At 44.5% G+C, this 71,311-nt stretch overlaps 3 protein-coding genes across 7 annotated transcripts; all 3 read right to left on the minus strand.

Moving 5' to 3' along the window:
- Positions 1 to 603: 603 nt before the first annotated feature.
- Positions 604 to 15,359, minus strand: Cd8b (CD8 subunit beta). The gene is made up of 6 exons (XM_021165687.2): positions 15,281 to 15,359; positions 11,880 to 12,245; positions 8,409 to 8,501; positions 5,508 to 5,597; positions 3,907 to 3,943; positions 604 to 1,349 (listed from the first exon to the last, which is right to left on the minus strand). Exons 1-6 carry the CDS (start codon positions 15,321 to 15,323, stop codon positions 1,337 to 1,339), a joined length of 642 nt encoding a protein of 213 aa, XP_021021346.1. The 5' UTR covers positions 15,324 to 15,359; the 3' UTR covers positions 604 to 1,336.
- Positions 15,360 to 33,290: 17,931 nt separating this feature from the next.
- Positions 33,291 to 40,309, minus strand: LOC110295862 (lysine-rich coiled-coil protein 1-like). 2 transcript variants are annotated; one of them, XM_021164233.3, is made up of 2 exons: positions 40,250 to 40,309; positions 33,291 to 33,902 (listed from the first exon to the last, which is right to left on the minus strand). In XM_021164233.3, the coding sequence occupies exon 2, from the start codon at positions 33,876 to 33,878 to the stop codon at positions 33,291 to 33,293; it is 588 nt and encodes a 195-aa protein (XP_021019892.1). In that variant the 5' UTR covers positions 33,879 to 33,902; positions 40,250 to 40,309. The 2 variants fall into 2 exon arrangements, with proteins under 2 accessions (XP_021019892.1, XP_085695796.1); XM_085839670.1 differs by lacking the exon at positions 40,250 to 40,309 and adding an exon at positions 40,033 to 40,041.
- Positions 40,310 to 48,533: 8,224 nt separating this feature from the next.
- On the minus strand, positions 48,534 to 70,556 carry LOC110296325 (lysine-rich coiled-coil protein 1). Of its 4 annotated transcripts, none has more exons than XM_029478657.2 (3): positions 70,539 to 70,556; positions 51,763 to 51,929; positions 48,534 to 50,115 (listed from the first exon to the last, which is right to left on the minus strand). In XM_029478657.2, exon 3 carries the CDS (start codon positions 50,091 to 50,093, stop codon positions 49,323 to 49,325), a length of 771 nt encoding a protein of 256 aa, XP_029334517.2. In that variant the 5' UTR covers positions 50,094 to 50,115; positions 51,763 to 51,929; positions 70,539 to 70,556; the 3' UTR covers positions 48,534 to 49,322. The 4 variants fall into 4 exon arrangements, with proteins under 4 accessions (XP_029334517.2, XP_029334516.2, XP_085696672.1 ...); XM_029478656.2 differs by lacking the exon at positions 70,539 to 70,556 and adding an exon at positions 69,545 to 69,723; XM_085840546.1 differs by lacking the exon at positions 70,539 to 70,556 and adding an exon at positions 57,638 to 57,654.
- Between the last annotated feature and the right edge of the window lie 755 nt (positions 70,557 to 71,311).

Genomic DNA, 71,311 nt, shown 5'->3' on the forward strand with positions numbered 1-71,311 from the left:
ACACAAGTCTCATGACCTGAGTCTATGCCTGGAATCACAGTGGAAGGAAAGAACCAACTTCTAGAAGTTGTTCTCTGACACACACACACACACACACACACACACACACACACACCACATATTCATCTGCATGTGCATACAGATATTTTTAAAATTACCAAGTGTGGGGCTCACACCTTTAATCCCAGTGCCTGGAATCCAAATGCAGGCAGATTTCTTTAAGTTTGAGGTTAGTCTTATTTATGTATTGAGTTTTAGGCAAGCCATAGCTATCCCCTCCCCCCTAAAAGACAGACTTCAAGGCCCTCCAACGGCTGAAACAAACACCTGTTCTTTTCTATTGAAAGGGCTTCTAGTATCACTGTAGGTGAAAGCATTTGGAACTGTGTGTGTGTGTGTGTGTGTGTGTGTGTGTGTGTATGTGTGAACGCGCGCCCATGCTCATGTGCATCACAGCAGCATGGCCTGGCTTTGGGAGTCCTAGGTATTTCCTAATCTCTTCATCCACAATTCAAGTTATGGGCACAATGAATGTAGCCAAATGAGAGTTTTAGATGTAAGATGAGAACACACAAAATGAACTCACCCCTCCTTTCTCCCCACCCCCACCCCATGTGGTGACTAAACCCAGGACCTTGTGCATTTATTTAGGCTGGAGTCCTACATTCCCAGTCCTTGTCACTCCTAGCTTGTCTGAGGTCTTTAACATAGGACTTTATATTTATAGCCAAAACATTTTCATTAAAAGGGCAGAGAGTGAGAGAAGAAATATATAAGCCATGAGAGAGAAGAAGTGAAGCTTAAGAAACTTCCTACTAGGAGATGAAGTAGAAGTCTGTCTCCTGAGCCAACAGCCTCCCAAACCCTGAGAGGCAAGGCCTGAGAGAGTAAGATGGCTGCTGAGAGCCCAGAAACTGTTTGCAGGAAACCTTATTCATGAGGTGGCTTCTCTGTGTGAGGATTTGCAGTCTTCTCCAGGGCTGCCCGGCTAGCTCTCTTCCATGAAAGGCCAAAGAGTCAATAAGGCTGTCCTACCAAGCAACTGACAAAGACAGTGGCTGGAAGGCCACTGTCCAAGGCCCAGTCCAAGAAGAGTACATGGTGGTGTGGTAGTTCTTGGTTCTTCAGCCACTCTGTGAGTGTGCTTGGGTTCTGGGGCCTTCCCTGTGAGACCCCAGACCACACACAGAGCTTGCAGCAGTTCAAAGCAGGCAGCTTGAGCAAGGGCAAGGGCCTCTCCAGTCCTGAATGCACTGTCTCTCACTAGTCCAAATCTTGCTTTGATTGAGTTATAGTCCTTTTATTGCTAGCGGGCTATCAGTGTTGTGGGCGCTGATCATTTGTGAAACCTGGGAAACAACAGCAAATTGTAAGACTCTTATTTTCAGGCCAGTGACACTTTTGCTATATTTCTTTTAGCAAAAGCAATGGCAGATGGAGGAAGAGGTGGGTATGCCTGGGGCTGAGAGCTCTGTTAGGATGGTTTTTGTAAGGCCCACTTCTATCATTTTAAACCTTAAAGTTTAAAAAAACCAAACCAAACCAACAACAAAGAAAACCAAACTACAACAAAATAACATACAGAGACACACAGGTGTACACCCCCCCACACACACACACACACTATGGCTCAAAACTACTATCTTTGGGACCAGTAGGATGTCTCAGTGAGTAGAGCTGCTTTTACTCCCAAGTCTGATGATCTGAGCTCAATACCCAGTACTAGTTATTCTGCCCTACCACAATGCATGTGTATACACAAAATAAAGAAATGCTTAAAAAAGAAAAAAAAAAGATGCTAAAACCTCCTAGCTTTGAGTGATATTGCTTCTTGAAGCACTTCCTAAGATGACCTGATTATAAGTGCATACAGGAGTCCAGAAGCGATGGACCACTGGTGGGAGGATGCTCCAAGACGGAAGGTTGATAATATCTGTCTCAAATTGCATGTTGATCTGTGAGGCCTGAGCTGATCTGAGGGACTATTGTGTCCATACCTAGAAGGTTTTGTTTTAGGTTTCAAAGTTATAAACCAATTGGGCATGCTAGAGTTAAAGATCTCCAGGCTAGCCTTTGAGATACTGTCTCAAACTCTCTCTCTCCCTCTCTTTCTCCCTCTCCCTTTTCTTCACCCTCTCCCTCCCTCCCTCTAAGTAAACTAAATCTACAAACATTTTTGTTCAAATTACTTTCTTTTTGGTGTTTTAAAAACAGGGTCTCTTTACATATCCCTAGATCTCCTCACTGTGTAGACCAGACTGACTCACAGAGATCTGCCTGCCATTTGCCTCTGCCTCTCAAGTACCAGGATTAAAGGCATGCACTACTGAGCCTGGCTAAATAATAATAATAATACTTATATTTATTATTTGACTATGATTTTGAACTTCTAGTCTTCTTGCCTCACTTCTCAAGTATCAGCATTCAGATGTTTGCCACTATATTTTATTAGTAAATGTAAAAACAGACCATAGATGAGGGCAGAGCTGCCCTAAGAAAGGAGGGGGGCTCAGGAACCAGCCTTGGACCTCCCCACCTCCACACAAACACGTGCTGTGCACGCTCTCGGTCTCACTGGTCCTTAGAACTCTTGGTTGCCAAATCTCAGGGACTATCCTAGCTTCTTCATCTGTGGCATTGTCGGGTCACTGGAGAACAGACAAAACAATCGAAGGACATGGGACAAATCCCTGGGAGTGCCAGGATCAGGCTGACGTCTACAAAAGCCTACAAAGAGCAGCTTTTTGCACCAGACTCTCTGGAGGTCTCGTCTTAGATGCTCTCAAGTTATCTTTATTGTCTGTCAGGTGAAGGTGGTTTCTAATTCCCACCCACAAAGTAGAGCTTGCTCACGATCCAAACTACAATTGTAATATGCCCATAAAATACTGTAGGCACAGCTAGCGAGATGGCTCTGTGGGTAAAGATGCTTGCCGCCAATTCAGATTTAGACCTGGACTGGACTGGTCAGATCTAGACCTCCCTTGAGCACAAGGTTCTAGTGCCCTCTTCCAATTGGAGGCATGGTCTTTACTTTCTTCAAACCTCTCTCTCTCTCTCTCTCTCTCTCTCTCTCTCTCTCTCTCTCTCCTCCCCACCCCACCGTGTGTGTGTGTGTGTTTGTAGGCTGTGTATTCTCAGGATCAAATTGATCTGTCAGGATCAGGCAGATGAGAAACATCTATGTTGAAGGAAAAAAAAATCAACTCCAAGGGCTGGGGCTCAGTTGGCAGAGCTCTTCCCTGTGTGCACCAAGCCTTGCATTTGATCTCAGCACTCATATACCAGGCATGGTGGTACATGCATATAGTCCCAGCACATTGAGGAGGTAGAGGTAGGAGGATTGGTACTTAAAGCTTAGCCTTGGCAAATAGCGAGTTTGAGACCAGAGTGGACTATAAGACACCCAGTCTCGAAACAGCAGCACTGAATCAAATCCAGGAACACAATATGAGCCTGGGGATGAGATCTTAGACCTGAAGCCAGGGAACCACAGCCTCTGTCTTGCACAAGCCCTTTGCTAAGGGCCGACAGATACAGGGTGATCTTTTTTCATGTACTTTTAAACTTACGTCGCTGGTTAGTTATTCGAGAGATAGGATCTGTAGTGAGCCTGGCCTTGGACTTTCAGTGTAACTGAGGATGACTGGGAACTTCCCTTTTCTTTAGTCAAGGTCTCTCTCTGTGTAGTCCTGGCTGTCCTGGAACTCACTATGTAGACCAGGCTAGCCTTAAACTCACAGAAATCGCCTGCTTCTTCCTCCCAACTTTTGGGTTTAAAGGCATGCTTGGAGTAAGCCATGATCTTGGTTTATGTGATGCAGGGGATCGCTAGGCAAACCCTCTGTCAAATCATCCAAACCCTCAGGCCCCCGAGTTTGTGACTTTTTGGAGAACAGCACTTACTGTTTCATGAAGCGAATTCGGGCTCTCCTCCGCACACCTGGAAGAGCAGAGCAGAGACAAACAAGTCAGAGCTGGTTGGTGGATCACTGGCATCAAAACCTCAGAGCCCGAGAGGAAGGCAGCATGGTTAGCCAACGCCCGAGGCTTCTTCTGGGGTGCTAGGGTGGTCCCCAGATTCCTCACACTTCTCACTTTTGTTGCTTGCTTATATAAGTTTGAAGTGTTTAAAAATTACTCAGTCATCCATTCCATGATTCTAATAGCCTTCATGAATGCTACCCTACTCTACCCATCTCACGTGGGTGGAAACTGAGACATGGAGCATGTGAGTTGTCAAATAACTTGCCTGAAACCATGTAGCTGGTGCCAGAGTTTTAATGCATTTCCTCTAATCCAGTTTGTACCTTAAATAAGCTTTCCTGGAGACTGGGGGCCTAGGACAGTGGTGGGACATCAGGCCTGGTTCAAATTTCAATAGCACAAAACAAAGGCCATTGCCTTTTTTTTTTGCATCAGGCAGCAGCAGAACTTAAAAGGCATCCAAAGCAGTGTGGCACAGTCCTTCCGAAATGCAGTGAGGAAAGAAAAGCGTGCTGTGTTTGCTTCTTCAGAACATTTTTCTATGTTTTGGAAACAGAGTCTTAGGTGGCCCAGGCTGGCCTCAAACCTCAAATTCACTATGTAGCCAAGGCTGACCTTGAACTCCTGATCTTTCAACCTTTGCCTCCAAAGTACTGGGATTACAGGCATGTGCACCAGGCTCAGCTAGACCACTGGGGTTCTTATAACAGGGTTTGCAGAGGATAACAGTGTACCAAAGAATTTATGCTCTCAGCTCTGTTCTCCGAGGTGGGGGCCACAGCTGTTAAATCAAAGGAATCTGTGACCCGGAAAATGTAAGAGACACTGATCTGGTTGGTGGCCCTGATGTTTCCTGCTTCCCTTTATAGATGCCCAGGGAGAGACGGTGATGTGCTCGAGGTGGCAAAGGTGACCAGGACCAGGGGTAGTCTGGCCTCTCCTCTAGGTCAGTGACTGCAGAGCCTGGGTGACAGAGGAGCTAAGAGCAGCAGCCATGTGAATCTCCCTGCAGTGTCACTGGGGAAGGGTGAGCTCTTTGGGGTACCCAGCTTTCATGGCTACTGGCCATGAGCCCCCATGTAGCTAGCACATGAGTCCCAAGGACATTATAGATAGCAGCTTTTAATGCATCTCTTGTATGTAGGCAATATTTTACTCCTGGGTGAGTCAGCTGAGATCCACTGAGACCAAGATCAAAGTCATTTGAAGGTAGAACAGTGAGCTACAATGGACTCAAACCTAGCATTCATCTAACTGCTGACACAGGTGGAATCTCTGGCTTTCTGGGTCGGTGGTGGGCCTGTGTGTCTCAGTGGTAGAGAGCACCCAACATGCCCTGAGTTCAAGTTCCTGAACTCTCCAAGTCTCTCAAAAACAGAAAACTGCTGTCAAGCCATAAGGTTTGCTGGCGGTAGGTTTACTATTTATTCTGCTACCGCAGTGAACAAAGAACTCCTGGTATACACACACTTCAGGTAGCAAAGTGGGGGCCCTTCAATGTCCCGCAGGCACTGACTCACAGTAAAAGTGGATGGCCACTCCGAGGGATGCCAGCAGAACCAGGATGCAGGCTACCAGCAGGCTGAGGGTAGTAAGGCTGCATGTCAGGCCTGAAAAAGACACACATGACACACACATGCAACACTGACTCGGACACAGCAAGGAGCAGCTCATCCTCCCAGAGAGTATCACTGGCCGGCTTGTGTGTTTCTTGACACCCAGTTTCACTATGCAGTCTTCATTTTGTAGCCCTGGCTGACCTGAAACTCACAGAGAACTATGTGACTCCTGTCCCAGGAGGCAGCCCCTCCTGGTTGCATTTTAAGCAGAATGGCTTCTGGCTCACTTTAAAATTCACTTTAAATATCACTGAGATAATTTTATGTAGAAAATGCCGTGTTACATCTGTATTTTTTTTAAATGCTAATAAGACTTGGGAGCTGTTTCAAAGGGAGTAGACACACACCATGCCTAGTAATATGGTTTTACTATTCATTAAAAAAAAATCCTTTTATTTGAATTTCACACACACACACAAAAAAAACAGACAGCTATATTTTCATTGTATTTTTCACGGAGCTAGAATGCTCACAGACCAACATTGATAATTTGGCGTCCTTCCCCTTTGCATCTAAACCCCCCAGTGTTCAGTGTTTACATACGTGTATGGGTGTGCACATGGTGTGTGCACACACGTGTGTGGGTATGGTGACCAGAGGAGCATGACAGGTGTCCTGCTCAGTCACTTTCTACCTCATTCTCTTAAGACAGTGTCTCTCACTAAACCCAGCACTAGGTTGGTGGCCAGCAAACCCCAGGGGTTCTCCTGTCTCTGCCCCACCCCCAAAGTCAGGGTTACAGGTGTGTGTTGCTGTGCTCTGCTTTTTATGTGGGCACCTCAAATTTGAACTCAGGGCCACGTGCTTTCATAGCAAGCACCTTAATCTGAAAAGTCATCTCTCTAATTTCTGTCTCTGCTTTTTGATTTTTAAAGATAAAGTTTCCTGCCTCCCAGGCTGGTCTCTAATTCTCTGTGGCCAAAAATGACCTTGAACTTCTGATTTTCCTGCCTCCACCTCTCAAGTGCTGGGCTTACACTTGTGGGCCACGATGGCCATTTATGCAGGGTTAGAGGTTGAACCCAGGGCTTTGTACATGCTAGGCAAGCACTCCACCAACCGAGCGACATACTTGGCTGCTTGGTTTCCTCCTTTCAGTACAGTGGACTGTACTGTATCCATTTCTGCAAATGCATCCCTCCCCCAACCCCTTTAGTCAGGCCAGCACATCTTTCCCCAGCAGAAGCACAGGAAGTCCTATGGAAACCCTGGAGTTTAGCCATCAGTGGAAATCTTAGCTGTTTCCTGGGTGTTACTTTTATAAACAGCCCCTCAGAGAACATTCTGGCATGCTTCTATATGTAGGTGCCTTCCCAAGGTAGAAGCTGAAAATGGGGACTACTAAACCACAGACGTCCATTTGGGTTGTAGTCAACTGCTGGATACCTTCCTTTACATTCCCACCCCACAGTGCACCGTACTGGCCCAGTTTCTGTCAGTCCTGTGTGCCTTCGTGGGAGAGAGAGGGAGATGACTGATTTTACTCCAATCCCAACTCTGGGTGGGCTTCAGCCTATCTGCTCACATAAGCCACTTACATGATCGTTCTGTGAGTCAGATATCTGTTCACTTACCTGATTTTCACAAGCTATTTAAACTGTAGGGCTTGTGTTCCTAATGTCCTAGATCCTTCTCCAATACTCTCTGGCCTTAGACCAGCCCGGGAGTTGGTCTCCCTACAGGGCTGGGATGCAGAGCCAAGCCTCGGGGGTGAAAGGACAAGTCTGGGCTCCAGGTTAAGAAGTCTAGAAAGCCCTCCACACGTGAGGGAGGAAGTGAATGTGGGCTGGGTATGTACGATGCACCAAGGACAGCACCAGCTGAACGCTTCGGCTTCTGAGGACAGAGACAAGGAGTTGCTTTACTGTTCCCTCTCACTTCATAGTTCTGAGAAACTAAGGCTGGGGATACAGCTGGTCTTGGGGGCACTTTGCAGAGCTTGGCAAATTGGTCACAGCTTACCCAGTTGGTGAGCTGCAAATGAGGGAAGCTGATGGCACGCAAGCTATATGTCCACGTTTGCAAGGTGGTGGAGCTAGGGGCAGAGTGGCAGGGTCTGGAGAGTGGTGGGGCAAACAAAGCTCCTTTGGAGTGAAATGGCAGCCAGAGATGCTGTTGTGGTTGGAGGAGAATGGTTACTTATTCCAACCGATTGCTGCCTCTCTCTATATATAAAAGTGTTCTCTCTCTCTCCCTCTCCCTCTCCCTCTCCCTCTCCCTCTCCCTCTCCCTCTCCCTCTCCCTCTCCCTCTCCCTCTCCCTCTCCCTCTCCCTCTCCCTCTCCCTCTCCCTCTCCCTCTCCCTCTCCCTCTCCCTCTCCCTCTCCCTCTCCCTCTCCCTCTCTCTCTCTCTGTCAGAGGACAACTTGCAGGAGTCAGTTTTCTCCTTCTACCATATGGGTCCCAGTCGAACACAACCAGGCTTGGTAGCAAGCACAGGTACTAGCTGAGATATCTTGTGACTTCAGTTCTTCATCCCACACGTGCCCTCGTAGCCCCTCGGCCCTGTCTTGTTGAGGAACAACTGGGTTGTGAGCACTTTTCTGTGGGCTGTGTTTGGCTAGGGTTGGTTTCCTTAAGGTCTTACTCTGTAATGATTTGTGAGTGTGGCCTGACTAGATTGCGAGTTAGTGTCATACACAGGGTACCTTTTGTTGTCATCATTTTGGATCTAGAGAAATAGGCTACAGAGCCAAGACTTTGTGTTTGCTCAAGGAGGAAGGAAGGAAAGAGAAGTGGGGAGGGAGGAAAGGAAAGTGGAAAGCTACCTTTTTTTATGTGAGTGCAACAATGGAAAACGTACCCTTCTGGGTCTCTGGGTGGGGGAACGGGCATTGCTTCTTCTTCATCTTCAGGGTCGTCTTCTTGGTTGGGGCAGTTGTAGGAAGGACATCAACTATAGAAAGAAGCAAGACCTATATCTTAGTCAGGTAAACAGCAGGACTTACAGACAGACTGTGTGCCTTTCTTCTAGGCATTGATGCCCTCATGATTGTTGCCTTGGCTGCCACAGAATTTCAGGTCACAGAGCACAAGAATTCATATCTGGTTTCTCAGTCCTCAGATAAATGGTGGGGATTAGCTAGCAGGGTGTCCCGAGCAGAGCCTTGTGCCCATCATTAACAACCGTGCAGTCTCGGCTAAGTTGTCTGTTCCTCAACTTCCCATTTGCTGCAAAGAAGAGGACTTTTGCCAGGCAGTAATGGCACTGGCCTTTAATTTAAGCAGTTGGGAGGCAAAGGCAGGTGGATCTCTAAGTTGAACTTGTGATTTTCCTGCCTCCACCTCTCAAGTGCTGGGCTTACACTTGTGGGCCACGATGGCCATTTATGCAGGGTTAGGGGTTGAACCCAGGGCTTTGTACATGCTAGGCAAGCACTCCACCAACCGAGCGACATACTTGGCTGCTTGGTTTCCTCCTTTCAGTACAGTGGACTGTACTGTATCCATTTCTGCAAATGCATCCCCCCCCCCTTTAGTCTGGTCTTCAGAGTGAGTTCTAGGACAGCCAGGGCTACACAGAGAAATCCTGTCTCAAAAACAAAAACAAAAACAAACAAAAAACCCCCAAAAACAAAAAACCAAACCAAACCAAAACAAAACAAAACAAACAAACAAACAAAAAACAGAGCTGGCTTCTACTTTATTGTGAGAATTAAGAGAGCAGTGTGCCTAGTGAAGTGTACTATAGGCATGACTATGATTGACAGAAGACCTGGGGTTGCTGTCCTTATTGTAGCCCAGTGTGGTAGCACACACCTTTAATCCCAACACTCAGGAGACAGAGGCTGGAGGATCTCTGTGAGTCTGAGGAGGCTCACATGGTCTACATGAGTTCCAGGACAGCCACGGCTGTATAGAAATACCCTGTCTCAAAAGACAAAACAAAACCAAGTGAATCGACACCTTGGTCCTTTGGCATGACCGATCTCAGCCTTCTCTGCAATCCCTAGGCCAATAGAGCAAGCCCATGGAAAGGAGTCGGTTGGTCTTCCTACATGAATAACACTGGCTGAGAGAGATGGATAAGTGCTGTGCTTCAGGCCCTTCTCCTTTTCCTAGATGGCCTCTCCTCTCCTCAATTTTGATCCAATGTCTCTCACTGAGGGGTGGGAGAGAGGAAGGAGAGGACAGTGGGACTGACTCACTGAGCAGAAAGACCACGAGGTTCTGAGGTATGGAATACGGGACCATCTCCACCCTCCACTTTGTTGGCTGACCAGCGAGGAAACAGATCTCCTGCATACTACTCTCAGCAGAGAAGTAGGTGAGGGGCTAGGAGAAACCAAAAGACCATTTCCCATACCACCTTTGACAGAACATTAACCACATTTGGTCACTGCAAGTTTTCTGACCATTAGTGTCAAAGAGCTGTTGCAAAATGACAGCCAATAGCACTGCCGAGGTCTAAGAGTCTGGACCTGGTGGCTGTTAAGTCCTTTAAATGCTCATAACCCCTAAAGTCTATATGCCTCATTGTAGCACTCAAAGATGCAGGGGTCTCTCAGCTGTCTCTGAGCTGGGGGTGGGGGGAGATAGCACAGCAGCCTGGTCTGATGGGAGGGGTAGAGACAAGAGAGGGTTGTTCTGTTTTAATTTCATCTTGCTCTGAGTCAGGTTGCTCCCTGATTTGTGAGTTCGAGACCTCTCCCTCTGTCTTTTTTTGAGAGGGACAAGTCCTTCGAATCCATAGTGTTCTTAAAGGCCTGAACAAGGCCCATTTTCCCAATACTCTCTGTATGTCTCCTCTAAAACACTGGGACCCTTCAACCAGGCAGGTAGGCTTAGGCTCTGGGGATCTGTCACTGGGGGGATTGTATCAAAGAAGGAACTTGGGAAGCCACTGCTGTTCCTGGGCTGTTGGACAGTACATAGGACTTAGAAACATGGACGCCAGGATAGGTAGAGATGGAAAATCACCATCCTCCTGTCTCAGACCCTGAAGCACTAGGAAGGCACAGGGCTCCTTGAAACAGAAGCAAAACCAAACCAACCAACCAAGACCCAAAAAAACAAGCACAAAGCCCATGTTTCAAAGTGGGCTTCTGCCCATCCTTATTTTACCTAACCCCACCCATCCCCATAAGACGAGAGACCAGAGAGGCCATGGAGACCTCGCTCTGTTTCTGGTGCCACTGTTGTGTTTTTTATAACTCTGGCACTATCCCCAGCTGTCCTTAGGCGGAGGGGCCTAACTTCTGGGGATGCCCGGGGTGCTCGTGACTTTCAGTCCCCAGGCGAATCTGAAGCAAGATGATGAGAGTCCAAGTCCTGGGTTGAGCTGAAGAGAGAACTATAGCCAACCACTGGCCTGAGAGAATCTACGCTGATCCCTTTCCACCCCAAGAGAGGAATGCTCACTGTCCAGTGTGGCTAGTCTGAACCCAGATATGCCGTATGCATAAACTATATATCAAATGCTGCGTATGGAAAAATGCTGTTGAAATGCTAATACTGTTTTGATAAGCTGGGTTCAATAAAATGCACACATTCCTTCTTAACTAGATGTCTCTTAGAAAACAGAAAATGGTGTCTGAGGTTTGCAGTGTACTTCTGCTTAGGATCGTTTATTTCATGAAACTGCAGCTTTGTAGAAGTTGAGGTGAACCAGCAGCTGCAAACTGAGGCTTTGGGAGGGAAGGGCATGTGATGGATTGGTAGCCAGACTAGACCTGGGGACCAGCTTCTTTGCCCATTGAAGCCCCAAGTGTGGATTTGAGCCACTGAACCCCACAAAGAATGCTGAGGACAACTGCTTTTCTGCTACCTCAGAAACAATGAGCATGCGCCCAGACAGTGAGAGTCCGTATGTACTCAGGGTCCTGAGATTGCTGTCTTTGTCTCCATCAGAATCATCAGCACCCACCTTTGACTGACCTACCTGTTTTCATCTCATCTGATTCCCATCTAAAGAGGGAGAACAAATATACCACCTGCTGGGTGGGTGGAAGTATTAAGGGACCCAGCTGTATGCGACCCTCAAAGGCGTTTGGCCTGGGTGACTCTCAATGTATCTTTTCTATTAGTCTTAGAAGTGGTGTGATTAGTCATGGCTGCAGAGTGAGGCTCACTGAGAGTAGGCAGCTCCAGTGCCCGGTGTGTGAGTGTGTGTGTGTGTGTGTGTGTGTGTGTGCATATGTGTGCAATCACATGTGTATGTGTGCATGTGAGTGTACATCTGTATGAACAAGCATGTGTGCATATGTGTGTGTGCACATGTGTGTACATGTGTGTGTGTGTGTGTGCTCATTCACAGCCTTGAGAAAATTCTTACCCACAGTCAGCTTCGTCCCTGTCCCAAAGACCATCTTGGGACTCCCAACCATCGCGCAGAAGTAGAAGTCACTGTCCTCTGGCTTCACATTCGTGATACTGAGAAAGGGCCGGCTTGAGTCTGAAGACTCAAGAATTATATTTTTCTTCTTTTCCACTTTTTCACCATACAAAACTCCTTTGGAAGAACTCCAGGAGGCCAAGAACTCAAAGTACTTGTCCTTGGTGGGGTCCTGGCGCTCCCGCAGCCAGTAGATGCTTGTTAACTTAGGGAAGCTTTTAACCTCACAGGACATCTTTGCCGTATGGTTGGTTTGAACCAGCAGGTATGAAGGGGTCTGAATGAGGGCAGAGCTGCTCCAGAGAGCTACAAGAAACCAGAAGACATCAACCAGGCTGTTGCTATACACACACAATCTTAGCACTCTGTGGGTGGAAGTACAGGGCCAGAACTTCGAGTTTGGTTGCCTAGTGAGTTCAAGGCCAGCCTGGGCTACCTGAGAACTTATCTTAAAAAAAAAAAAGAAAAAAAAAAAAAGAAAAAAAGAAAAGAGGTGGGAGTGGAGAGGTGGCTCAGTGGTTAAGAGCATTGGCTGCTCTTCCAGAGGTCCTGAGTCCAATTCCCAGCAACCACTTGGTGACTCACACCCATCTAAAAGGTTAAAAAACATAATTTTTAAGAAAGGAAAGAAGGAAGGCAGGAGGGAAGGAGGGAGGGAAGGAAGGAGGGAGGGTAGAGAGAGGAGGGCTTGTGAGGTGGCTCAACAAGTAAAGGTGTTAGTACCAAGCCTGACCCCTGAGTTCAACCCCCTAGCACAGTGGTGGGGCCTCAGAATCACAGTAAGTTCATGTCACAGGCAAACAGGAGGAATCTGCCTGGTGAAAGAGTCAGGGTATTAACAGCACTTGGTGTCTTTTGAACTCAGAACTCACAAACATTGACTGCAAGGCACGCAGTTCTCTGAGTGTGCCTTGACTGTGGCTTTTGGTTAACAACACACCTCTATGTGTGGCCCTTGGCATAAGCTATCTTGGTGGAGTCTCACACTGGTTCCAGGATTTTTAGCCCCCCTCCCCCATGAGAAAACACTGGCATGAAGCTACCTCGTTTGGAATTTCACTGGATTCAATCCAAAGAGCCAAAGTCGAAAGCCAAAGCGAGTTGCCCACCTCGCCTGTGTAGGTAGTCCTTCAGGGGCTCTAAGCAGCTGGAAAAGTCCTAGGGCAAGCTGCGAGAGAAATTTGGAGTCACAGGCACAGAGTGGTTTACACAGTCTGAGATGTCTGGACCAAGGGGAAGGAGCTGACCCTGGGAGATCATCACACCCCAGTCCTGCAATGGGTCTATCACTGACTTCTCCCGCCTCCGGGTAGGGCCGTTATTACAGATGCAAGCTTGGAAGTTCATTTTGTCTTAGATGGGAAGACTGGGCAGGCAGAAGGAGTTGCAGACATGGCCATGAACATAGCCTTTGCCCTGTAGCAGCTGTGGGACCTCAGAAGTCACCAAGTTCTTGGTGGCCTGTGAAAGAAGGGCAGCTTGGCTTGTCACTACTGTCCTCCTTGCTGTTGACATTTGGAAAGGAAAGAAAGGAAGACATGGTGGTACGCACTTAGTATCCTAACACTTGAGAAGCTGAGTCAGGAGGATTTCTTTGAGTTTGGGGTCAGCCTGGGCTACATAGTGAATTTCAGGGGAGAAAAAGAGATGTGAAGTCATATGTAAACAGAGAAGAGCTCACACAGGTAATCGTAATCATATGCAGACACTGGAGGTCCCTGTGTGAGCACTCACACAGGTCCATTCTGCCGGCAAGTCTAATGGTCTCAGGAGATAGATGTTCTAGGCACCAAGAGAAGTCTCAAGGAGGATCAGACCAAGTTTCTTTTGCATCTAAGACCAGGAGAGTGTCAACAAACCCATTTGATCTAGAAAGCCCTTTTTCTTTGGCTTGCAACAGAGGGCCACCCTGAAGATCATGGCCAAGATATAATGCCAAGGACAGGCATGGTTAAGCAGAGGCCAGAGGCGGTGTGAGCCCAGAAGAAGCAGCTGCTTGGCATTAATCCCTGCCTAGAATTGTGGCTCGGGCCTTCCCTGGGACTGATGTGATGAACTAATCCCAATTCCACCCTCAGACCACTCCGAGCCTCTGATCGCATGGAAAGAGTGACTACTCCCCTGTGGCTGAGGTGCTGCTCCATCTCCCTTCCCCGAGTTTCAGGCTACCATTTCTGTCCCATCGCAGCCATTTTTATTGCGTTGGGTTACTGGCCTCTTTGGAGAAGTTAATATAAAGTGATGATGTCCATATAGATCAGCACAGTGTGTCAGGCACAGTGCGTGTGTTGTCTGATTTAATCCTCACCAAATCCTATGCGGAGAGACCCATTTTACACGGGAGCAAACAGAGCTCGAGGGAAAGCTGAACTCAAGGTCCCACAGTCTGTGTAAAGTGGACTGGCAGTCAAACCGGGGTCCTAGGACTTGGGTGAATGAACTCCGAGCCTCCCAATTGAGGAGACCTATACTCAAAGTGGGGCCACAAATACCCAGATGGCAGGGGCCTTTCCAAATTGCCCAGAGGGCACACACAGCCAGGCTTTAGGTCATATACAGTCTCATTTAATCTGCTTGGTAGCCCAGGACTCCATTTTCAGAGGAACCTGGTATTTCCAGAATGATCAGAGGTAGCTTTAGTGGCCTGAAAGAATCTTGTTTCATTTCCTATTTTGACCAGTTTAGCTAACCTGTTCAGAGGCAGGGACCGGCCTCCCTTGTTTCCCTCAGTAGTATAATCAGTTGGGGGCTTTAGTAGGTACCAGACCCATGGATATTGGAAGTCTTCTTCTAGAAAGCAAAGTCTCTGGGTTGACCACAATGACAACATCTCTTTAGGTCACATCTCTATGCCAGCTCCAACATCCCAACTGCAGTGCCGCTTCTTGGGGGAGGGGGGCGGGGGGGATGCTGCAAAGGACACTGGAGAGTCAGGGGGTCATAATGAGTATCCTGCCATAGTTGTCCAATTTCCTAGAAGCACTTCCCCGGAAGTAATAAGAGTACGTCTGTAGGACCTCTGGGTACTTCACGGGGCACATCCCGGTGGGCACCCTGAACATTTCCCCTTCGGTTTTAGATCTCTCTCTTCCCTTTTCTTTCTTCCATTTTTCCTTCCTCCCTTTTAGTTCAGGCTGTAGGACAGAGGTGACTTCTGCCCTAGGCGTCTCAGACCTCTCTGGGTAGTGAGAAGGAATCTCCATTCCGGGTTCAGGGTCTCTGCCTACCGGCCTCCCCTGTTCCCACAGCCCAGCTCCTGTCTATTCCTCCTGTTGCTGAGACACCAGGCCTAAGTTCCCTGCTCTAGTGCAGATTTGGGGTAGCCCCACTCTGGGTCTTACCTGCCAGCTTCATACTGAAGACCAGCCAGAGCCATGGCTGCATCTTGGCGCTTTTGGGGACACTGTTTCCCTCAGTGCTCAGTCAACTGAAAGGTGGGTTAGGAGCCAGCTTGGGCGGGTGGGGCACCAGGAACGTAAGTGAGCTAAGAGGGCGGGGCCACCAGGGCAGGGGCGGAGTCGTGATGTGTGTGTGTGTGTGTGTGTGTGTGTGTGTGTGTGTGTGTGTGTGTGTATCGAGTGCCTTCATCTTCATCCTCTACAGCATCAAAGCCTTGACTTTTCAAAGAGCCCACCAGGACTCTTGTTTTCTGGTGAGAGGAAGTGATAGATCTCAGACTCAGTCATGCCAAGGGGTTGCACCTGTGTGATGCCTCTTGCCCCAGGGGAGAACTCGGGACAGAACCTCAATATCTTGGGACAACTGAGTCACAGAGGCCAGCATGCGCCAGGCCTCATGGTTTTGTGAAGCTTGGCCCTAATTCAGACACGTCTTTACATTCGTTCTTTCTGAGCAGCTGGAGGAGGGGTTTATCTTGGTTTGAGGACACAGTCCATTGTGGTAGGGAACACGTGGTGGCAGGAGACAGAGGCTTTGTGTGTGTGTGTGTGTGTGTTTCTCAGCAAGGAAAACAGTTATGGAGACCTCCCAGTTCAGAGTCCAGCTGGCCCTGGAGTGATGGAGACCCCTTGTGAGGGAGGAAGGGAAGTTAGCCAACACAGAGAGAAAGGAGGGAGAGAGGCAAGCTGGGGTGCCACGGAGGGGCCCAGACCTTGCCTGAAAGTGAGGCAAAGCCAAACCAGGACCTAGAGCCTTACGGACTGGGGTGTCTGTATGTCTCCCCTCCCCTGCCCTGCCTTACAGTGCTGTATGCCCTGAGGCTTCTTCATCAGTTTTGAGATCAAAGCCCCATCAAGAACCCATGAAGAACGGGGAGGCCTGTGGAGGCTGGCAGAGGTGAGTTGAGAGATCTGCTGTCCAGAGAAACTGGATCCTTGGTGATCTGTCTGCTGGCGAGAGGGAGGCTGGGAAGGGCTGTGGGGGATTCCACCACGGAAGAAGAGCTAAGCGTGCATCAGGTAACCGCGGGACTTGGAAGGGAGACAAGCGGGCTAAAACAAGTTTGGGGCCAGCCTGGTATACACCGTGAGTTCAAGGCAACAGGGCTTCATAGAGAGATCCTATCAAAAATCCATCCCAGCGGATTTCTGAGTTCGAGGCCAGCCTGATTTACAGAGTGAGTTCCAGGACAGCCAGGGCTACACAGAGAAGCCCTGTCTCAAAAAGAAAAAAAAAAAAAAAAAAAAAAAATTGCGAGTGTCATCTAGGCCGGCCCTGCAGCCACACACATCGTGCGCTTGAGTTTCAGAAGAGTGGATGCGGCAGCAGTGGTGGCTAAAGCTGGCAGTGGGGTCGAGACACAGGCCCCTCAGTGTCCAAATCCTTATTCTTTCCATCCGACTCCCTCCAGTTCCTGGTGACAGGGGCAAAAGCTGAGGCTTTTGAGTCCAGAGATTCTGGAGACAACAGAGGAAACGGTCATGTCCTAAGCGCTGCCCTCATAGTCGGGCTGGTCTCCACCCTACCTCTTATTTTCATTCCCAGGAGAACCTGCTAAGGGCCAGACGTACACAAGATAGGTAGTCCTAGGAAAACCACACAGTAGTAGCTCTCAAAATCAAGGTAAAACGCACAGATCACAAAGTGGTCCACGAGAGAGGTCACAGTATGTCTGCCGAGGAATGGATGGTATGATTGCTCCCCATCTTCCGCGTGTGCCAGAACCTGGTAACTGCTCTTTTTGTTGAATGTAGTTATTCCTCACAGATGGAACTGTTCAATATATGTCCTTAGTAAATAGCCTCTGTGGGTTTTGGAGCAGGGGTTTTAGGCCCAGGATGACTCTCTACTCTTGATCCCCCTGCCGCTACCCCTCCAGGACCCTTTCCTGCTTGTGATCCCTTCCTACCCCTCAAACTTTCCCACATCCCCAGGTATAGGCCTATGGAACATTTGTACAAAGCAATCGTTTACTGATAACTAATCGTAAACAAATCTGTTTTATTCTACCTTTTTTTTATGCTTTTAGAGCTTTATTGTAGAAAGGCAGGGAGAAAGAGAGAAGGTAGAAAGAGGGAGAGAGGCCAGCCATGGCCACGTGGAGAGAGGCGGGAAGAAAGAGAGAGAAGGAGGGCTAGAGAGGAGAGTAAGAAAGGTGAAAGCTTAAAGACTTATTCTACTTTTTATAAAGACTATATTTTGTGTGTTTGTGGGCCAGAAGAGTGCATCAAATATACTGGAGTTAGGGAACATCATGAGCCACCTGATGCAGGAGTTGGGAGCCTAACTCGGGTCCTTTGGAAGAGCCCAAGCACTCTTAACCTCTGAACTCTCTCCAGGTCCCAATAAAATTATTTTAAAGAAAATTATATATATATATATATATATATATATATATATATATATATATAATGTTATTATATGTATCTATTAATGAGGAAAGTAAAAGGAAGGAATGGGGGCGCTTGTTTATTTTACATGAAGAATTAAATCTGGCCCGAATATTTGATTCTGCAAAACACAGGACATCAGAGATGACTGCCATTTTGATTTTGTAATTGTCAATGCAGAGAAAGCTGCTTTATATAAATATAGCACAAATGGCAGAAGGATGTTTAGGGACAGTTCAGAAACGGTTGGCCTAATCCCAAGCCAAAGTCCATTTAACAATTCAGAACATTTTTTGTTGTTGTTGTTTTGTTTTTTCAAAACAGGGTCTCTCTGTGTAGCCCTGGCTGTTATGGAACTCACTTTGTAGACCAGTTCGAGGCTGGCCTCGAACTCAGAAATTTGCCTGCCTCTGTCTCCCAAGTGCTGGGATTAAAGACATGCGCCACCACGCCCGGCAATTTAGAACATTTTTAAGGTGTAATTATTTTATTTTATTTTATTTTATTTTATGTGTGTGAGTGTTTTGCCTGCAGGTGTGCATGTGTGTCACATACATGTCTAGACTCTGTGGCAGTTAAGAGTGTTGGATCTCACTTCAACCATCTGGAATTACAGATGGTTGTGAGCTGCTGTGTGGGTACTGGAAACTGAACCTGCCCCCTCTGTAAGAGTAGCCAGTGCTCTGAACCACTGAGTCATCTCATCATGGCTTTTTGTTTGTTTTGTTTTAGATAAAGCACAGGTCAGCAATTCAAACATCAATTATAAAAATCAAACTTTATAGCAAGGCCCAACACTCCGGAGGCAGGTATCTGAGTCTGTAGGCCAGTCTGGTCTACAGAATGAGTTCCAGGATAGCCAGGGCTACACAGAAAACTCTGAAAACAAACAAATAAAAAAACCAAAAATCAAATATTCTAACACAGTACAATATAAAATATACTAATTCAATATTTTCATGATAAGGGATGATAGAAAAACAATAAAGGTTTTGTTTCTGTAATTAAATCATGGTGTTCCTGCAAGAGCAGAAAGTTTAGTACATCTAATACAAACATATAATTCACAATATGAACTTATCTCAAATCTGACTTCAGTTGCTAATGTTCTGTGGCACGTGCAGGGCCAAGAGCCCACATTGAATGTTCAGAGCCCTGTGACACGATGTAAGTCTGCTCTAGAGCCATCAGACACTTGATTTTTGTGGGGAGAGGATCAGTACACATTCAGAAACCTTTTATCCAGGGCCAAATTTTGTGCAACCCTCACATTCAGTTACATGGTCACTTCTGGGGTTGTGACCCACAGTTTAAAAAGTTAGGCACTCGGGAGGCAGAGGCAGGCGGATTTCTGAGTTCGAGGCCAGCCTGGTCTACAAAGTGAGTGCCAGGACAGCCAGGGCTACACAGAGAAACCCTGTCTCGAAAAACCAAAAAAAAAAAAAAAAAAGTTAGAAGTGCCAAGTGCTGGGACAGCAGGTGTCTGCCACCACACCTAGCATATGAGTGAAATGGAGGGTCTTTTGGTCAATCTGTTTGGGAACTATCTGTTTTGTATAATGGTGACTCCAATTTGCAAGAGCACCAACAATGGAGAAGAGCTCCAATGTCCCCAAACCCCTGTCAGACCAATCACTTGTGGGTTTTAGTTTTGTATCCAACCTAGTGTTTGTGAAGGACTATCTCCTCGGGGTTTTGGTTTGCATTTTGTTACCAACTAAAGATACCAAGCCTCTTCACATGGCTTATTGGCCATGTGCATGTCTTTGTATGTCTCTTTAAAATGGTTGTGATTTAGAAAACACATTCTACCTCTTTAGGGGAATATCCGTGCTGTTCACATTGCTCTCTTGGTCCTACTCACTCATTACTACTCACATAGAATTCTCTCAAATCAGTTCAGTCAGCTTGTCACTTGTAAAGTGCCTCTTCTCAGCAGTGTGACCACCCATGTGGGCTCTGTGTCTTTCCACTCCTTTGTGGACACCCAGCTGTGCTGGTTAGTTTTAACTCTTAACTGGACATGGCTTAGGACCACCTCAGAAGAGCTTCAACTGAGGCATTATGTAGATCAAGTTGGCCTGTGGGCATGTCTATGGGGGACTTTCCAGACAGTTGATTGATGGAGGAAGGCCCAGGCAGGCCACTGTGGGCAGTACAATTCCCTAGGCCCCAAAGTATGCAAAACTAGAGAAAGCAACAAGAGATCAAGCAAGCAAAGATTTCTGCATTTATTCTTTTTTGCTCTTGACTGCTATGTGACTAGCTGCTTTGAGTTTCTGCCTCAGCTCCCCCCTAGTGATGGACTTTAAACTGATATAAACCTCTTTCTCCCTCAGGCTGCTTCTGATCAAAGTGCTTTATCACAGCAACAGAAGTGAAACTAGAACACCAACCTTGCCAAGGAAGCAGCTCTCTCAGTTTGTGATTAAAAGCAACTGTGTTGTCAGGGGGTTAAAACCACAAAAGGGAACTCCTGAGTACCTTGTTGGAAACTCTCACTCTTGTGATAAATTAACCTCTAAATATTGGTGATTTAACTCAATACAAAGCCACTGAGATGTTTGGTGTCACTTGAAAGCAGTGTGCCAGGCTAGGGAGTGTGTGCTCCAGTTGGTCTTCGTGGGCCCATGATCTTTCTGTCTTGTGAATCATGGCTCCAGGAATCTTCATGCAAAGTGAAGCCGATAGACGACTTCACAGTGCATGGTGGGGAGAGCCCTAGAGACCAAGACCTAAATCCTATGGATCTCACCAAACTGCAAGGGTGATCAAAACAAAGCAAACAAGCAAAAAACAAAAACAAAACAAAAACCAAACCAAACCAAACCAAACCAAAACCAACCAAACAAAAAATACCAGGAGTTTTGCTGGAAACATGAGAGGAAAGGGAAACAACATCAGTGGATATGAGACCAGCATCTGCCATGCTTGAGACAGCAGAGAGGGTCCTGCTAGCTTTGACCCTGTTACTTGTCCTCTGGCCTCAATGATCCTGGCTGCTTTTCAGTGGCCACAATGGAAGGTATTCTATTTATTCTCCCTGACCCCTAACCCCTTTCCCACTTCACTGTTCTCTCTCTCTCTCTCTCTCTTTCTCTGTTTCTTTCTTTTTTTAACTTATTACATTTTATTTATTTATTGAGGGTGGGGCATGTACACAGCATACTGTGGAGGTCAGAGGGCAACTTTCAGGAGTTTTCTCTTTCCAGCATGTGAATCCTGAGGTTTGAACTCACTACTTCTGGCTTGGAGGCAGGTACCTTCACGTGCTGAGCCATCTCAGCAGCCTATGGTCTTGTTATGTCTCTCACTGGCCTTAAACTCATGGCTCAAGTAGTCATCCCTGCTCAGCCCCATCTTTCTGGGTAGCAGCACATACTTGGCAGTGTCACTTGCTTATGGGAGCAGTTCTGAAGGACGCTGAGGACTCAGACAGTTACATTGACTAGGTAAGCTTGGGCAGTTAGTGAGTCGGGGCATGGCATGAGCCTTTCCTGTGACCCTGAAGCATACATCCTGAGGTTCAGTCGTCGTTTAGACTTAACTGAACTGAGTTCTGTATTACATCTCAACTAAGGTATATATTTCTCCCTTAAATGTTTTAAAAAGCCACCCTTGTTCCTCTGTTCTCCCAAATTAGTGGTCGTTGCTACTGATCAGCATGTGCTCTGGTTTGTCTGAAGTCAGAAGTTACTCAGCACAAGTCAGTCTGAGTGTCCAGGGACCTTATTGATGGCTATTGTGTCAGAGAGATGACTGTGTGAAATACTCTTTGATTTATCAATTTTGTTGCTGTTGTTTTAAAATGGGCTCTTGCATTATACCCCTGGGTGTTTTCCCACTAGAGAAGTTCTCCTGCCCAACTCTGTTGCATGAGTGGACATAAAAGAGCTTATTTGTGAGTTTTGTTTCAAGACAGTAAACATGTCATCACAAAGAATTGTTAAAAACGAGGAAGTAAAACATTATTATTATTTATTATTGTCATTGTTGTTATTTGAGACAGGATCTCCCTACATAGCTTTGGCTGTCCTAGAACTCACTATGCACACCAGGCGGGCCTGGAATTCACAGAGATCTGTTTGCCTCTGCTTCCACCTCCCAAGTGCTGGGATTGAAGGTGTGTGACTTCAATCAGCAAAACATTTTAGTTGATGGTGGACCAAACCTGCAAGTCTTAGGAGGTAGAAACAACGGGATGAGGAGTTCAAGGCCCTCTCTGCTGCATCCCAGTGCACACTGAGTTAGAGCTAGCCTGGGCTTCGTGAGACCCTGTTTTAAGACCAAACAAAGTGAACTCAAATGAAATGTAGGTACAGTAGTTTGGTAAAGCAATTGGTGGTCTGAGGAGGTTGGGTCTGCTTTGGCCTTGTAACTCGTTTCAGCTGCGGTGAGCACCAGCAGAAACTCTTGAGATAGCTCTGGGAGGAATGATGTGAAAAGACGCATATAAGCATCAACAGGGCTGAGGGTGCTGTTTGGTGAAGGAGAGTGCCCTCCCGCTAGGCCCTAGGTTTGAGTCCCACAGCACAATATTTCGAGCAGAAACTATCCAGCTGATCTTAACTCAGCCTGTCAGAGAACATTGAAACTGTGTCGTGGGGGAAAAGCTTACCAGGTTGGTGTTCATGTTCCATTTGGAAATCTCCAAACCAAATTAAAGAAGAAGAAGAAGAAAAAAACCAATCTAGATTGTTTTTTCTAGTCCCTGGGAAAAAGTTGTAAATGCCACCATCAAGGGGAAATGAAAGGATAGAATAAATGTTTTCATGTCAAGGATTAATGAGAACCACTGTTACCGTACTGATACCACTGTTACCCATAAGAGAAATGAAACTCAGAGGAGGTGGGGGTGAAGGCCTGAGGCAAGAAGAGGAAAGTTCCAGAACAACCAGGACTACAGAGAGACAGACAGACACCCATGCCTATAATGGCAGCTCCAGGGAGCCTGACGCCCTCTGGCCTCCATGGACATCTGCCTGGCATGTGGTACAGGCTCAAAGGCAGGAGTCAGATCTCTGAATGCCAGGCCAGCCAGGGCTATATAATGAAGTCTGTTTTAAACACACACACACACACACACACACACACACAAGTTGCTAGAGGTATCTTGCTTTGGGATATGTGCTTTGACCTGGAAAACAGAAGCATACCTGCCAAGAGTGCCATCAGCCTGTGTAGGGAGCAGAAAAACAATGTCTTACTGAGTGAAGTCCTGAGGAGATTAGTTCTGCTGACATGGGCGTGGCCATCACGGCCCCATAGCCTCAAATCCATGGAGAAACAGCAAGTAGTTTCAACTGAAAGCCATAGAGAATATACAAGAGATACTCAGCAGGAGAGGAGAAAGGACTGGAGGGAGGGGAGGGGAGGGACAGGAGTGAGGGGGGAGGGCAGGGACAGGAGTGAGGGGGAGGGCAGGGACAGGAGGGAGGGGGAGGGCAGGGACAGGAGTGAGGGGGAGAGGAGGGACAGGAGTGAGGGGGGAGGGCAGGGACAGGAGTGAGGGGGAGGGCAGGGACAGGAGGGAGGGGGAGGGGAGGGACAGGAGTGAGGGGGGAGGGCAGGGACAGGAGGGAGAGCAGCTCCTAAATGCACCTAGCAGGTTGTTATCTGAACTTGGTCTGGCGTCTGTGCCTCCAGCAAGGCTGTGGCTGTCTGCTGCTGTGCACCAGTGGCTTCTGCTGAAACACCCCAGGCCATTCTTCAGTTCTTTCCCTCATTCACTTGACCCTTTCTGGGTTGGCTCACCATCTGAGGTAGACTGGAGCCACTACTATTACCTTTCAAAATCTGGGGTGTTTTTGTTTGTTTTGTTTTTTGAGACAAAATGCCTCTTACCCCAGGTTGACCTGGGGCTCAGACTCCTTACTGTCTTGCCCCAACCTCCTAAATTCTGTGATCGCAGCCTGCGCCCGCACACCGTGTTTCTTCAGTGAGGAGGATTGCAGCTGGCGTTTCCTGAATGTGAGGCGAGCACCTGGCTCCATCACAGCCCATGGCTTCCCCTCGTGTTCCCATCGTTTCTCCAGCACCTCGACTACTGCAGCAACTTCAAGGGACTCACCCTGGCTTTCTTCGTCTTACTTCACGTGCATCCAAACCAGATGTACCTTTCTGAAAGGGAACCTTCACCTTGACTTGGGACCTACAAGTTCAGGGCTAACCTTGGAAAAAAGAGACTCTGTTTTAAATTAAAAAGTCAGAGCCGGGCGTGGTGGCGCACGCCTTTAATCCCAGCACTCAGGAGGCAGAGGCAGGCGAATTTCTGAGTTCGAGGCCAGCCTGGTCTACAAAGTGAGTTCCAGGACAGCCAGGGCTATACAGAGAAACCCTGTCTCGAAAAACCGAAAAAAAAAAAAACAAAACAAAACAAAAAAAAAACCAAAAAACTGACTGCTCTTCTGAAGGTCCTGAGTTCAAGTCCCAGCAACCACATGGTGGCTCACAACCACCCATAATGAGCACTGACACCCTCTTCTGGTGCATCTGAAGTCAGCTACAGTGTACTTATGTATAATAATAAATAAATCTTGGGGCAGAACAATCAGGGACTGAGTGAGTGGGGCCGACAGGAGAGAGCGGCTTTGATGAGAGAGCAGAGGTCCTAAAAATTCAATTCCCAGCAACCACATGAAGGTTCACAACCATCTGTACAGCTGTAGTATACTCGCATACATAAAATCAATAAATCTTACAAAAAGAAAAAGAAAAATGAATCCAGATGGATAAATAAACACCAAAAAAGCAAATATACAGAATTTTTAAAAAAAAATTATTTGAGTCTGGGTACAGTGGCATATACCTGTGATTCAAGCTGAGACAGGGGGATCTTCTGTTCGAGGACAGCCAGGACTAGATCACAAGATCCTGTTTCAAAACCTTTTAAATTTTATACAAGGAAATCTACATCCTTTCATCAGCTCACATCAGTCCTAGAGTAAGCCTCTTATTAAAACAAATTATTCAGCCAGACATGGTAACTTATGCCTGTGATCCCAACATTTAGGAGATTGAGACAGGGATTGTTACAAGTTTCAAGCCAGTCTGAGCTACATGGTGGGACCCATTTCAGAAGAAAGAAGAGAGGAAGGAAGGGAGGGAGGGAGGGAGAGAGAGAGAGAGAGAGAGAGAGAGAGAGAGAGAGAGAGAGAGAGAGAGAGAGAGAGAGAGATCTGGCAAGATAGCTCAGTGGGTAGAGATGCTTGCTACTAAACTGGATGGCCTGAGTCTAATCCCTGGAACCTATAAGCTGGAAGTTGTCTTCTGACCTCCATGTGTGCCACATACAAACCCACACAAATAAACAGATAATGTAATAAAAATAAATAAATAAATAAGAGAGACAGGAAATATTCAAATAAGATTCCCCCCCCCCCTGTGTGTGTGTGTGTGTGTGTTTTTTTTAAGGGTCTTTGCCTGTTGAATATCTCGTCCACCCCCTTTCAGTCACATTGAAGCATTCTAACAATCTTGGCCAGGGCTGGATCCTAGTTGAATAGTAGAGCATATGGAAGAATACACACAGTGTGAGCAGTGCCCTCAGAGTTAAGAAGGTGTTAGTTCCCGTGGAACTGGAGTTGCAGACAGTTTTGAGTCACCATGTGGGTTCTAGGAAACAGACCCAGAGTCCTGGGCTGAAGCAGTAAAGAGCACCAACTGCTCCTGAGTTCAAATCCCAGCAACCACATGGTGGCTCACAACCATCCATAATGAGATCTGATGCCCTCTTCTGGGATGTCTGAAGACAGCTACAGTGTACTTACATATAATAAGAAAGAAATACATCTTTAAAAAGGAAAAGAAAAGAGGACAGACCCAGAGTCCTCTGCAAGATGAGCCAGTGCTCTTGGCTGCTGAGCCACCTCTCCATTCTTATTCACCAACCATTTTTTGCATTTATTGTGTGCATATTCCAGCACAAATCTGTCCCCTGGATGTGTTTTACATTAACTCTACGCATCCAGTTTGATCTTTCCTTCTCCACACATGTGCAGGACAAGAGGGAAGGAGATATCTGTGTTGCAGGTGGTAGTGTAGAAAATGTATCTATCCGAGTTACATCATCTCCGCTTATCTCCTATCCGCACCAATGCCATCCATCTCTAGCAACATAATTTCTATCTATATAGCAAAACATCCACAGTAATAATACATATGTAATGTGTGTATGAGGTTATTCCTCACAGCTCGAAGTACTCTCTGAGCGGTTGATCTAAAATCAACTCATGTTCTGAAAGACTTTGTGCTGTGCTATATGCCTTCATCTCTGCTTTGCCGTCGGTCTTAGCTCTTTGCTCTAACCTAGCAAGCGGATAGGATGCTAGCCGCTAACCACCATCCACACCCTTGTTTGAGCAGCAGCTGTATCGTGCCCTGTGCCTGTTTGTGAGACAGAAACCTGCACCTGCTCTGGACACTGGCTCATTGTGTAACATTCTGTGTTCTACCCCATGCATAGCAGCACGTGTGGTTATGGGGCGCGTGTTCTGCTATTCCAGGCCCCATACATTCCAGGCAGTGCCATTCCTGTCTACAGGGAGTATACAGTCTTTGTGGGATAGACAAATAATAAAGAGGCACTAAGAAAAATTGGAACCAGGCGTGGTGGCGCACACCTTTAATCCCAGCACTTGGGAGGCAGAGGCAGGCGGATTTCTGAGTTCGAGGCCAGCCTGGTCTACAGAGTGAGTTCCAGGACAGCCAGGGCTACTGAGAAACCCTGTCTCGAAAAAACAAAAACATTAAAAAAAAAAAAAAAGAAAAATTGGACAATTTGTACAACGTTACAATAATTTGAAGGTTTTAGTGGAGTACTGGGGAGGTGGCTCAGTCTTTAAGACACTTGCCTCATGCATGTGTGGACCAGAGTTCAGATCCTCTGACTGTGTATAATGACTGGTGGGTGTGACTGTTCACCTTCAATGCCAGAATAGCCACGGAGACTTGGGATCTCCAGAGCAATCTGGCTAGCAAGACTAGCTACATCAGTGAGCTCTGGGTTTGATTGAGACTCCCTGTCTCAATGAATAATGTGAATGAATATGCCTAAATCTGTGCCCAAACACATGGATGTGTGTGCAGATACACACACATGTATACACACAAACATACATACATACACACATACACACAAAATGGGAAAAGAAAAATAATAAATTAAGATTCGTTTTTCCTTTGAGACCATCTCATGCATCCTAGGCTGTCCTTCAACTGACTACATGTCTGAGGATGACTGTCCTTGTCTACATGCCTACATGTCTCTACTACATGTCTGAAGGCTGTCCTTCAACTGACTACATGTCTGAGGATGGCTTTGAACTCATGATCCTCCTGTCTGTTCCTCCCAAGTGCTGGGATTACAGACATGCATCACTATGCCTGCACTAGTCTAGAGGTCTTAGCTGGTTTATTTTCTATTCTAGAATAGGGCAAGAGTACAGTTCATAGAACAGAATCAGTCTTCCTAAGGGCTGAGCTAAGGAGACCAGCTTTCTAGACAGAGAAGGACCAAAGCAATCAGAAACAAAAGCGAGTCTGGACCAGGCTGTTTCAAAGGCTCTACCTTCTAAGGTGGGGACAGAACAATGGAAAATTAGCTGATTGGTAAATATTTGATCATTTCAGTTTTTCTAATGATTAATTGATGCAAGAATCATCATTACCATGAATGAATAGCCCACCAAAAGGATCTGACAGTTACCTCTCATTTCTTTGGCTTCTCTCTCTCTCTCTCTCTCTCTCTCTCTCTCTCTCTCTCTCTCTCTCTCTCTCTTATGCATATGAGTACACTGTAGTTGTCTTCAGACACACCAAAAGAGGGCATCGAATCCTATAACAAGTGGTTGTGAGCCGCCATGTGGTTGTTGGGAACTGAACTCAGGACCTCTGGAAGAACAGTTGATGCTCTTAACCACTGAGCCATCTCTCCAGCCCCTCTTTGGCTTCTTGAAAGGTCAAATATATAGCTTAGGGTTGGTTTGATGACATGGGACTTTAGCATGCTTTTTTTTTTTTTTATGTTTTCTTTGTGTGTCTATGTGTATGCATGTGTTCCTGTAGTGCATGCATGTGTATAAGTACACATACGGGCCAGAGGCTAACACTGGGTGTTGTCAATCAACTTCCATCTTACCTTTTGAGACAGCATCTCTCCCTGAACCTGGAGTCTTCAGATTTGTCTAGATGGGCTGGTCAGTGAGCCCCAAGTATTTCCTGTCCCCACTTCCCCAGTGTTCCCATTACAGGCATGAGTCTGCACTCGGTTTTTATATCAGGGCTGGAATCTGAACTCAGACTTGTGTGGCAGCAACTTTACTGACAGTACCATTTTCCCACATGCCCCCTTTTGACTTTTAATCTGATGTACTGGCACACAGTATAAAACACTGACTACAACAATGTCCTATGATTTTTATTTAATAAGTTAATGAGCTGATGACAAAATACTCATTTTATTCAAAGCCGCAGTGTGTGTGTGTACATGCATTGTGTTTATTGTTCCTATTACCTATGAAGATGTGTGTCCATGTGTGCTTGCATACATATATTCGCATGTCTATTAAATGCTCTGTATATTGATACCCTATTAATACTCATGACTTTGCACTCTGTTATATAAGTTGAAAGCCGACCATTGGTTTATACTCAGCTTCTGTCTTAAACTAAATCATACTGACGTGCCAATCCAAGCTGACCTAGGAGAGAAAAGAGCCCAATTCGCAAGCAGGCAGCTGGAGCTGTCATGATAAAGGTCCTGCTGCATGGCAGCCTTTTTGTTTTGGCTTTTCTTGACCCTTCCTGCCGTTTCCTCCGTGTGCTCGGCCTTCCACCCTAGCCTGCTCACTTCTGCCTGGGGGACACCCCTGAGAGCAGCACCCACAGTCTAGCCCCTGTTTGGCAACTTTATATCCATTCCACACAGATATTTGGGTATGTCTGTAAATCTAGGAACCACACGTGAGTCAGAACCAGGAAAACTCTGTAGAGTGGAATCTGCTAGAATTCCTCAGCTCCTACAGCCTGAGCCACTGTGAGGTAGAAAAGTCAGAGTGGGACCTAGGACTTGTGTCTCCCCAAGGCTTGCAGGCATGTGTCTCCCCCAAACATGCAGGCATGTGTCTCTCAAGGCATGCAGACTTGGGCAGCCACAGGAGCCAGCCCCCACTTCACCTTGGATTATTTTTCTTCACTTTCTGCCTTTCTACCTTGCCCATGATTATCCTATCTGGATAATGACAACATTTTTAGTCCTCTTTTTATCTCTGGGAGGATAAAGGTGAGCTCATATCTAGAAGTTTCCCTTCCCACTATTTTGAGGCCTGACTGTCACAGTCTTGTGGGGCTTTTAACTTTCCCAGAGCTACATTCTAATAGGCCATTTTACTTTTGTCATACTTGGTTGTTGTGACCAATACCTGGGAAGGGGTAACCAATACCCAGGAGGGGGCTGCTAATGTTTTTCATTATTATTGTTATTTGTTTTGGTGAGGCATGCATGCTATATTTGGAGGTCAGAGGACAAACTGCAGGAGTTAGTTCTCCCCTAACTTTGTGGCCTCAGGGATTGAGCCTAAGCAGTCAGTTTGGTGGCAAGCACCCTTCCCACCACGCCATCTCACCGCCGCAGGAGGAATTACTTATTTTAGTTCATGGTTTGGTAAGTCTCAGTCTGTCATGGTGGAGTGGAACAGTTCACACCATGGGAAACCAGAAGTAGAGCAGAGCCGTTGATGGGAAAGGACCCGAGCAGGGTGGAGACTTTGGCCTAATCTGTCAGCGGATGGATCCATCCATGAGGTCAGAGTCCCCTGATCCAGGGTGCTCCAGGAGCTACTGATGGACACCAGAGCCATGCTCTACTGAAGAAGCACCTCACGATTCAGTCAGGCTGACAATGGGGGTTAACCACAATAACTCCTTAACTCCTTGAAAAGAAAAAAGCTTAAATAATAAAAAAACATAAGCAAATTACTCTCAGAAAGAAATTCGACTCTTACCATAATAGAAAGTAAGTGTTACTTCGGATAGGAGGTGGCTAAAAGCTTAAGTCGGGGGAGCTGCAAATAGTTCTAGAGCCGGTGAAAGCCACAGCAGCATCCGAGATTTTCCCTTTGGAGGCAGAGGAGGGAACTGCTGGCCAGTGAGCAGTCCTCTCCTGTGTCACTTAAGTGGGGGGTCCCATACCTTACTGAAGGGACATTTGTGAGGAGCAGTGGACTCTACCTCAAAAGACCTAAGAGTCATGACCTGGTTCTCCCAGACACCCAGGCTTGACACATGGGATGTGATTGACAGCCTTGCCTATCATGCTAGGTCATCTATAGGGACGCAACATAAAAATGTTTCTTTGCTATGGGCAGTGGTGGTGCACACTTTAACCCCAGCACTCTGGAGGCAGAGGCAGGTGGACCTGAGTTTGAGGCCAGCCTAGTCTACAAGGCAAGCTCCAGGACAGCCAGGGCCACATAGAGAAACACTGTCTCAAAAACAACACAACAGAAGAGGAGGAGAGGGGGGGAGGAAGAAGAGGAAGACAGGAAGAAGAAAACGTTTCTTCACATGAACTGAAGGATAAGTCTGGCACCAGGCGCACACAGCGGATGCACAGTCTATATTAAGATGGATCATGTTAATTGTCTTATTGTTGTGGGAGCAGACAGGGCTACAACATTCAGTAGGTGGGTCCAGGGGTGACAGACATTACCTGTTACTTCCAATAGATGTCCAGAATTGAGTTCATTTGCAATCTTCGCTCCATGTTTCTGCCCTCCCCCTTTTGCACATTGTGTTTATCACTGCAGTATCTCAGTGCCTAGCCGTAGGACTAGAATCCTAGAACATTTGTGTGTGCACAATTCAGGGGAGAGGGCATGTGTGTCCCACAGTAGGTGTTCATCTTCACTTTGAGACAGGGCCTCTCTTGTTCATGGCTGCATATGCTAGTCTAACTGGCCTTCTTAAAATTCTGTCTCTACCTCCTGTCTGGTACGAGTTCTGCACCTGACTTTAAATAGGATCTGGAAATTCAAACTTGGTTCCTCACTCTTGCTCAGCAAGTATTTTGCCAAGTCACCTCCCCAGCATTCACTGTCTAAATAAACAGGTGACGTACTCATTCAATTTTTATGATTTCTTTTTTTTTTAATTTTTTTTTTATTTTTATGATTTCTTAACTGTCAGAAATGGTTTGTCTAATAGCACTGTATCAGTCAGAGTCAAGTCAAAGCCACAGCAGTGATTAAAGCAGAGAAAATTAAATACAAAAAAGTAATTAATAATGAATGGTGGGCACAAGAGGACTCTTGGGCAGGGTGTGACAGATCTTCTGTAAAGGGCCAGGTAGCAAGTTATTTTGGGCTTTGTGGGCAAGAGTCACAGCCAAAGAAATCACATCACAACACAAAAACAGTCATACACAACATTTTTATTGATGAAATCCAAGATAAAATGAATGCATGTTTTAAAAAAAAATTTGTGTGTTGGGGGGCAGGGGGTGAGTACATGCCGTATGTGGAGGTCAGAGAGCTAGCGGGAATAGGTTCTCTCTCCTCCCGCCATGAGGGACCCAGGGATGGAGCGCAGGTTGTCAGGCTGGGCAACACGTGCTTCCACACACTGAGCCAGTCACCAGGCCCACCAGTACATGCTCTGGAACGCAGTTCAATTAATGAAGACATCTGCACTTTGTATACTTGAGATTCAAATGCTACAACTGTCAGATCCAGAGAACCGAGCAGGTGGCTGGCTGTGACCTGCAGGTGGCAGTTGACCTGCCTGGGGCTGGGCTCCATGTGGGGCTGGGGAGGCATAACTCAGAGCGGGGGAGTCTGAGGGTCCTTTCCCCAACCACTCAGGATTTACACTCTGCAGAGAGAATCCACCAACAAAGCCATTTGCTGAGGCATAGATAGGCAATAGGTAGGACCTTTTCCCTAGCATCTCCCTGTTCTTGTAACTAAGGGCACACCAAGGAAAGGGAATGTCCCCCTTTCCTGACTCTACAATGGCCTTCTACCACCCTCTACTGGGAGAGATTAAAAAGCCAAGTGGTACTGTTTTAAGAGATGATAATTTGACACCTGGGGCAGAACATTTAACAGAACGACAACAAGTAATTTCCCTCCGCTCTGTTTCTTGCCAAATAGCAACGGGAAAAGTCTCATATGAAACAAAATTCTGCATAAAGTCAGCACACTGCAGGCGTTAGCTTTCTCCTTCTACAGTGTGAGTCCCAGGGATCAAACTCAGGTTTAAGCCAGGTTTGGTGGCAAGCACCTCTACCCAAGCCCTCTCACTAGCCCCTTGAAGGTTAGTCTGTCCCTCACCGCTGTCCTTTACCCATCAAATTCTTGTGTCCTGAGCCCACTCCTACCAGATACTCCATCTTTCCGGAGTTCTTCTGTGTGTTTATTTAATGCCTATTTTCAAGACTCTAGTTTTTATAGATTTTTATAGCAAGGCCTTCTGCTTTGCTTTTAAATGTTTTGACATTTAATTTTGCTTGTTTAATAGCATCTGGCTAATGTATCGTAAGACAATTCTCTCTTGGCGGGCATGGTGGTGAACACCTTTATCGTCAAGACTGTTTTACAGAGCACATGTCAATCTGCTTTTCGTAAACCTCGGTGAATGTTGGGTTATCCTGCAGCCTAAATTTTAGCCAGACTAGGTGTGGCAGGGCACTTTCTTTGGTGGCCCATCAGAAGGCAGCTCACGACTGGGGGTGAGATGTAGCTAAGTGAGAAAGCTCTTGCCTAGCGTGCCCAAGGTCTGGATTAAATCCTCAGCTTGGAAAAAAAAATTCAGCCTGATTAGTGCAGATCACAATTCTTTTCTTGTCTTCTTTTGATCTTTATCATTATTAGAGGGGTTGAGTGGCAGCCAGAAGACCGAGTGAAGGACAGAAGCATCGCCAGAACGGTAGCTATGGCAAAGGTGGCAGCAGCTCTTGTTGCCATGTTTTCCATAGTAGCAATGATGGTAAGAACATGGCTCAAATTCCCAGAGTGGCTAAGGGCAGAAACAATAGGAAGCAGAGGTACTGGAGACAACAAAAAGCTGTAGAAGGGCAAGGAGGCCCTGCTCACAGGAAGAGCTTCAGGGAGATGCCAGGCGTCTGAATATGCCCGTCCCCAGGACTGTAGCTCTGGCCTGTTACAGGAGCTGATCATTCAAATGCAAGGTCTGCTGGGAAGCTGACAGCTACTACCTACTCCCATTAGCTTCTGCTCTGAGCCAAGGGCTAGGGCCTCTGATGATTAACGCCTAGAGCAGAACAGTCTCCAGCCTCAGAACCTAGATCTAGCTGGACTGGCTGGCTTCTACAGCTCCAGGCACTCAGGCTTGTGACTGAAAGTCCCTGTGTCTGTCAGCACAGCCCAAAGCCTTTGCACACCAAAGGGTCTGTCACTGCCAGTACCAGAACAGCAACCCTGTACAGACTCACAAGTTCTACACCACAGCAGCTGGCCTGGCGTCTAATTGCTTTGAGGCCATTTAATCCATCCTTACCAAGAGAATCAACACATTGACTTTTGGGACCCAAAATGTTCAATCATCAGTAGCGACTGCCCAGGATAGCTTCATCCCACAAATCCCTCTCCTCAGGCCCCTTCTTCTTTTGGTGGGACCGGCGCCTGCCTTTGGTGGAGTCTCTCCCATCATGGTGGTTCTCCTTTCTGTCCTTAGACTTCTCTGTAGCCACTGGCTCTGCTGAGACCTTCCTTCTGCTGAGGCTGTCTTCCGTGTGTGAACCCCTCACTCTGTAGAGTTTCCCCTTGGGCATCCCTGGCTCCCGAGTGGTGGCTCCTCCTTCCCCCTGGAGCCTTGTCCTCTCCTGTCTGTCTTGACTGATTGGCTGGTTTTTCAGACTGTGTTTTAGAGATCTCAGTCTTTGTCTGCAGTAAGGTACCTGGTTTTCCACTGTCAGCCTTTGATAGGAAGGAGAGGATCTAGAGTAGTTTCTGAGCCAGAATGGTAACCCCTGCATGGGGGCTCCAGGGCTGCCACTGTCTCTCTTCTGATGAACGGAATCCGCTGCCATCTTTCTGAAGCAGACATTTGGATGTAATCCTCTGGCTTTCTGCTTTCTAATGAAGTCTTCAAGTTCAAGTTGAAAAGAGTCATTGGTCTGAGCCTCTTCCATCACACTGACCAGGAATGTATTTCTCTAGAAAAAGAATGAGAGAAGACCCTCTGTTGATGCATCATTTTACTGACGACATTTTCTCTGTCCTGAGAGAGTTTGACGTTACTTATACAGTAAGTAGAGCGTAGTCACTGGTGGTGTACTCATGCTGATGTGAGTTCTTTTGACATAGTCTGGGGGAGGAAACTCTAAGAGAGAAGGAAATTATTGCTCGTTGGGGTTTGTTTTCAATTTAAATTTTAAAAATTATGTCTAGGTATGTGGGTATGGGTTTGTACATACGTCCCCAAGGAGGCCAATGTGATCAGATCCTCCCAGGGCTGACAGGTGGCTGGGAGCCATCTGATGTAAGTGCTGGGAACCAAACTTGGATCCTCTCTTAGAGCAGTGCATTCTTATACCTGGTGAGCCACCTCTAAAGCCTGCTTTTTTTTTTTTTTTTCATTTCAACATGGTGATGCGGTCCTACTAAGTAGCCTTAGCTGCTATTGAACAGGCTAGCTCATACTTGTGTTCCTTCTTCTGTTGCCCCCTCCAGAGTGCTAGGATTACAAGCACTTGTCTTAGCTGGTGGAAAATGCACTATAAATGTTAGGATCTGTAAATAAATAACGGAGTATACAATAGTGTACAGTGTTTGTGTATGCGTGAGTGTATATGCATGCATGCCTTGCTCGTATGCGTATTCATTTGTGTGCAGCTGTATATGTGAGAGCAAGCCAGAGGCTAAGCTCAGGTATTAGTTCTTGGGAGGCTTGTTTTTTGAGAGTCTCTCGATGGGACCTAGGGCCTGCTCTTTAGGCTAGGATGACTGCCCAGTGATCCCCAGGGATCTTCTGTCTCCACCTCCTCAGCACTGGGGATACACACATGCCACAACACCCAGCTTTCCATGTGGGTGCTGGGGAACAAACTTAGCTCTTCAAGTTTGCTCTGCAAGTACTTTTCTGTCTGAGCTATCACCAGAGCTCAAATGTTGCATATACTACTGAGTATAAGGTTTATCACGGTTGTGACAGGTTTAAAAATCAGATAATTTGGACTAAAGAGATGGTTCATCAGCTAAAAGCAATGGCTACTTTTACAGAGGATCATTCAGTTCCCAGCACCCACTTGGCAGCTCACAACCAACTCTAGCTCCAGAGGATCCAATGCCCTCTGCTGGCCTCTGCAGGCACTGCGTGCAGATATACAGGCCACACACACAGATCTTTTTTTAAAAAATCAGATAACTTTAGACCTTTCCTCTGCCATAAATATTATTCAATGTATAAGAGTAAGTCATTTAATCTTCTAATTGTAAGTTAAAAGGGACTATCATGCAACTAAACTAAGCTGAAATCAAGCTGTGCATGGCACTGTTGGCACGGGCCTTTAATCCCAGCCCTTGGCAGGCAGAAGCAGGCGGATTTCTGAGTTGAAGGCCAGCCTGGTCTACAGAGTTAGTTCCAGGACAGCCAGGGCTATGCAGAGAAACCCTTTCTTGAAAAACCAAAACCAAAAAAAAAAAAAAAAAAAAAAAAAGTTGATCAGGGCCAGTTTGGTCTACATAGAAAATTCCAGACCAGCCAATGAGACACCTCCCCCCCCGCCCCCCCCCCCCCCAAAAAAAAACTAGAATGAGGACTAGCAACATTCAATGGCTCCTTGGTGGCCTATTTTGAAAACTTGCTTGCATTTTACTGTATGGTTTTCTTTCCATTCAGCTAAGGTAAACTGGTTGTTCTAACAGAAAGCCTGCTGTACTGGCAGTGAATATTATGCACTAACTCCTGATATTCTACCCTCCTGGGCTAGTTGTGTCTCTATTATAAACAGTTATAAGTGAAACTTACTAAGTGTGAAGTCACATTCGCTGGCTTGAGATGTACTCTCCTTCCATGACAACATAACAATATACAGTCAGGTGCTACATAATATTTTGGTCGACAGAATTCATGGTGGTCCCATGAAGATTGTATTGCTGGGACAGCAAGATGGCAAGATGGCTCAGTAGGTAAAGACACTTGCTGACAAGCCTCAGTTTAATTCCTGGGACCTACAAGTTGTCCTCTGATCTTCACCTGTGTCCTGCAGCACCTGTACAAGTACACACACACGCACACACGCACACAAAATATATACTTTTTTTTTAAACGAAAATCTCATTGAAACAAAACAGACTGTTACCTAGTGACCACACAGCTTTCTTAGTTGGAGTAAAAGCACTCCAGCCATGTAACATCTCTCAATATAATAATTCATCTTCACTGATGTATAGCTATGTACAGCTATGCTAAGATCCACTTTCTATTTCATAATGGATGAATACACTTTAGAGGCTGTCCGGCATGCTGGAACAGTTCTGGAATGTGCTTTTTAATGAGATTTTTAACCAAATCTCTAAATTTAGGTTATTTGTGGTTTTGGGGTCTGACTAAGCAGCAGTCCTCTGGATTTACAGTGTGCCATGGGATATACACTTCAAACCCAAAAGGTGGACTCTGGGGCCAAGGCCCTTATCCTGACAGCCTAAATCTAAAGCAGATACAGAAGCTGAAGTCTCTACTAGGGACTTAAGTCTTTCTCCCTCCTCACTGCCCCTCTCCCCCAATCAGAAGTAGCTCAAGCTGGCCTGGAACACTTTGCACTCAAAGATAACTTTGAGTCAGATCCTCCAGGCTCCATTTCCCAGTACTGATGGTAAGTACACCATCACCTTTGGTTTATACAGGGCTGGAGGCCAAACTCAGGGCTTTAGGCCACCAGCTGAGCTGAATCCTCACCCGGGGTTTTATTTTTCTATGGAGAGATTGAGTTCAGATTTTGTTGAGGTGAAAAAAATTCCAAGTGGCTTCAAGTTGTTTCTTTAGTATGGAAAGATGAAGAGTGAGCTTTTGATAGCAAAGTCCTTTCTTACTATGGAATGGTGTTAGTACCCTGGTGCCCTATAGGAAAGATGCCAAGGTGCTGGAGAGATGGCTCAGTGGTTAAGAGCACTGACTGCTCCCAAGGTCCTGAGTTCAATTCCCAGCAACCACATGGTGGCTCACAATCATCCGTAAGGAGATCTGACGCCCTCTTCTGGTGTGACTGAAGACAGCTACAGGGTACTTACATATAGTAATACATTATATCTTTTAAAAAAAAAAGAAAAAAGAAAAAAAGATGCCAAGGAGAAAAGTGTGCATCCACAGGCAGGGAGGAGTCTCTCCAAAGCCACAGAAGGAGCAGGGGTACTGAAGACAAGCAAGACAGTCAAGCAAGCTGACACATGAGTACATGACAGTACAATTCCTAAGTCATCCTGAATGGTGAGCTGTTCAGAGAGGACCAGCCTAGGATCAGGAAGTGAAACGCAGCCACACCTGTGCTTAGTCAAGCTGACGTTTATGGTATGTTTCTGCATACGTTTGCATGCTGGGGTTATTCTGAGCCAGGTTCAGATGGGCACTTATAGCTTTGTGTGATAGTCAGAGAATACCGAATCGTTGACACCCCCTCCCAAGTATAAAACAATGGCTGGGGGTGCAGCTCATTGGGAGGATATGGGATGTCCAGCACACCCTCCAAACATAATCCTGATTAGCAGGAAAGGCCCAGGCTGTTTTCTGGGAAGAGAATGCGATCAGGGAGAGTAACATTCAGTAGAACGATGATGCCCATTTCTTTCCCTAATGGCCTTCTTTCAGCAGGGCTTGCACATTGGCAGGAAAGGCACTGTGAGCTTCAAGTTTGATCTGCCTACAGACTCAACATCCACAGTTTACCTTCTGCCTTCCACTTTGTATATCTGTAATTTAACACCCCCTCGAATGTTTTTGCTGCATTCCTTTGTATTTTGTGTGGCTATGTGGGGCAGACATGGGCTGTGGCCCCACAAGTGGTCAGAAGGCAACCTTGGAGAGTTGGTTCTTCCTTTTATCATGTGGGATCAAGCTCGGGCCATCAGGCTTGGCATTAAGAGCCTTTACTCACTGGGCCATGGCACTGGCACACACCTTTTAAAATTGGACTTGGCGTCAGGCAGTGGTGGCACATCACACACCTTTAGTCCTAGCACTTGGGAGGCAGAGGCTGGTGGATCTCTGAGTTTGAGGCCAGCCTGGTTTACAGTGAGTTCTAGGACAGCCAGGGCTACACAGAGAAACCCTGTTTCAAAAAATTAGGCCTTGGATGAGATCACCCTACCTCTACCTCCTAAATGCTGGGATTATGGGATTATAGGCTCATGGGACCATACCCAGCCAGGCCCTCGGTCTTCCTTCTCTACTTTGACCTACCTAGGCGCCATTCTCCAAGAAGCAACAACAGAATTGGCTTAAGATTCATCTGATCCTGTCATCTCTAGTCAAACGCCCCATGCTTGTCTTTGGTTTAAGTCTCTCTCCTCATCTATAGTACTCATTATATTCGCTCAGTTTGGGATCCAGGCTTCCTCTCACTGCTCATGAGAAATGAACTCAATTGCTACCCTCAGTGTTTGCCTAGTCAAGATGAGCTGGGCTGCCATCCCCTTCCTTCCAGTCTTCTTGTTATATATCAAAGTGAACACTACTCTATGTACACTAGAAAGGGGGAAAAGCCTCCGAAAATGCTTTGTTGAAAAAAACAAAAAAAAAAAAACAAAAAAAAAAAACAAAAAAAAAAAAAAAAGGAGGGAAAGGAAGAGACCAAACATTTCCTTCTGTTCAGAGTTCTCCCTCTGACCCAGAAGATTCCGGGTCATGCTCACCACTAGGGTGAGCTATAGGTGATCCCTACACAGACACACAGATTAAAACTGTCCTCCTCGCTGGGTGTGGTGGCCCACGCCTTTAATCCCAGCACTCGGGAGGCAGAGGCAGGCGGATTTCTGAGTTCGAGGCCAGCCTGGTCTACAGAGTTCCAGGACAGCCAGGGCTATACAGAGAAACCCTGTTTAAAAAAACAAACAACAACAACAACAACAACAAAAAACCCAAAACAAAACAACAACAAAACTGTCCTTCTCAGTCCTCCCACAGTGAGAGCTGTCCACTGCTCTTTGCTTTCTCCCTACCTAGGAGGCAACACCATCAGTGCTGGCATTATTTTTTCTTTTTGAGACACGTTTCATAAATCTAAAACTGGCTTTGACCTCCTTGATGACCTTTGCTGATCTCTTACCCCCCCCCCGGCCCCCCAGTACTGGGACTACATGCACATTCCACCACATCCAGTTTTATGGTGGCCTGGGGCCTCAGAGCAGGCCAAACATTCTACCAATTATGCCACACCCTAAGTCCTGGCTCCATTTTTAGCATCCAAAACGTTCCTCCTAGGGTCAGGTTGCCACAAACTTCTAGACTGGGGACTCTACCTCTTACTTGAGTGGCCGAGTAACCTAAACCCACACCCAGAAGAGTCCTTAGCTGTTTCTCATCTGCTGGAAACCACCAGGCTTCTCTGGGGCAGAGGGAAGCTCAGATGCCCACTGGTCATCTACAGCCCTGGTGGTTACTCAAGTTCTGACCTTCCAGCCACATTGGTCTCTCATGGAAGGGCATATGAAGGCATATAGGTCTCTGAGCCTTTGTGTCTTCATGCTCAAAGCCCTTAAACAGACACACCAAAAAATTTCTCACCCTGTAGGGCTTGTTTGAAAAGCTACCTCAGTTTTGATGACCTCTGACACCCGTCTGCTGTCCCCTGAATTATCATCCCCAAAGCTTTCCCATGTTCAATGCAAGCTTTCAGGTGTTTAAAGTGCCGATTCTAAATCAGGTATGATGGTGCGGACCTGTGACCCCAGCACCAGGAGGAAGCAGGATTTCGAGTTTAAGGATTAAGCTGGCTAATGAGTTCTAGGTCAGCAGTGGCTAAAATCACAAACAGCTGACTCCAGCTTTTCCTTTCTACCCCGCTCTCTGCTGCTGTTGAATGGCGCCTCTCTCTCACAGTCCACGGGGAGCAGCAAGAACTAACACTTTTCCAGACCTGGTTTGTTTCCACACGTGCATGCAAAGTTCTCATGAACAGGGATTCTCTATTAACTGCTGTCTCAGCACCCAATCCAACTGTGCCTGGCGTCAACTAGGCCTTCACAAAGAAACCGGTGACGAGCGGCCCTGATTTCTCCATGCATAGTTAAATCCACCAGTTATCCCAGATCCAAGGAGCCCTCCCTTCCAGCCCCAGTCTCCCTTTGTACCTGAGCCATGGTCCTTACTAGTGCTCCAAAATGCTGCCAAATATCAGAGTGAATGAGAAACGTGTTTGGGTCAGTTCTTATCTAGAACCATGACTTTGCATAGTTAACTGAGGACACACTGCCACACACAGGGGGTTCCCCGGCTTTCTTAGGTTTACAAGTCTTTGGGGTCTTGAACATGAAAGACCCGTGGGTACTACAAAGCACCAGTGTCTACCTGGCTAGAACCTCTGCACAGGGCTTCATACAGGGCGGCGAGTTCCGGCGAGTTCCGGAAAGCTCCGGAACAATCCCAGGTTCCCAGCTGCTCGGCTGCTCTGGGCTACTAATGGCTCTTAAGGACTGGATGCCGGAAGTAGGAAGTCACGCCCCTTCCTCTGTCTGAGTTCTGGTTGTTTCTGCTTTCTCAACCAGGAATTCTTGCTCACCTGGGAGAAAAATCCAATCTTGCACTTAAAGGGATTGGGGAACGCCCTCAATTGAGTTCACTGCCTGCGAACAAAAGCCAGAATGTAGTGAGATCAGTACTAGTCAATCCTGCCGGGAGTTTATCGTGAAAGGGTAAATCAATTATCCAGTTTTCAGTCCCTACCGCTGCCAAGCACCTCCCCTTCTCATCTTTCTCCATTTTGAGACAGTCTCATAGCCTTAGTGGGCTTTAAATTCACTACGGAGGATGGAGGGTGACCTTGAACTCCTGGATCTTTCTGACTCCACTTTTTTTTTTTTCTTTTTTCTTTTTCTTTTGATTTTTGAGACAGGGTTTCTCTGTATAGCCCTGGCTGTCCTGGAACTCACTCTGTAGACCAGGCTGGCCTTGAACTCAGAAATCCGCCAGCCTCTGCCTCCCAAGTGCTGGGATTAAAGGCGTGCGCCACCACGCCCAGCCTGACTCCACTTCTTGGGTATTGGGATTAGTGGCCTGAGCCAACATGTGGATTTATGTGACACTGAGGATGGAACCCAGAGCTAGCATGGCAGATAGATAAGCATTCTTTTTTTTTTTAAAGATTTATTTATTTATTATATGTAAGTACACTGTAGCTGTCTTCAGACACTCCAGAAGAGGGCGCCAGATCTCGTTATGGATGGTTGTGAGCCACCACGTGGTTGCTGGGATTTGAACTCTGGACCTTCGGAAGAGCAGTCGGGTGCTCTTACCCACTGAGCCATCTCACCAGCCCTAGATAAGCATTCTTACCAATAGAGCTACAATCCCTAATGCTGTACTTTTAAAAATATTATCTAATTCAGCAATTAAACTTACAGCTAATTTTAAAAAATTCATCGTTTGAATTATAATTACCAACTATTTAAAACTAGTGGCTTTCATGGTGACATTGTCATTTACGCATGTACCATAATCTGATCCAATCCTAACTGTGGATGCCATTCTGGGGATGGCTGTGTGGAGACACTCTGATCTCAAAACAAGGCTGTGCTTGTGTGCCTGTTTGGTGAACCCCAAAAGACCACCAAGGAGCAATCGCACTAGGGTCTTTCTTTATTCAAGCTCGAGCTTGGGCCACACCGCCATCTCTGGGAGGATGAAGCAAGGAGCCCTCAGCAGGACAAGGTTTTATAGGAACTGGCAAGCAGGCAAGCAAGGAGGTTTCTAGCCTGGCACACACCTGATTGGAGGGCTACTATGGAGTTTTGTTGCCCTTTAAAATATTTGGCTGGTGCTGGGAGCCAAACCATAAACTTAACCTCGGCTTTCCTCATGATTGGTGGGTGTTAGGAAGTAAAGTGCCAGGGACAGGCTTGTAACCTGGTGCTAGACACAGGTTTGTTGGGGAGTAATCTGGAAACAGGAGCTAGAGAGTACAACCTTAGGTTGAGTTCTTTAAGTTGGAGTCTGAACCCAAGATCTGGTGTCTCAAGCTCAGGACAAAGGCACCACTGTCTTCAGGCAAGATCGTTTTCTTGTCAAAAGTTTTAAGCCTAACAAAGCCTAGCTGTAAAATGTAGATGCTGGTGTAGGGTGGGTCATGCTGGCATATTTCTGACACAGGGTGAGACTGTTATTGCCTCGGGGATAGACTACTGCTAGCCACAGTAAAACTCAACTGCTACTATTCCAGGACACTGTGACACTGAAACACTGCCCAGTCTAGAGTTCCCCTCCCAATCTACCAAAAGCAGCACTTTTCTCCACTGTGGCTGTCCCACAGTACAGCTAATGAACTCGACTCTGGAGTTCTTCTGTCTTCCATGAATTCACACCTAGCCCATGTCTCTGGCCCCTTGCTGCTGTCCCTGCGTGGCAGTATCCCCCTTTTGGAACTCCCCACTTTTGCTCTTCATTCATCCCTTTCCTTTTTTGTAATAGTCCTTGGGTTTTCAGGTTATCTTTCTTTTTGTTTCTTTGAAGAAAAAAAAATACTGAATTCAGGTAGTAAGACACAAGTTACAAAAGAGGATATAAGGGTAGTTGTTTTTCTAGTTCTAACTCTGCTGTGATCTTTTTGTTGTTGCTTTTGATGGAGGATAAGTGTATAAAAATATATTTGATTGTGAAAGTATAAATTCTATTGTGATCTTGCAAAGTTTCTGTTCCAAATGGCTACGCCAGTTATATAGAAGTTTATGAGTTTATAGTGTTTGTGTCTGGTGAATTTTGGTGATTTTTTTTCAACTTCTATTTAATAAAATTTCAGAAATTAAAAATAATATTTAAAGTGTATTATATTTACTTGTGTGTGAATGGGAGTGCACAGATACCACAGTGTGCTTGTAGAAGTCAGATAATATGCAGGGGTCACTGTGACGGCTATTCCTGGTTGCCAACTTGACTACATCTGGAATGGACTACATTCTAGAAATGGAGGGCACACCTAGATCCAGATTATGAGGCCGGAAGACACAGGCTTTTTACCCAGATCTTGATGCATGGGATGACACAAACTTTTGATCTAGATCTTGAGGCATAGTGGCCTTGAAAAGCTTAGGTTCAGGCATGGTAGCACATGCCTTTAATCCCAGAAGACAGAGGCAAGTAGGTTCAATGAGTTCAAACCCAGCCTGATACAAAGTCTTAAATCCAAGGGTGATGGTACATGCCTTTAATCCTAGCATTTAGGAGATACAGCCACGCAGATCTGAGTTCAAGGTCAATCTACAGAGCAAGTTTCAGGACAGTGAAGCTTAGGCAGTGAAGGAGTTGGAAAACAAAAGCTGGTGATAATGTAATAGAACAAGGGGGTCATGTTCCAGCTCCAGCAAGCAGCAAAACTTGGCAGCTTTGGTCACGTGGCTCTGGCTTTAGAGTCAAGAATAGAAGGGACTACTGGGACAGTTGATACTGATTAGCTGGAGCTAAGAAATTAGTGGTGATTAAGAAGAGATCAGAATTCCTGAGGTGAAATCTTCTGGGAAGTATTTTCTGAGAGTGTGGTCCAGAGATAGCTAAGGTTGTACCTTTTGCTTCAGTCAGGCTTGGTAATGTGTAAGAATCACCCAGGCAGTACTGGTTTGGAAGGCATGAGGGGTCACAGAATGCAGCCGAGTCTTGGCACCGTGGTGTAGCCTCAGTTGCAATTGATGGTCTAGGACTGAAGGAGTCATGCTTGAGGCTTGGCACCATGAAGGGAGCCTATGAGAGGATATTGATGAAGCATAGTTGCAGCAGAAGAGACCTGGAAGCCTATTGGAGATGCCAGTACCATGTGATGACCACCAAGATCAGCAACAGCAGTAGAGTGGAGTCAACCAGGGCTTAGAGTGCTACAGATGGCAGAGCTGGAGAAGTGACCCAAGACCTTTGAAGGATCTCATATAATCATGTGTGGATTCCAGATATTGGAATAAGAAGCTGTAGCATTTAAGTTTCCTTGGATACCCTAAGATGTTAGAGATGCCAGAGCTCCTCCTGCACCATGCCTGCCCGGATGCTGCCATGTTCCTATTTTGATGATAATGGACTGAATCTATAAGCTAGCCCAAATTAAATACTGTTATTATAAGAGTTGCCTTGGTCATGGTATCTGTTCACAGTAGAAAAACCCTAACCAAGATAGTGGGTTTTTTTTCTTTTTTTCTTTTTCTTTTTTTTTTTTTTTTTTTTTGAGACAGGGTTTCTCTGTGTAGCCCTAGCTGTCCTGGAACTCACTCTGTAGACCAGGCTGGCCTCAAACTCAGAAATCTCCCTGCCTCTGCCTCCCAAGTGCTGGGATTAAAGGTGTGCGCCACCACTGCCCGGGCCATTTTTTTTTATTTTTATTTTTAGAACTTATCTTTACGGGCTGGAGAGATGGCTCAACGGTTAAGAGCACTGACTGTTCTTCCAAAGGTCCTGAGTTCAAATCCCAGCAACCACATGGTGGTGGCTCACCACCATTCATAATGAGATCTGATGCCCCCTTCTGGAGTGTCTGAAGACAGCTATAGTGTACTTACATATAATAAGTAAATAAATCTTAAAAAATTTTTTTTAAATTTATTTTTACATCTCTGTGGAGAGCTTTGAGGGCCTCTTGGCAGGAGTCTGACTTTGGCCAAGGACAAGGAAATGGGCGTCAGGCAGGAATCTGACATCTCACTATGACAAGGAAGTAAGCTCAGGCAGGAGTCTAATTTTAGACTAGAACAAAGAAGTAGGCTTCAGGCAAGATTCTGATTTTGGGCTAGAACAGGGAAGTAGGCTTAGATATCTTGGTCATCCTAATAAGCCTTTAGTAACATTGATCACAGGTGTGATCATGGGACTTTGTTTATTGCCTCGCCTATTCCTTAACTATTTGGGTTTATTGTGTGTTATTTCCTTAACCTAGAATTGACCTTATTACTTGCATGTAATTAAAATGGTATAAAAAGAGTTTGGGAAAAAATAAACTCGCCGCACACATTTCTTTGTGTGTGTGTGTGTCCCCTATAGTGTGCATTTGAAAGTCAGAGAACAATTTATCGAAATTGATTCTTTCATTCTATCTTATGGGTTCAGGGATCAAACACAGGTTGTCAAGCATATTGGCAAGTCCCTTACTGGCAAGGCCATCTCATCAACTCTATTTACAAGTTTTCTTGTAAAGGTCTTTACTTTCTTTCAAATGTATTCCTATTTTAAAGGATATTTTGAATAGAATTATCGTCCTTTGTTTGCTCATTATTGATACATTTTTTTAAAAAATGACTTATATTTGAATGCTGTTTCTTAAGATGGCATGTTCTTGCTGTGTATCCTAGGTTTGACTAGAACTCATATTCCTCCTGCCTTAGACTCCCAAGTATTGAGATTATAAGCATATATTTAACAACTACTTGCTACTTATTTGAGATGTCTCATGTAGCCCAGGCTGGCTTTGAATTCACCCTGTACCCAAAGCTCGCATTGACCTCCTAATCCTCCTGCCTTCATTACCCAGGTGACACAATTATATGTACTCTCAAGCCTACCTAGCCCCTTGTTCATCTGTCACCCACTGACTCCTCCTAGAACCATTTTCCGGAAAGCAGACAGAGATACATTAGTCTTCTGGTCCTCTGCCTCTACCTTGCAAGTTTTCGACTTAGCTCCATCATGCTCAATTATGTAATTTTCCCTTACCATAAATTCTATTTAATTGTATTATGTTAATTTGTGTATATTGAACCATCCTTGCACTTCTAATCAAAACCAACTTGATCATGGTGTACATTTAAGTATGCTGTTGAATTTAATTTGCAACCTTTTTAAAGATTTTTGCATTTATATTTATCAGCAATATCACTTTATAGCTTACTTTCTTCTTTCTTTTCTTAGATAGGGTCTTTCTACATAGCCTGAGTGTACCAGAGCTTACCACATAGGCTAGCCTGGCCTGGAAATCACAGAAATCGAAGATGCTGCCTATTGAGTGCTGGGATCAAATGTGTGTGCCACCATGCTTAGCCTATAGTGTTTTTTGTTTGTTTTTAATCACTTATGTTTTGGTAGGTACAACCCTACAGAGACATAATTTTGCCTCCTAACAAAGAAAGCTTGGGACATTTTTCTTTCTGTTTTGTTTTGTTTTTTTATTGAGACAGGGTTTCTCTGTCTAGCCCTGGCTATCCTGGAACTCAGACCAAGCTGGCCTGGAACTCAGAAATCCACCTGCCCCAAGCCTCCCAAGTGCTGGGATTAAAGATGTGTGCCACCACTGCCCGGCCGCTTGGGATATATTGATTCACTATTAAATTTTACCAGGCTTTTGAAGAATTACTATGAGTTCTTCTCTATTTTGTGAAACTCCCCTCAAATTAATTTTATAAAACCAATACTAAACCTACCAAAACCTGATAAAGACACATGATTGGTTAGGCATAGTGAAGCATGCCTGCAATTCTAGCACTTGGGAAGTGGAGGCAGAATATCAGGTGTTTAAGGTTATCTTTAGGCAACCTGGACTACCTGAGACCCTTCTCTTCTTTTGTTTTCCTTTTTAAAAAAGATTTATTTATTTAATGTATGGGTCCACCATTGCTCTCTTCAGGCACACTAGAAGAGGGCATCAGACCCCATTACACATGGTTGTGAGCCACCATGTGGTTGCTGGGAATTGAACTCAGGACCTCTGGAAGAGCAGCCAGTGCTCTTAACCGCTGAGCCATCTCTCCAGCCCTTCTATTTTTTTTTTTAATTCTATCATCTATCCATCCATCCATTATCTATCTATCTATCTATCTATCTATCTATCTATCTATCTATCTATCTATCTATCTATCATCTATCGATCTATCTTTTTGTGTATGGGGCGAGAACGAATATAAAAGCAACCTGTCAAGATCCTGTTGGTGTATGTGTCCACACCATTTTGCCTATTGATGCTAAGGATATGTCTGGTGTGGGCCCTCATGTTATACTTGTTTGGAGCTGGGTCAATGGCTGCAGGTTGTCTTCTCATTATTTTGTAAATGAATGTTTTGCTGGTATACTGCATGTATTCCTGGTACCTGCAGAGGTCAGAAGAGGGGATTGGATTCTCTGAGACTAGAGTTACAGACTGTTGTGAATTACCATGACTGGAAATCAAACCCAGGTCCTTTGCAAGAGCAACTAGTACTCTTAACTGTTGAACCATCTCTCCAGCCCCTCTGTTCTCTACTCTTTAAGTTGAAGGATTCACCAAAGTCCAAGTAGGACTAAATTGCAGCAATCTAAAACCTGCTCTGTATTTCTCTCTAGGTAAAATGAGGTAATTTATGTGCCCAGAACATCTATATTTACTTCTGGAAACTTTGTCTATACCTGGAGACACTATGAAGGCAGAAATTGTCTCACGTTCTGTAGAACGTTTATTGGTATGTATAGCAGACACGGCACTCATTCCAGCGGTCTTCAGTCTGTGGCATTACACAAATGTGGTGTATGCCTGGAATGCCTCAGAGTGAAGGAAGTAATCAAACCAACTTCTTTGACGGAGGGCAGTTGATGGGAGTCAAGCTCTTTGCCAATTCTGGTCTTATGCTCTGAGACTCCTAGGTTCCCTCTGCTTGGTCCTCCCCTGTGTAAAACCATGTGACCAGTCTTGATTCTTGTGACAAAACGAACATTGACAACCATGTCCCTTATTCCCCTCCTCCCCGAAGCCAGTATACTCCATTGGATTTGTGAGAGATATTTTCTTATCTGTATTTGTCCTCAGGGACCTTCTCCCACCCTGTCAGGGCAGCAAGGTCTCTGATTTGTTATTGCTCATTATTTTCTGATCCTCAGAGCAGTTCTGAATGAGGTACTCCTGATCGGCACTTCTCAAGACTGCATATTACTCTGAGCTTTTGAGGGACATGGATTTCTTCTCCAAAGCTGGGTTATCTGGGGGACAGTTTCAGGCTAATCCTATGGATAGACTTAAAGCTGCTAAGAAACATGGGTTTCTTTCCTACAGTTAGGACTATGCTGGCACTCTCTGGCCTACCTTATTCTTATTCACTTGTAGTCTTCAGTTCTCCCTTCCTCCGTGGCTTGGGGAGCAAGGAACTAAATTGCCAATTGCTTTGTACTTCTTTGCAGTTCTCCGTGGTATTTAGGCTTCTCCATTTTTGATTTCCCAGATCTCTTCTTGTTCTCTTCATTGCTGATTATTCTCACTTGCAGATGCATGAAGGATACTATCCCCTACCTTGTTCTTTGGATTAGGTTGTTTTTGTTTTTTTAACATACTTAAGATATCTTCCTAACTTTTGACCAGGGCTTTTCCACCTCTGCTATTTTGGTTCAGAAGTTTCTTTGTAGTGGAGGCTGTCCCAGGCATGTATAAGGCTTAGCTTCTACCACTCAACTTGAATGAAGTTGGAGAACAGAGAACATTTTAGGAAAAAGTCTTCTGTCCTAAAATTTTTTAAAAATTGTGCTAGTCACAGTGGCCTCAATATGATCAATACCACATATTTATAGTCTTCTCTTGCTCAATAGCTATGATTTTAATTAAAATATTTAAAAGAAGTTGCATGATATATTTCGTGTCAGTTAATGTTCAGTTGTATCACACTGTCGACTTTGAGCCATTTTAAAGAAAGTACAGCATTGCCAGGGAAGAATAATAACATTTTCTTTTGTAAATTCCTTTTTTGTTTCAATCATTTGGATAAATTATCATGAATCAAAGCTCTTTATTATAAATTGTGAGCCTAATTCAGTAGGTAAAGAATTTTTACAACCATTTAGTGTGTTCTAACCTCTAAAATCTCTAATATAAAGTGTGGTTACTGCTTTTCTCTTTCCAAAAGAGAGTCACTAGAACAGAGCACTGACACAAAGAAACATCCAGAAATTAAGATACTTTATTATAAACATTTTCAGAATATAAACTGATTTTGTGTGAAGTCTCTGAAACTTTTAAAACTATATGTAAGATAAAATTATTATGTTATTTCACTTTCCAACCCAGAAAATATATTGCAAGTTAGATCTAAAAAAGGAAATCTAAATTGCTTCATAGAGAAAGACAGTGAGCATAAAAATATGTGACTCAAAACTAAAAGAAACCCAACCAAGAAATAGATTCCACAAAAGTCATCAGTTAATCCTCCAATTTTAAATAAATGATCTCCCAAGGGAAAATAATTCCACTACCACAGCAATTTGGTCAATGAAAGCAGAGCCACTCTCTTAAAGGGAAATTCTACCATATGTAAGAAAAGTTAATAAATCTTTTAGAAAATAGAAAAGTAATCTCCATGTTGGAAAGTAAGCACACTAAATACTTCATGTTCACGTTGTTAGAAGTTGAAACTTCTGTCCACATATGCAAGTGACATGAATATGAATGCACATAAAACCAAGCTCCTTGACTGTTATTTCAGTGGAGCCTCAGGAGATCTAAGGAGCCTCAAAATCCAAGAATAGACTGGTCCCAAAGCATCTCCTCCTCTGTCCTTTCTTCACCTTGTTCCTTTTTTTCCTTCCTACGCTTACGGTCCTCTTTCTTAGATGATACATCTCGGGTTTTTTTCTCTTTTCGATTCTTAAGCTTTTCTGTACCATCCTGTACAGTTTCTGTTTCTGCCTTTGTTTTCTTTCTTTGGATGCTTCTATGTTTATTTAAATCCATTTCCTCAGAACTCCTTTTCCTCTCATGTTTGGGCCGTTCTTCCTGCTTTTCTCTGCCCTCTTCTACATGTTTTTTCCTCTTTTGGTGCATTTGTCTATGACTGACTTGAGGGTCGATGGTACTGTGTTCTGAGCAGAGGCGCTTGTGAACTACAGATTCTACACTATATGAGCCACAATTGTATTCTTGCTGACTAAGGTTCAAGGGGACTGGTCTTTCTGAGAAGCCATCCCTGGTGAATTGACAGTAGCTCAGAGAGTTTAGTCTTATCTTGTCATGAGCTGGTAACCACTGGGGTACCCGGTCTTCTGTCTGTGAACTACTGCATGATCTTGGGTAGGAATGGTTGGTTCCAGATGGGAGACTCTGATCAAACATTCTATACCTGGGCCTGGAATCAAACTCTTCTCTGTACCCACAGCTTTCCAAATACTCCCCTCTCATCCTTCTGAAACAAGTCTTTGGCTCTAAGCCTCTGGCTTTCTGTACTTTAATATAATCTTCAAGTTCATCTTGAAAAGAGTCATATGGCTTGTTTGAATGCTTCATTAGGTTGACAGAAAGGGATTATCTGTAGAGAAAATGGAGAAAAAAAAAGCTAGATTCTTCTATTCTGAAAAATTCTTTGCTCTTACAAAGGTTAAAATAACAAATGGAAACCCAAATTAAAACCTACATTAACTGTTAAATATTTTGATAACTTATGTCAAAGAAAAATATCATGATGATCAAATATCTCATAAACCATTTATAGTAACTTTGATATTCTAACTTGGGAGGAAAAAAGAATAGAAAGGAAATGGAACATGAGATGTTTTTATAAGACTAAAAACAAAACATGTATGGCAACAGGGGTGTGTGAATCATGTCTGTGGCAGTGGCCTGATCTAATGTTAGATAATTTTAAAGTTGTGACAACTTAATCGCCTATATTATTGTTTTCTCAGACAAGTAATAGAACCACAATTAAGTAATTTAATCTTTAAAATCTTGTCTACTCAAATAAAGTAAATGTACATACTTACCTGACTACAATACTCTAAGGCTTACTAATGAAAGAATGTGATGTTTGTAAATTTTGGAATGCTGGAAATGATAAATTCAGCTACAAGATGAGCTACTACTACTCATGGGAATAGGGTATGAGAATAAGTGAAGGAACAGAATGGAGTTCTGCAGCATCTATATGGCACTTGGATTCCCCTCTATTACTTGACTGCTATAAAGGCATTCTAGAATGCCTTATGGTTTGTTCTCTTCCAGAAGAGAAGTATGAGGTGGAAACTGAGGAGGAGGAGGCAGAGATGGACATAATAGGGATGAGAACTCACACAGAAAGTTTCAGAAGAGCAACAGCCATTCCTGATTATCTTTTTTCCCCCCACATCAAAATACATTTTTGGGGATTTATTTATTAGGACACAGCAGCAAAACCCCACATACAACTGAATATTTCTTCCCTTTGAGAAGTATGATCCAACAAAGCATTCCAGAGTCATGAATGGTCAGTGATTATTCTGAAAATAGGAAAATGGTCTAACTGAAACCTACGTTGGTGAATTAGAAAAAGTAAATATCTTAATAATTTGAGAAGTATAAAAGATCTGATTAGGACAGCCACATTAAAATGATGAAAGAAAGTCATACCATTTTGATACTTCAAAAGAACATGTACACATATGTTCAATAAACATAGGAAAAGAGGTTGCAGATCATTAGATATAAAACAAGTGTGAATTAAAGCCACAGTGAGGGATCATTACACGTTCACTGGATGACTAAAAGACTGAAGTGCTTAGTGAGGAGGTGGAACAACCATAACTCTGACCTTTCTGGCCAGAATGGTAAAAGGGACAATCACTCAGAAAACAGTTTGGCAACTTCTCTATCAAGTTACATACACACCTATGTAATAATGGTTTAGTCATACCACTCAGAGGCATTTACCCCCAAGGATATATGTCTTTACAAGATTTAAACATCAGTGTTCATAACAGTATGAACCTTCCAAAAACCAAATATGAATCAATAGGTAAGTGGGTAAAGCAAATGATGGTCTAACTACCTAATGGAATAAACATCTATAAAAAGTAGAAACAGTCCTAGCATCTGTCCACTGACAACTGGAAAAAGTGGATCAATCTTGGAGACACATTATGCTAAGTAAAAGAACCCAGTCCCTAAATATCTCAGATGGCACACATGAGTAAAACCTTACCGTTATCAGGCTGAGAACTTGATGGTGAAATCTGATCATATTCAACCATTTATTGCTTCAGTTTTTCAGCATGAATGTTCCACAAAGTGAAGACTACAACAATCAGGGAGCTAAACCATGGAGTAGAGATTATATCTATTTTTGTCTAATACTCAACTCTCATTCACCTGAAACCAAGCACAATTTTGTCACAAAGATTAAAAGTTTATACCTACACAACCAGCACAGACCAAATCTTTAAATTTTGCTGTCAATCTGAAAACTTAAAAAAAAAAAAAAACATTTACTGTATGTGTAGAGGTGTATACATGTATAGAGGTCAGAAGACAACTTGTAGGCATCAATTTTCTCCTTCTACCATGTTGGTTCTGGGGATCAAACTCAAGTTGTTAGGCTCCAGAGGCAAGCATCTTTACCTACTGAACCATCTTGCCAGCCACTAAAACTTAGCTTTTTGTTGTTTTCTTTTTTGAGACAGGGTCTCTCTACAGAGCCCTGGTTGTCCTGGAACTATGTAGACCAGGCTGGCTTCAAACTCACCAACACCATCTGCTTCTGTCTCCCAAATGCTGGGATTAAAGGTGTATGCCACTACACCCAATGAGTATTGTATTTTAAACACCCCCAAAAAAGTTTTTTAAAGAATGGATTATCCTTCTTGTTCTCCATTCTGGTTTCTCAGTCTTACATAGTCTTGCAGGAGCCCCTCTTACCAGTCCACTTCCATCCACTAGGGACCTAGGATCTACCTCATTCTATTCTGCCACTTGCCCATTTCAAACATTCCTTCTAGTATATCTCCATTCCTTTTGGATACCTAATGACCTGCAGAAACACTCTCTACTTAGGGACTCCCCCTCCACCATCACAGTGGTCACAGTAGGTTGGGTTCTCAGACCAGTGCATTGTTCTACTCTCCTCAGAGAAGCTGCTTCTTATAGTAGATGAGTATCAACAGACATCTAAAGCTGGACAGTGTGTAGAGCATGACAGTCTTTGGAGAACTCAGCCCTAAATAGAATGCCTTCATTAAACTCAGGGATCAATATAGGAGAGAAGACAGATTGTAAGAGTCAGAAGTGATGGATGACTCCAAGGAAATAGTGTTTGCTAAACACAGCAGGACTGATGCACATTATGAATTCAGACTGTGGATCTGTACAAGATCTGCATAGGTTCAAGCCAGACAGGGTCTTAGCACTAAAAAGGCAAAGTGGACACAAAACCTCATCCCTTACCAAGAAGCTATGTGTAATTGATACCTGCTGGAAAATAAAAAATTAGTCTTCTCCAATTAAGTGTCACTAAGCATATCAACTACACTCCAGGGCAGTCCCATGATCAGGAGTTCACACACACACAAGGCATGCTGTTTTGGCATTTTTTTTTTGTTTTGTGTGTGTGTGTGTGAAAGAGAGAGAGAGAGAGAGAGAGAGAGAGAGAGAGGAGAGAGGAGAGAGAGAGAGAGAGAGCGAGCGCACATGAAGTTGGGTAGTTAGAGAAGGGAAGATCTGGAAGAAGTTGGGGAAGGGAAGAAGAATATGGTCAAAATATAATGTAGTAAAAATTTTTAATGCATTCTAACAATGGTGAGATGCCTGATGGGTAATAAAGATCTGAGTTTGATTAACTCACATGGTAGAAGAGAACTGATTCCTGTTGAATTCTCTGTAACTTTCACGTGCTCACACCATGGCATGTACCCCTTTTGGCCCCCCAATTATGATGTTGGCTCAGTGGGTCTGTTTGTCACACAATTATAAAGACCCAGAGTTCAGATCCCCCAAATGCACGTAAAGGCAGGTACTCTAGCACATTTCCATAATATATTAATCAAAACAGCTGTAACTATAATGAGAGTTCCACCCCAGTCAGAATGTCTAAAATTAAGAAAACAATACATGCTACCAAGGACTTTGGGTGTGTGGGAGTTATGCACTGCCAATAGGAATATAAAATTGACCAGATACTGTGGAAATGTGTATGAAGGTTCCTCAAACAATCTGAAAATAGAACTTCTGCATAGCCCAGCTTTACTAGTTATGGATATAAACCTTTACCATTCAAGTGAACATACACAATTTATTATAGTACTATTCATTATAGCTAGGTTACAGAATCAAGTTATCCAAACATATGTATAAAGAAAATGTGGTATACACTATACAACAGAATTTTATTCAGCCACTTTAAAAAAAAATGATGAAATTATGTTGTTTGTTAGAGATCAAGTGAAATAAGCCAGGCTCCTAGGTAAATATTAAGTTTTTTTTCTTAGTTGTAGATCTTAGATTGAACATATGAAGGCATAAACACACAAAATCTTTTAAAATATACATTTCTGGCCATTATCAGGCAAAACATTGCCATATGAATAACTTCATGTAAAACAAAAACGAAACAAAAAACCCTTAAGTGCTTAAATGTGGGCTGGAGAGATGGTTCAGCGGTTAAGAGCACTGACTGCTCTTCCAGGGGTTATGAGTTCAATTCCCAGCAACCACATGGTGGCTCACAACAATTGGTAATGGGATGTGATGCCCTCTTCTGGTGTTTTTGAAGAGAGCAATGGTGTACTCGTACACATAAAATAAATCAATCTTTAAAAATAAAAAAAAGTGCTTAAATGTGTGGGGCTACAAGATGACATCACTTTGCTGTTGCTGGAATGATGCCATAGGTGGATTTCAGCCATCACAGAACATGAGGATGTGAGCCAGTGACTCAGAGCAAAGACAAAGAAAGATGCACGGGTCTTTCTATTCACATTATGAATATGTGCTAACAGCTTTGCATATTTTTTTTGCCTCCAAACTCCTTGTAAGAGAGGATCTAATAGAAAATAATCTCTGAATAAGTGAAACTGTCCACATGGTAATAACTGAAATGTTGATACAGGGAAAACAGAGAAGTTAGCATTTTGTGAATAGTCATGAATGATTTTTTAAATTTTATTGGAACTTATTTTTTTTCTTTCTAAATTGAGTATTACTTTACAATCTTGTAAAAGCTAACTAAAAATTTTCAACAAGCTCAAATATCAAAATAACATTTTGATTACCTGATACTTTTCTACAGAATTAGAATAAACACAGATGCCTTCTTTTATCTAATTCTCACAAATATGGCAAACAGGGCATTCTGTGGGTTTAAGAAACAGTGATCAAAGTGACTTGCCCAATGATTAATGGCAGAGTTGAGATCTGAATCCAAGTCCTCTCAATCGGAAGCCAAGGAATAACTATAATTAGAGTACTTGAATCTCAACCACATATAAACCAAGATGTCGTTTCAAACAAATTACCAGTGGATAAAACTAGATGATGTGGCTGGTAAGATGGTTTATTGGGTAAAGGGCACCTATGGCCAAGCCCAGTGACCTGTGTCTGATAACTGGGACCAACATGAATGGTGAGAACTGACTCCAAGTTGTCCCCTGACCTTCACTCAGTGCTGTGGCAGGTATAAACCTACACACACGTATGTGGGAATTACTTAGATGAGATATAAACAGTACAACTGACTTTTATGACTCATTAAAACAAATGTACTTAGTACTTTTGCATCCAAGATGGCAGAGCTAAAGAGATCAAGTTTCTCCAGGTCTCTGAACATTAAGAGATGAGAGTAGAAAAGATGATTATGTATTGATAGTATTATTAATGGCTACCTACCCCCTCTCTCCATGACACCAGTATACAGGAAAGATACAGAATGGAAGCCACACCATATTAAAGAATGAACACTGAACAGGACCTCAGACTTAAGGTACTGGAATACCTACCTACCCACACTATGTCTAGCTGAGAGTCACAACTATCCAGGTCAGTATCTTCATCTATGATCTAGAGGCAAGACCACTAGACAGTTCACAGTGAACTGAAGCCTCTTTATAAAGGGTTGTCAAAGTAAAACTACTGTATATCACTTTTACTGCAGTAGAAGCCACTGATGCAAAACAAACAAACAAACAAATGAAAACTCCTTTTGATACAGATTTATCATTTCCTGAATGTCTCTTCTAGTTGCTGTGTGAATTCAGTGTAAGAGGTGTGTGGGGGGGGGGGTGCGGGGCGCAGAAATGAGTTTCAGAGTTAGAAAGACCTGAGTTTAAAACCTATTTCCCCGAGTCTCTACAGGTCAGAGTGGGGACCACGGGGGCAGACGGCTTCTGGGACAGGCAGGAGCCACAGAGCCGCTGAGGCAGCACCCTTTTGGGGCCGCAGACTTCCGGCACCCTCCCAGCCGGAGGACACAGACCTGCCCTGCAGAGAGCGCCATCTTGGCTCCGGGACTCCCCGAACTTAGTCTACAGGTTAGAGTGAGGACCACAGAGGCAGACAGCTTCTGGGACAGGCGGGAGCCACAGAGCCGCTGAGGCAGCACCCTTTTGGGGCCGCAGACATCCGGCACCCTCCCAGTCGGAGGACAGTGACCTGCCCTGCAGAGAGCGCCATCTTGGCTCCGGGACTCCGCCGAGCTTAGTCTCTACAGGTCAGAGTGGGGACCACGGGGGCAGACGGCTTCTGGGACAGGCAGGAGCCACAGAGCCGCTGAGGCAGCACCCTTTTGGGGCCGCAGACTTCCGGCACCCTCCCAGCCGGAGGACAGAGACCTGCCCTGCAGAGAGCGCCATCTTGGCTCCGGGACTCCCCGAACTTAGTCTACAGGTTAGAGTGAGGACCACAGAGGCAGACAGCTTCTGGGACAGGCGGGAGCCACAGAGCCACTGAGGCAGCACCCTTTTGGGGCCGCAGACATCCGGCACCCTCCCAGTCGGAGGACAGTGACCTGCCCTGCAGGGAGCGCCATCTTGGCTCCGGGACTCTGCCAAGCTTAGTCTCTACAGGTCAGAGTGGGGACCACGGGGGCAGACAGCTTCTGGGACAGGCAGGAGCCACAGAGCCGCTGAGGCAGCACCCTTTTGGGGCCGCAGACATCCGGCACCCTCCCAGTCGGAGGACAGTGACCTGCCCTGCAGAGAGCGCCATCTTGGCTCCGGGACTCCGCCGAGCTTAGTCTCTACAGGTCAGAGTGGGGACCACGGGGGCAGACGGCTTCTGGGACAGGCAGGAGCCACAGAGCCGCTGAGGCAGCACCCTTTTGGGGCCGCAGACTTCCGGCACCCTCCCAGCCGGAGGACAGAGACCTGCCCTGCAGAGAGCGCCATCTTGGCTCCGGGACTCCCCGAACTTAGTCTACAGGTTAGAGTGAGGACCACAGAGGCAGACAGCTTCTGGGACAGGCGGGAGCCACAGAGCCACTGAGGCAGCACCCTTTTGGGGCCGCAGACATCCGGCACCCTCCCAGTCGGAGGACAGTGACCTGCCCTGCAGGGAGCGCCATCTTGGCTCCGGGACTCCGCCAAGCTTAGTCTCTACAGGTCAGAGTGGGGACCACGGGGGCAGACAGCTTCTGGGACAGGCAGGAGCCACAGAGCCGCTGAGGCAGCACCCTTTTGGGGCCGCAGACTTCCGGCACCCTCCCAGCCGGAGGACAGAGACCTGCCCTGCAGAGAGTGCCATCTTGGCTCCGGGACTCCGCCGAACTTAGTCTGCACAGGACAGAGTGAGGACCACAGAGGCAGACAGCTTCTGGGACAGGCGGGAGCCACAGAACCGCTGAGGCAGCACCCTTTTGGGGCCGCAGACATCCGACACCCTCCCAGCCGGAGAACAGTGACCTGCCCTGCAGGGAGCGCCATCTTGGCTCCGGGACTCCGCCGAACTTAGTCTGTACAGGTCTGCTGACAGAGGATACTCAGAATCCCCAGAAGAACAACCTCTGAACAGAGACAACTATAACAACTCCAGAGATTACCAGATGGCGAGAGGTAAAGGTAAGAATCTTACTAACAGAAACCAAGACCACTCACCATCATCAGGACCCAGCACTCCCACTTCGCCCAGTCCAGGGCACCCCAACACACCTGAAAAACCAGACCTGGATTTAAAAGCATATCTCATGATGATGGTAGAGGACATCAAGAAGGACTTTAAAGAACTACAGGAGAACATGGCTAAAGAGTTACAAGTCCTTAAAGAAAAACAGGAAAACACAACCAAACTGGTAGAAGTCCTTAAAGAGAAACAGGAAAACACATCCAATCAGATGATGGAAATGAACAAAACCATACTAGACCTAAAAAGGGAAGTAGACACAATAAAGAAAACCCAAAATGAGGCAACACTGGAGATAGAAACCCTAGGAAAGAAATCTGGAACCATAGATGCAAGCATCAGCAACAGAATACAAGAGATGGAAGAGAGAATCTCAGGTGCAGAAGATTCCATAGAGAACATGGGCACAACAATCAAGGAAAATGGAAAATGCAAAAAGATCCTAACTCAAAACATCCAGGAAATACAGGACACAATGAGAAGACCAAACCTACGGATAATAGGAGTGGATGAGAATGAAGATTTTCAACTCAAAGGACCAGCAAACATCTTCAACAAAATTATAGAAGAAAACTTCCCAAATCTAAAGAAAGAGATGCCCATGAACATACAAGAAGCCTACAGAACTCCAAATAGGCTGGACCAGAAAAGAAATACCTCCCGACACATAATAATCAGAACAACAAATGCACTAAATAAAGATAGAATACTAAAAGCAGCAAGAGAAAAAGGCCAAGTAACATATAAAGGCAAGCCTATCAGAATTACACCAGATTTTTCACCAGAGACTATGAAAGCCAGAAGATCCTGGACAGATGTTATACAGACACTAAAAGAACACAAATTCCAGCCCAGGCTACTATACCCAGCCAAACTCTCAATTAACATAGATGGAGAAACCAAAGTATTCCACGACAAAACCAAATTCACACATTATCTCTCCACGAATCCAGCCCTTCAAAGGATAATAACAGAAAAAAACCAATACAAGGACAGGAACCACGCCCTAGAAACAACAAGAAGGTAATCCCTCAACAAACCTAAAAGAAGACAGCCACAAGAACAGAATGCCAACTTTAACAACAAAAATAACAGGAAACAACAATTACTTTTCCTTAATATCTCTTAATATCAATGGACTCAACTCCCCGATAAAAAGACATAGACTAACAAACTGGCTACACAAACAAGACCCAACATTTTGCTGCTTACAAGAAACTCATCTCAGAGAAAAAGATAGACACTACCTCAGAATGAAAGGCTGGAAAACAATTTTCCAAGCAAATGGTCTGAAGAAACAAGCTGGAGTAGCCATTCTAATATCAGATAAGATTGACTTCCAACCCAAAGTCATCAAAAAAGACAGTGAGGGGCACTTCATACTCATTAAAGGTAAAATCCTCCAAGAGGAACTATCAATCCTGAATATCTATGCTCCAAATACAAAGGCAGCCTCATTCATTAAAGAAACTTTAGTAAATCTTAAAGCACACATTGCACCTCATACAATAATAGTGGGAGACTTCAACACACCACTTTCACCAATGGACAGATCATGGAAACAGAAACTAAACAGGGACACAGTGAAACTAACAGAAGTTATGGATCAAATGGATCTGGCAGATATCTACAGAACATTTTACCCTAAAACAAAAGGATACACCTTCTTCTCAGCACCTCATGGTACCTTCTCCAAAATTGACCACGTAATTGGGCACAAAACAGGACTCAACAGATACAAAAACATTGAAATTGTCCCATGCATCCTATCAGATCACCATGGACTAAGGCTGATCTTCAATAACAAAATAAATAATAGAAAGCCAACCTTCACGTGGAAACTGAACAACACTCTTCTCAATGATACCTTGGTCAAGGAAGGAATAAAGAAAGAAATTAAGGACTTTTTAGAGTTCAATGAAAATGAAGCCACAACATACCCAAACTTATGGGACGCAATGAAAGCATTTCTAAGAGGAAAACTCATAGCTCTGAGTGCCTCCAAAAGGAAACTAGAAAGAGCACACATTAGCAGCTTGACAACACACCTAAAAGCACTAGAACAAAAGGAAGCAAATTCACCCAAGAGGAGTAGACGGCAGGAAATAATCAAACTCAGGGGTGAAATCAACCAAGTGGAAACAAGAAAAACTATTCAAAGAATCAACCAATCAAGGAGCTGGTTCTTTGAGAAAATCAACAAGATAGATAAACCCTTAGCCAGACTCACTAGAGGGCACAGGGAAAGCATCCTAATTAACAAAATCAGAAATGAAAAAGGAGACATAACAACAGATCCTGAAGACATCCAAAACACCATCAGATCCTTCTACCAAAGGCTATACTCAACAAAACTGGAGAACCTGGATGAAATGGAGAAGTTCCTAGACAGATACCAGGTACCAAAGTTGAATCAAGATCAGGTTAATGATCTAAACAGCCCTATATCCCCCAAAGAAATAGAAGCAGTCATTAATAGTCTCCCAACCAAAAAAAGCCCAGGACCAGATGGGTTTAGTGCAGAGTTCTATCAGACCTTCAAAGAAGATCTAATCCCAGTTCTTCACAAACTATTACACAAAATAGAAACAGAAGATACTCTACCCAACTCATTCTATGAAGCCACAATTACTCTGATACCTAAACCACAAAAAGACCCAACAAAGATAGAAAACTTCAGACCAATATCCCTTATGAATATTGATGCAAAAATCCTCAATAAAATTCTTGCTAACCGAATCCAAGAACACATCAAAACAATCATCCATCCTGACCAAGTAGGTTTCATCCCAGGGATGCAGGGATGGTTCAATATACGGAAATCCATCAACGTAATCCAGTATATAAACAAACTCAAAGACAAAAACCACATGGTCATCTCGTTAGATGCGGAAAAAGCATTTGACAAGATCCAACACCCATTCATGATAAAAGTCTTGGAAAGATCAGGAATTCAAGGCCCATACCTAAACATGATAAAAGCAATCTACAGCAAACCAGTAGCCAACATCAAAGTAAATGGTGAGAAGCTTGAAGCAATCCCTCTAAAATCAGGGACTAGACAAGGCTGTCCACTTTCTCCATACCTATTCAACATTGTACTTGAAGTCCTAGCCAGAGCAATTCGACAACAAAAGGAGATCAAAGGGATACAAATTGGAAAAGATGAAGTCAAAATATCACTTTTTGCAGATGATATGATAGTATATATAAGTGACCCTAAAAATTCCACCAGAGAACTCCTAAGCCTGATAAACAGCTTCGGTGAAGTAGCTGGATATAAAATTAACTCAAACAAATCAATGGCCTTTCTCTACACAAAGAATAAACAGGCTGAGAAAGAAATTAGGGAAACAACACCCTTCTCAATAGTCACAAATAATATAAAATATCTTGGCGTGACTCTAACTAAGGAAGTGAAAGATCTGTATAATAAAAACTTCAAGTCTCTGAAGAAAGAAATTATAGAAGATCTCAGAAGATGGAAAGATCTCCCATGCTCATGGATTGGCAGGATCAACATTGTAAAAATGGCTATCTTGCCAAAAGCAATCTACAGATTCAATGCAATCCCCATCAAAATTCCAAATAAATTCTTCAACGAATTAGAAAGTGCAATCTGCAAATTCATCTGGAATAACAAAAAACCTAGGATAGCAAAAACTCTTCTCAAGGATAAAAGAACCTCTGGTGGAATCACCATGCCGGACCTAAAGCTCTACTACAGAGCAATTGTGATAAAAACTGCATGGTACTGGTATAGTGACAGACAAATAGACCAATGGAATAGAATTGAAGACCCAGAAATGAACCCACACACCTACGGTCACTTGATCTTCGACAAGGGAGCTAAAAACATCCAGTGGAAGAAAGACAGCATTTTCAACAAATGGTGCTGGCACAACTGGTTGTTAACATGTAGAAGAATGCGAATCGATCCATTCCTATCTCCTTGTACTAAGGTCAAGTCTAAGTGGATCAAGGAACTTCACATAAAACCAGAGACACTGAAACTTATAGAGGAGAAAGTGGGGAAAAGCCTTGAAGATATGGGCACAGGGGAAAAATTCCTGAATAGAACAGTAATGGCTTGTGCTGTAAGATCGAGAATTGACAAGTGGGACCTCATGAAACTACAAAGCTTCTGCAAGGCTAAAGACACCATCAATAAGACAAAAAAACCACCAACAGATTGGGAAAGGATCTTCACCTATCCTAAATCAGATAAGGGACTAATATCCAATATATATAAAGAACTCAAGAAGGTGGACTCCAGAAAGTCAAATAACCCCATTAAAAAATGGGGCTCAGAACTGAACAAAGAATTCTCGCCTGAGGAATACCGAATGGCAGAGAAACACCTGAAAAAATGTTCAACATCCTTAATCATCAGGGAAATGCAAATCAAAACAACCCTGAGATTCCACCTCACACCAGTCAGAATGGCTAAGATCAAAAATTCAGGTGACAGCAGTTGCTGGCGAGGATGTGGAGAAAGAGGAACACTCCTCCATTGTTGGTGGGATTGCAAGCTTGTACAACCACTCTGGAAATCAGTCTGGCGGTTCCTCAGAAAATTGGACATAGTACTACCGGAGGATCCAGCAATACCTCTCCTGGGCATATATCCAGAAGATGTCCCAACCGGTAAAAAGGACACATGTTCCACTATGTTCATAGCAGCCCTATTTATAATAGCCAGAAGCTGGAAAGAACCCAGATGTCCCTCAACAGAGGAATGGATACAGAAATTATGGTACATTTACACAATGGAGTACTACTCAGCTATTAAAAAGAATGAATTTATGAAATTCCTAGCCAAATGGATGGACCTGGAGGGCATCATCTTGAGTGAAGTAACACAATCACAAAAGAACTCACACAATATGTATTCACTGATAAGTGAATATTAGCCCAAAACTTAGGATACCCAAGATTTAAGATACAATTTGCTAAACGCATGAAACTCAAGAAGAATGAAGACCAAAGTGTGGACACTGTGCACCTTCTCAGAATTGGGAACAAAACACCCAGGGAAGGAGTTACAGAGACAAAGTTCGTAGCGGTGATGAAAGGATGGACCATTTAGAGACTGCCGTATCCAGGGATCCATCCCATAATCAACTTCTAAACGCTGACACCATTGCATACACTAGCAAGATTTTGCTGAAAGGACCCAAATATAGCTGTCTCTTGTGAGACGATGCTGGGGCCTAGCAAACACAGGAGTGGATGTTCACAGTCAGCTATTGGATGTATCACAGGGCTCCCAAGGGAGAAGCTAGAGTAAGTACCCAAGGAGCTAAAGGGATCTGCAACCCTATTGTTGGAACAACATGATGTACTAACTAGAACCCCGGAGCTCTTGTCTCTAGCTGCATATGTATCGAAAGATGGCCTAGTCAGCCATCAATGGAAAGAGAGGCCCATTGGACTTGCAAACTTTATATGCCCCAATATAGGGGAATGCCAGGGCCAAAAGAATGGGAATGGGTGGATAGGGAAGTGGGGAGGGCGCTATGGGGGACTTTTGGGATAGCATTGGAAATGTAATTGAGGAAAATATGTAATAAAAATATTAAAAAAAAAAAAAAAAAACCTATTTCCCCAAATATGTCAGCTCATAATTTCTTTTCTGAGCCCACATCTTCACGCACTAAAAGGGCAATACCATCTACCACAAAGGGTTCTTAAAACGATTAAACAAAATGGCATGGATGAAATTTATCTGCTATATTTCAAAGCTTGCAAAAGATAGTCTCTTATTTCCAACCTATCTCATAATAAAAAAAAAATCTTTTATTAAACAGCAGTACCACTCCACAGATGCCTTTTATAAAAATCTGTCTGCATTCATTCCTGATATCTACAGAGAAAATTAAAAACACTGGAGGTTGTATTTTCAATCTTCATTTAGCAATACCATTTCAAACACCACCTCAAATTTTAATTTTTCAACTGCCTACAAGGCTATAGTTACAGCATTTTGCTCATAAGAAACCCCATTATAATAGGAAAACATCTAGTAAGCTTAATATTTAATATGGTAATCTTTCAAGCTTAAAAAATTTTGTTTATTGTGTATGTATCTGGTGTATGTGCCAGAGGAAGCATGTGGAAGTCGGGGGTAACTAACTAGAGTCAGTTCTTTCTCCTTTCACTATTGGGTCCCAGAGATTGAATTCGGGCTCTTGGACTTAGAAGTGGCCATCTCTCAGGCCTTATAGCCTCAAGTTTGTAATCCTCTTTCCCTCAGCCTCATAAGTACCTGGAATTATAGATGTGTGACATCACACCTGAACTTAACATTTTTCTGTGGTCCAGAAAATATCTCTGTAAATGAGAAGGTTCCTGAGAACTGATGATGGAAGTGATCTGGGTCACAATATTGAAATATGGACTAAGACATTGAACCTAGGCATTTTTTTGGTAGTGAACAATCTCAAAAAAATACAGTCAATTTTATGAGTCATGGATTCAAACCTAGGTAAACCTTGGGTTTGAATCTCTGTGTTCCATTTTTTTGGACTCAATCAACTATTGATAAAAATAAAAAATCATGTTTACAGAGTAAGAAGACTTTTCCTTGTCATCATTCCCTAAACAATACATGTAACAACTATTTACATAACATTTATACTGTACTCACGTCAAGGCTATATACAGCTACACTGAGTCAGACTTTTGTAGGTTTTGTTACATAAGGTAGGGGGTCTGGAACTAATCCCCTGCAGATAATTAAGTATGACTGTACACTATTAATGTTCTGTGAAAATCACTGGGAAGAACCATAAACCAACTTTACCTGTAGCAGGCAACCTTTTCCCAGTTGGTAAAAATGTGACCACAAAAATTTCACTAAATATTCAAGACCATACAAACATGAAGCTAGTCATGTTGTACATTAACTTTTAGGACTTGGGCTAACTTTTCTCCCTTCATAATTAATCTTACCCAAATCACTATATTTACATGGTCTACAGTTAAATCTAAGGCACCCAGCTGCTAAATTTTTGTTTTGTTTTTCGAGACAGGGTTTCTCTGTATAGCCCTGGCTGTCCCGGAAGTCACTTTGTAGACCAGGCTGGCCTCGAACTCAGAAATCCGCCTGCCTCTGCCTCCCAAGTGCTGGGATTAAAGGTGTGCACCACCACTGCCTGGCCCAACTGCTAAAATTTATTTTACAGATGCTTATATGTTTATGAGCAAGAATGCTACAGTTTGATAATATATCCCCCAAAGCCGGTGTTGGAATGCTGGAAACTTTATCAAAGTACAAGCATTAGGTGAAGTCTAATGGGAACTATTTAGGTCACGAGGTAGCCAACTTAAGATTTGATTAATGTTAGTTAAGAGAACTTATGACTGCAAGTTTGATATCTCTCCACAATCATACTCTTGCCTTCTTCCATGAAGTTCACCTTCGCTAGATGGTGGCATCTTAAAAATCACTAGCCTCTAGAACTGTAAGAAATCTTTTAAAAGTGTGGCATTCCATTATATCAACATAGACTGAAGACAAATGCCATTTAGCACTAATATTGTACATTATATTCACATATTTATGTATTTTTTTTCAAGACAGAGTTTCTCTGTGTATTCCTGGCTATCCTGGAACTAGCTCTGTAGACCAGGCTGGCTTCTGCCTTTTGAGGGATTAAAACTTTGTGTCACCATCTTTATTTCTTAGGTTATTTCTGTTGTTTTTTTTTTAATTTTTAATATTTTTTATTACGTATTTTCCTCAATTACATTTCCAATGCTATCCCAAAAGTCCCCCATACCCCCCCCCACTTCCCTGCCCACCCATTCCCATTCTTTTGGCCCTGGCATTCCCCTGTATTGGGGCACATAAAGTTTGCAAGTCCAATGGGCCTCATTTCTGTTGTTTTAAGACATGGATGGTTTCACCACTTAGCCCTTGTTAACCTGGTACTATGTAGAAGAGAATAGCCTCAAACTTGTAAACATTCAGTCTTTGCCTCCAAAGTGCTAGGATTATATATTAAAATGTCCACCTTCTACGTAGCTACTTAAATAAATTGGAATTGTGATGTTATGAACAAATGTCCATGGTATATTTTAAAACATGTTGTAAAATGGTATGCTCCAATTTTAGTATCAACAAGCCAATCTATACAAGCTAAAATAATTTAAGAGAGTAAATTACTGTGACTGACTCATGATCCATTCACTTCCTTTCCCAGGAATGGGGGTGATAGTAGAAGGAAGGTGGTACCTGAATGTATTTGCTTGGAAGAAGCTAATTTTTACCTTAAGCTATCCCTGGTTAAGGATTACTGACAGTAAATCTGCCCATATCTAGGAGGCATAGCACCCTGAAGAATGCCATAAAACTTATATAATTCCCTAGGGTATGTGGATATATTCATAACCTTCAGTGTGACCCAGTGAATCTCACTAAAGATACATATTTGAAACAAGGTCTGAAAAATCTTTCACTTACCAGACACTTCTTTGTTTCATCTGGGTTTCTAAATTAACTTATCTGTGAAATAATTACTCAGTCTTTATACTGTATTACACTGCTAATTCATGGGAGTCTGATTTGTAGCTCAATATTGTTAAATTTTATTGAAAATAACTGAGAAAGACATACACTGACTTGGAGTTTGCTACATGTATCTACATTATAGTTTTAACTTTTGCAAAAATGAAAAAGTCTGTATTTATGCTGGTTATCTTGAAACTAAGCCTGATTTCAGCACCAGTATATAGCTTTTCTGCTTAAAAATGTGTTCAAAAGAACTGTAAAATCAGAAAGTTTAGAAAGAATGTGAATATAGTGTTTTGCAATTATTTTGAATTGTTTAAAAATATGTAGTTTAGCTACAGTAAGGTAGAAGGGTTAAATTATGTAGTTTTCACAACTTCCCTTGATTTCAAATTAGTGCACACAAACCGACCACAACGATACTGACTCTTCTTGGGACAGGATATGTTCAGGTTAGCCTCAAACTCCTGATGTGATCCTATTCATCTGCTTCCTGCTTCAAAAGTTTTACTTGTCCTATTTTGAAGGTGACAATGGAACTGGTACTTTCTTTTTTTTTTTTTTGGAGTTTTCTAACACAGCCTAACACACACACACACACACAGACACACACACACACTTCCAATCACTGTCTTATCTACAAGCATAACTGGAAATCAAAAGTCTTTCTGTAACTAGTGAGGTCCTTTTTTTTTTTTCTAAGACAGGGTCTCACAGTGCAGCCCAGGCCAGCCTTGAACTCCTGAGCCTCATGCCTCAGTCTTTAAACACTGAAATTATAGGCATGTGTGACATGTCCACTCTAACTTTTTGGGGGGATGGGGGAGCAGTCTATGTAGACCAAGCTGGCCTAAAACTCAGAGATCTGTTTGCCTCTGTCTCTCAAGTACTGGGGTTACAGGTATGAGCCACCATACCTGGCTCCACCCAACCTTTTGTAAGCATTGAAAATAAAACATACAGAGTCCTAAACCAGTTAGGGTGGCACATACCTATAATCCCAACACTTGCAAGGTAGGAGGAGAGTTGGGAAGACATTCCAAAAGTCCCATAACAGTGACTAGGTAACTTTTTAAACTGCTGTGTTTTTTCATTTTTTGAATATTGCCAAATGTTCAAATGACCATTATAAGTCCAAACTTCCATGTTCTATTACTGTCCCAGCACACAGCCACACCACAGAAGGAATACCAGACTACCCAGAAATCAGTCCAAAACTATAAATCTAATCTACACAGCCCTTCAGAAGTTTGGTCATTGTAAGGTTCCTAAACTTGACAATACTGATGTTCTTAGTAGGATAATCATATGTTGTGTGTAAGAGGGCTGTCTTTAGAGTGTTGCAGCATCTCTGTCCTATACCAAATAGATTACCTAAAGCATTTGCTTACTACGTTCCTTTGTCCAGTGGCTACAAGCAAAAATGTCTCTGGACGTTCCAAATGAACGGAAGATGGGAAGCCTGGGTCAGACACATCCTTGGTTGAGAAGCACTGGGCTAGTCCAATTACCCCACATTCAGTAGATGACACAACCCAAGACCAAGTGTGGGACTTTCCCAGGGTCATCAAGACTCCCATCTCACTAGTCTCATTTTCACTAACTGTAAGTGGTACAGCAGTTATTATTATATGGACTATCACTTTTTCTTTTGCACATATTAGAATCACTGGGGAAAAAAAAAAAAAGTGATGTGGAAACTGGCAGAAAGGTTGGTTTTGTTTTTTCCATGAAGAGTTGATTGTGATCTGACCATAGAACTAAAAAGAACTGCATGTTGACGCCTAAAAACTATTCAGGCATACTTGGTGACAGACAGAAATTTTAACACACACACAAATTCAGATAAAAATTTTTCTCAGAATATTCTCGGTTGAAGATACTTATTTGATTGTAATAAATTTTATAACATTCTTACTACATGGAAGTGTTCATAAAAATGTTTTAAGGATACTATTTTACTCCTGTGCTACTTCTCCAAACTGTGAAAGGACATAAAATACAGATATCATGAAAAAAGTTACTTTTGGTGTTATATTTACAGGTATTATATATAGAAAAGGAATCTAAATTATCCTGTGATAGTCTGGCTTCCATTATCTTTCACACTGGAGACAAGGAGCGATATAAGGCAAAAGTACTAAAAATAGCTTTTCTGTTTCTTGGTGTTTTACTGAACTCTTCTGCAGTGGGGAATCAAATGCCAGGATATAGAATTATTTCCAAAACTGCTTTAAAGATTTATCTCACAGGTGCAGGTTGTCTCAGGTGTGTAGTACCTATAAGAACACACACACACACATCTACTGGGGTAGTCTACAGCTTTTGTGTTTTGGTAAATGTGTTGGTGAGAATGTGAAAACTCTCCAAACCCCCATCCATAAAAAGCGACTTAAATCACAATTTAACAGGGTCCCCAGTGTCAAGTGCCTGGGACACCCCAGCCCCACTTTAAGGAAAAGCTCTGGCTGTCAGGTTTACTGTTTATTTTAGCCCTCAACAGATGACAAGCCTCCGTGTTTGTGATGCTGGGGTCTAAGGAGTTCTACCCACAGTAGAGCTCACTCTTAAAAAGCTAACAATTCTGCCCGGTCTCAGGCCATTTTTTTTTGTTTTGTTTTTTCACTCTATAGCTCCTGCTGGCTAGGAATTCTCATGTAGACCAGGATGGCCTCTGCCCCTCCATTGCTGGGGATTTAAGGCGCTCAGCACCACGCCCAACAAAGACTCCCCTCATTTTAAGCTTATTTCCCACAGCTCAGCGGTCTTTCAGAGACTATAGATGCAATTCTTTGAAATGTAACTGGGATGAAGGAGGCGCCTAACTTCCTAGTTCTCAGCCGGCAGAAGCAATGGCTAACCCTTGGGGAGTTTTCACCTCTCCTGTCTACTTCAGGCTTTCTCTCCTTACACTTTTTTTTTTTTAAAGGCCAAAGTCACTCGGAGCAATCCAGAACACAGCTCAGTTCTGCTTCTAGTCAGTAGGGTTGGGTTAAAATCTTGCTTCTCGCCACTCTCACACTGGTCAAGAAATGCTAAAACTCGGGGTACTACGGTCAAGAGACGTCTGGACATTTTTTCCTAACTCGTCTTCCTGGCAACCCAGATGCCTAGAAAAGCTTCGGGGTGATCCGTCCCCTCCACCGCACCTCTCCTCTTCCTTGAGGAAACCTGGAAGCTCCCACGCTCCTGTCCAGAGCTCCCTAATTCCCCACTCCTGCCTGTCGCTAAGTGGCCTGCTGGGAAGTCTCCTGTCCACGCTCCGGCACCAAACCGAGGCCGCTCTCTCCCGGGGTCGCTGGAGGACGGGGCTTCTTCACTGAACCCCCACTGCCCTCGCCCGCCTCTTCTCCTGGCCCCCTCGGACCTCGGCTTCCTCGCCAGGCGGTGAGGTCCCTCGGCCATGGCGCCGCGGGTGCTGAGGGGTCCTGAGGAGAGAGTCAGGCGCTCCGAGGGGGGCCGCCGGCCGCGCCCGGCTCTAGTCGGCCATTTCGCAGGCGCGGCGGGGCGGGGCCGGGGCGCTCGGCCTTCACCAGGCCGCGGGAGTTGAGGGCTGGAGCTCGGGCCGCCCCCGCCGCCGGGCGGGAACTCACCTTCTCTGAGGCAGGGGCGGGCGTCTACAACTACTGTCCCCCTCCCCGCCAACAACGCCGGCCGGGGGTCAGAGGCTGCGGTGGAGGTGGCGGAGAGGCAGAGACACCGCTGCCGCCGCCGCCGCCTCCGCCGCAGAGCAGGCGGGGTGGGAGGGGGGGAGGAGGCGGAGACCTGACTTCCTGAGGGGAAGTCGCCGCCACCACCCGCGGCTGACTGGACGGCGCCAGCGCCATGGCGGCCGGGGCGCGCAGACGCGCGTGCGCAGCAGGGCGGCGGGGGCCCTCGGGAAAGTTTCTAGCCCCGCCCTTTCTGTGTGCTCCGCCCCTTACCGCCATTTCGGACTAACCGGCTCTGTCCGTGTGGGTAGGAGCTTGGGTGTCGGTCCTTCTTGCCATTGGAGGAAAGAAACCTAGTGACGAGGTTCAGCCCGGAAGCCAAAGTGAGTCTGGAAATGTATGGATCCACCGGCCAAAATATCTAAGAAACGCACAGATATCTGCCTTTCCTCTTTCTTGTGCTCTTATATTAATACCAAATATTAAACACCATCCCTGCTCATGGTTCGTTGCTAGCATAGTCCATAAATTCCCTTTCAGATTATACACGTTCGTGCACAGTATTCCTCAAAGCACACACACGGTATGCTCATCACACACGCTCCTATTACATAGATACAACATCACACAGGTACTACTAAAGTATATTTTAGTTTTCTTTACATGGTCATTATTTTGTGTGGAGCGGAGTGAGGGCGGGGCTCCTTTTACCTTATGCACCCCAGAAGTCGAACTCAGCTTCTGGGGCTTGGCAGCACACTGACCCATGTGTAATACGGTCTCACTTTAGCTCTGGCTGGTCCCAAGCATAGATTGAAGTAATCACTTAAAAACCTCAGGTGGACTGAGAAGCCCAGAGTTGACTGTTGACTGCTGACTGCTGAAGCTTCTGATAAGGAGATCCACATACCAGACCCGCTAGCCTCTCCCACTTCCTGACTGCAGGAGAACTGACCTGCAAAAGGAATCTTCCACCCCAAAGCTCCCTCCCGCCCCCCTTCAGTCCTACAAAACCCAACCCCTTGCCCCACCCCACCCCCCACGTGCCACTTGGGCATAGTCTCACTTCCCTGAGAGACTGCAGCCCTTCAGTTCTGATTAAAGATCAGTTCTGTTTCAGGAGATGTCTGTCTTCCCTTCATTTCCACTTGCCTCCACCAATCCCTTTCTATCATCTCTCAATCTCTCAAGTGCTGAAATTTGACTAGAAGACTGTGCTTTACTCCCAGGCTGGCCTGGAAAACAGGATCTTTCTACCTCAGACTCCCAAGTGCTGGAATTAGAAGCCCCTTCACCCACTGGACCATGTTAAAGGCCCTGCTTCCGGTTAGTACTACACTACTGTGTAACTCAACAGGCTGCACTTGCTTCCTTTGCCAAGCATTGCCACTCCCGGACTGCCTAATAAACTCCATCCGTAAAAGGCTTCACACAGAGACAAGCAGTCCATTAATGATTCCATGCTTATTAATAACACAGGGACA

The sequence above is a fragment of the Mus caroli genome, unplaced genomic scaffold (genome assembly GCF_978045245.1).
Source record: "Mus caroli unplaced genomic scaffold, Mus_caroli_1 scaffold_7, whole genome shotgun sequence".
NCBI classification, from domain to species: domain Eukaryota; kingdom Metazoa; phylum Chordata; class Mammalia; order Rodentia; family Muridae; genus Mus; species Mus caroli.

Excerpts from the sequence above, each read along its gene's own strand:
- LOC110296325 (XM_029478657.2), bottom strand. The coding sequence starts at position 50,093 with ATGAAGCATTCAAACAAGCCATATGACTCTTTTCAAGATGAACTTGAA.
- Cd8b (XM_021165687.2), bottom strand. The coding sequence starts at position 15,323 with ATGCAGCCATGGCTCTGGCTGGTCTTCAGTATGAAGCTGGCAG. Across the intron at positions 5,598-8,408 it reads CCACCCAGAGACCCAGAAGG|GCCTGACATGCAGCCTTACT; the intron begins GTACGTTTTCCA and ends TGTCTTTTTCAG. Across the intron at positions 3,944-5,507 it reads AGTGGCCATCCACTTTTACT|GTGTGCGGAGGAGAGCCCGA; the intron begins GTGAGTCAGTGC and ends CTGCTCTTCCAG.